This window comes from Barbus barbus (genome assembly GCF_936440315.1).
Source record: "Barbus barbus genome assembly, chromosome: 32".
Taxonomy (NCBI): Eukaryota; Metazoa; Chordata; class Actinopteri; order Cypriniformes; family Cyprinidae; genus Barbus; species Barbus barbus.
This window is the reverse complement of record NC_136760.1, coordinates 22,968,046-23,040,134: the sequence shown is the minus strand read 5'-3', so window position 1 is coordinate 23,040,134 and position 72,089 is coordinate 22,968,046. Positions and strand designations below refer to the sequence as shown.

The 72,089-nt window shown below is 36.6% G+C and overlaps 1 protein-coding gene across 1 annotated transcript; it reads left to right on the top strand.

Annotated features, from left to right (window-relative positions):
• Positions 1 to 15,789: 15,789 nt before the first annotated feature.
• Positions 15,790 to 57,568, top strand: LOC306852537 (heparan sulfate glucosamine 3-O-sulfotransferase 3A1-like). Its single transcript, XM_079389442.1, has 2 exons — positions 15,790 to 16,755; positions 55,247 to 57,568. Exons 1-2 carry the CDS (start codon positions 16,184 to 16,186, stop codon positions 55,866 to 55,868), a joined length of 1,194 nt encoding a protein of 397 aa, XP_079245568.1. The 5' UTR covers positions 15,790 to 16,183; the 3' UTR covers positions 55,869 to 57,568.
• The last annotated feature ends 14,521 nt before the right edge of the window (positions 57,569 to 72,089 follow it).

Here is a 72,089-nt window from a genome sequence, read left to right as displayed (position 1 = left end):
AAGAAGTGGCTGAACATATATGTAATGGGATCTTTTATACAACAGATAGGCTTAATTTAGTGTACAGCTCCCTTTCCCTTTGCTATCACAACAGAAGATAACGTCTACTAAGATAGATGAAGGAGCAGAGAGAAGGAAAGAAGAATGGATGGAAAAAATGAGTGCCAGTGCGTCTAATTAGCCATGCAAATCCTCAAGCTGGCGGACTGAGTTTTGAAATGAAATTGCTCCTTTGGATCTGCAGTGCGTATGTTAATCTCTAAGCATTTGTCTGGTTGAAGGCAGTTTGTCGTTTTGAACAGAGGGTTCAAGAGGTTTCTTATTGCCATCTCTGTCCTTCTGACTGAGCCACTGCTGAACATTTATCCTCCATAGACAGGCCTTTCCCCCTCCTCCATATTCATCAGCCATTTATAAATTATTCTCATCTCCTCTATGACGACCAGATATGCCAGTGTGTGCCAAAGATTGCTGTGCAGAATTGGACCTTACATGATAAATAAGCTACAGTTTATGGAAAGCTTAATAAGAGACTGTGCTGAAAATAGTTGGGATGTACAATAAACACAATATGCTGAATTTATTTTGGACAGTATTGGATTTGTAATTATGTCTGCTCATTTCTTTTTATTTATACATTTAGATTAGTTTTTGCATTCATTATAAATAATCACCAATATCAAAGACCACTGGTGTCTCCACCAGGCTACAAATTGCCCCAACTAGCAAGATTTTAGCTTAACCAAAGTAAACCAGCTTAACCAAAAAGACCATGGCAATCAACCAGGTTTACAAGATTAATTTTTTTTTTGCACGCAGAGCAACCACCCAATAAAGCATTGCAATAATCTAAACTTGAGGTAATGAACACATAAATTAACGTCTCTGCATTTAACATTCAGAGATATATTTAGATATATTTTTACGATGGAAAAATGCGGTTTTACAAATACAAACATGGTTTTAAAAGAAAAGATTGCTATCACCTGGACTGTGTATTTGTTGGACATTATCTCGTATACATGGATCTAATGTGAAAACTGTAAATTCATGGCATTCAGCTTTTAATGTTGTCATCTTTTCTAAAATCTTTGTAAAAAATTATTTTATCTATTCATATTTATTTATTTTTAATATTATTATTTATTTTATTTTTTTAAAGTCTACCAGGGGGTGGGATGGGTTTTAAATTTGCACAGCTGCTTTTTGTTTTGAAAACAGTTGTTAACAAAAAAAAAAAGAAAATAATAGCACACCTAGGTTCCAAACTGATTGCCGTAGCAGTGTTAGACAGTGTTATAGGTTATTACATGTGGAGGTTTTTGGTCCAATAGTTAAAATCTGTTTTTTTTTTCAGAATTTAGCAGTAGGAAATAACTACTCATTCAGTTTTTTTTATTGATATGTTTCATCAGGCCGCAAAGAAATATAGAGCTGAGGATCATCAGAATAACAGTGAAAGCTAACACCATGTTTCCTGATGATATCTCCCAAGGGTAACATGTAAACGTGAAAAGCAACAGCCCTAGTACTGAACCTTGCGGTACTTGACTGATTGAACAGACACTATTGGAAGAGAGATGAAGTGGATGATGACATCACTGAATCATCAATGAATTGGCTTTAAATGGAAACATGAATCGTTATTGTCTTCGTGCATTATTGACAAACTAGTATTTTTCTGTTTGACACTGTAAACCTGCTTTGACACAATCTGTACTGTATAAAGCGCTATATAAATAAAGGTGACTACTTAATCAGCTATGTGCTAACTACCTGAACTAACAAGAATTTATTCGTCAACTAGCTTCAGAAAAAAACATGGTGGATATCTTTCACTATAGCTAAACCAGCAAAAACCAGGCCGAAGTATGAAAATTCATTATACAGACCTTTTCAGCAGGACATGCACTGTAAAAAATAACATTACCATGTTATTTGGTCACCGACATTATTCTGAAACAAAAGCTCCCATCTAAACAAGATTGCCATGTGACACTAAGCTCCAACTGCTGTCCAAAATAAGCACCAGGACACTGTGAAATCACTCTGGAAGTTTCATGAGATCAGAAGACGAATGTGTGCGGTGAGTTCCAGTTCAGTCCCTCCTTCATCCTGACGAATGTCAATTTTTTTCTCTCTCACTAATCCTTTCACTTTTCCATTTTAACTCCCTGACAGCTTTTCAGACAAACCACATACTGTAGTGGAAAGAGACCCTGAAAATGCTGAGTCTGATTGAAAGACCATGTTTTTGCCCTTCTAGGGCTCCAGATGTAACCAGAGCTGTGTGCATCCCGACTGGCCAGATCAAAAGGTCAGCGACACGTGTACTAATTCAAATGTAAGGGATTAAGCTGGCTTGGACATGACGTAGGAATGTAATTTACAACACAAGAATGGATCAGTAATGTAGACAGTCACCTCTGTTCTTCTTGGCCACTGTCTGGTTCAGAAGGATTTGATATAATGCACCTAAAGTCTTGGCGACATCAACCAAATGCTCCACGTGTCCTGGCCAAAGTTTCTTATTCCTAAAAGCACATTTAGATTGATTAAAGCCTATTAGAGCTCTAAATAACGTATATTGGCTTGAATAGTGAGTATTGTATTGTACGCTGTGAAATAAGTAAATATAAGAGCTGAAGTTTAGCTGGACGCAACAATTATTATTTTTTTAATATGGTTGTCATCAGCCCATCAGCATTCAGCTGCTATTATAAAATGTTAAAAGAATGAATGATCAAGTGACAAGAAGTTTGGTGGGCCTACTTAAGGACTTGAAAAAGTGTACACTTCAATGCTTTTTGGACACAATCTGACACTATGTAATGGCAAACATGCACTTTAGATAAAATTAATGTATGAAATGTGGATAAATTATTATCCCATGTAAATACTGGGATAATGGGCTGATGAGCTGATGTTTATCCACTTAGGACCTTGGTTAAAGTTTAGTAAGTTTCCAACTGAAAAAATATAATAATTATAATAGTGACAAAAAAATGGTTTCTAACACTTCAATGAATGAAATAGAATTACCTTACAGTCTCTGAAGACAGATAATGCTTCCCTATTGCTGACAGTGATGGGGGAAAGCTGGACCCAACACAAAGCAGCTTTGATGGAAAAGCTTTTACGATTGTTTAGGGAGAGCTGACATCTTCGGAGTATCTCCGTGCCACAAGATGTGGAGTGGTTTTTGCCTGAGTGCAATGCTTTTTGTGCATAAAGATAAGGATGGGCACAAAAATGTACCATTTTCTTCACAGGGCTTTACTAAAGTATACATTCTGAACACACAAGTACACTGGTGAGGTCTTTCCATTGACTTTTTTTGCTTTTATACTGAGCTACATTTTTTTTTCTATCCCCTAACCGCAACAAAAACTCTCAAAGAAACCGTTCTGCATTTTAAGAGTTTCATTAAGACATTTAGTTTACTATGCCGTTTACATCAGAATCATCTGCTGGTCTTTACAATGTAGGTGATCGCAGATTTTATCTTTCTGGGTGCATTTGGCCTCCACAATGTAGACAAAACCCAACCCACATAAGAAGCACACACCAACACGACTGAGTTCACAAGACGCTCAAATCTAAAACATACAATGGATAGGATAAAAGAGAACAAACGCTTAGTTCAAACACAAATACAGCAATCTATGACCTCATTTATTCAAGCCATATCAACAGACACATTGCTAATGTAAACATAGGTGTGAGTGTATTAACAAGGATGTCAAGAAATGTTCTTATATGTGCAATGCATAGCCTGGTGGAAATGACCCAAAATGTTTGTTTAAGGCCAATTTAAGCCCTTCTCTCTGCAGCCTGCTTAACAATCGTAAGAAGCCCCTTACAGTAACCACTTATGTCTTTAATATGCATGGTGGTCGTAACTTCCCAAACCCACAGAACAAAGTGTCCCTGTCACTGTTTGTGCTTTAGTTGGCATTGTTAGGTATGAGTCTCTAAATTTCCTTTCATACCATTATTTATGCTCTGTTAAATTCACAATTCAGCATGGTTTTTGCTTTTCATTATGTCAAATGCCACGTTTCTAACATTTGCCAAAGGTTTCTTTAAAGAGTTATAAGACCAAAAACAAGTGCTGTACTGCAGATCAGGCAAGAAACTGGAGGGTTCTGCAAACCAGAAAGGTTTGGCTGTGGAACAAACAAGCTTTATTAGGAAAACTAAAAAACACAATTACTGCCTTGTCACAGGGAACTACATATCAAGCTTTTGTGAACTGTTCTTTTACTTCTTTTACTGTTTACACAGGACGATACAACCGGCGGCAAGTAGAGTGTCAAGAAAAGTGCAAACCAAACAAAGTGTGAATGAGCCATTCCAACATAAACTCAACCCCATAAAAAACAAGCATATGATATACCCAGACCTTAAAGGTGGCCCTGCAGCCAATCCACAATCTAATCATCACTTACTTTATGGACAAGTCAAGCACGCTGCAGGTGACGGGCCCTAAGCCACCCTCGTCCCAGCCAGACCCCCAATATAACACCTCTTCTGTTCCACAATTTCAGAGCCAGGCATTATGGCTGCCCGTATACCTCCAGACAAGGCATTAAATAAAGCTCAGGGCCTGTGACAGCTGGGATGTGGGTGTGATACAGAAGCCTAGCTGAGCCAGGACATAGTTGAATACGGCTGGACTGGTTATCGGAAAGTTTTGACGCACAGTGTGAAAGAGTTTGTACGCTTTGTACACTACTGTTTAAAAGTTTTGGGTCAGTAATATTTCTTATGCTCATGAACGCTGTCTTTATTTGACCAAAAATTAATTTCATTGAAGTTGAATGTTCAGAAGCAGTTACTCCAGTCTTCAGTGTCACGTGATCCTTCAGAAATGATGCTATTATGATTCGGTGCTTAAGAAACTATTATCAAACTATTATTAATGTTGAAAACAGTTGTGCTACTTTATATTTTTGTGGAAACGGTGATACATGTTTTCCATGATAGTTAAAATAATAGCATTTATTTTAAATATAAATCTTTTGTAACAATATAAATGTCTTCACTGTCACTTCTGATCAATTTACTGAATCCTTGCTGAATAAAAGTATACATTTCTTTAAATAAATATTCTTACAGGCCCCAAACTTCTGAACTGTAGTGTATGTTTAAAAACTGCATGGTTCCTATAATACGTCATCGGGTTCATATAGTGGACATACGTTTATGTTAGCCTAACCACATTTAACTCCACAGTTGCACAAAACGTCGCTAGGGATGTCTGGTATTTCTGGAATGCTCTCCATCATGACTACATTGTCAGTAAACTGGTATTTTACTTGGATACAGGGTGTTAAAACACACCCATAGACACAAACACACATTCTTATCATGAGCCAACAACTCATGTAATGTCCAGTCTGAGCCAGAACTGATCACGTGATCAATATGGTTGATGCCTAACAATCAACTCTCATAGACAACATCCATTACACTAAGACAACGTATCGCAGTCTGTAGGCAAGAGAATCAAATTCAGTATCCCTGGTGATATTGACTGGAGCCACTGTTTTATCGTCTTGTCCGCCTACTTAGCTCTGATTATAACTCTTTACAGTATGGCTAGATTAGATTTACAGCTTTAGATGTGTGTTGTTTAATGAGAGAACGGGTGACTATAGTGGATAAGTTTCTAAGCTAATGATGCTAGTTGCATTTATGCCTGGTGTCAGGGAGTTTGAAATTAACTCTGCGTACTGCCAGTTTAGATCTGTGCCAGTTTAGATCTATAGCCAAGATATTGTGGAGCTTAGAGAGAGAATTCACTGTTGGAGCCTGGCATACATGTAGTGGTGTGTGGCGGAAAGTTTGGTTGCATGAAGCTAATGTTGTTCTAGCCCAACTGGAACCTTTATAGACCAGCCTGACTGCCTCCAAATGGCAGGGGGTCTCTGACCCTGTCATGGCAACAATTAAAGCTGATCGACACAAGGACTCCCAAACACAATCTCATCCAATGTGCTACAACCGTTTGACATTGATCAAATCTGGGAAGGTAAAAGCTGCCATGTTTGGTGACTCTACAGGCAAAACTTCAACAAAAATAATAGTATTAAAGCAGATTACAAATGCCCTTTGCCTTAAATTGATAACATTTGTCAACGAAAGGCATTCTTGATGTAGTCTGAAAATCAGCAGAGCAGTACTTATCAGCAGGGAGCCATACCAACCAGAACATGTAACCCTGAGTTCAGCAGGCAGGGACATTAATCAGCTCGAACAAATAGGTCATCTCCTGCTATGCTGAGGGCTTTGAGCCAACACACCTCCATACGTCTCATCTAAACACACTGTGACATGAGCTCCAGAGATTTCCAGGTGTTCACCACCCATGACATCACTGTTTACACCACAAAAGGAACTTTGAGATGGGCTGGAGAGAAAAGAAAGGGGAAAAAAAGAACTTTGTCAAGAAAGATGGCAACGACTAAGTAATTGAGAGATTGAGTGAATACATGTACAGGCGAAGAAAAGAGCAAGGCTTATCTCAAAAATATGGGAACTGTTTCATGGTATTAATTAACCAATTTTAATGAAAACATACTGTTTACAAAAATATGAAATATAACACTGTTAGATATTAAGTATGCACTAACAATGAGGATGGAAAAAGTAGTAGTTTTTTTCCATATTAAATATTTATGCATTTAAATTCATATACTCATTCATTCAAAAGTTTGGGGTCAGTAAGATTTTTTTAAAGAAATTACTACTTTTATTGAGCAAGAATGCATTACAAATTTATCAAATTATTTCTATTTAAAATAAATATTCTGTTCTTTTGAACTTTCTATTCATCAATAAAAACTCGGGAAAAAAATGTATCACAGTTCCCACAAACATTTCAAACAGCACAAATGCTTTCAACATTGATAATAATCTTGAGCACCAAATTAGAATAAAAAAAAATATTCTGCAGGATCATGTGACTCTGAAGTAGGGGTGTTCGATATGACGATTTTTGATCGTGGACGATAAAAATGTCTCCATGATCTGCTTTTGAAGAAATATCGTAGTATCGTGCTACAGCGCACATTCTATCAGTTACATTTCTGGCGCTGCCGTCTCTAGTATACTGTACAGCCTGACATGGATTCACATCAGTGTTAACTCAGCGGTAGAGTTACACTCACGGGACACTGCACTTATTTGTAATAACAAAAGTACATTATTTGCGTGTGTTTCAAAGCCTTGCCGGTTAAGCTTTTCATTCGCACGCTGATCTGCTGTGTGCTTTTTTCTGAGCCCGTACACTAAAACGCCAGTCTAACAGCTCCTGATTACTACTAAGTTATCTTTTGAGCTAATACTGTCAAAACACACAAGGTTTACATATAGACTCAGTTGGTTTTGTCTACAATGAAAGTAAACAGCTGAGAGAAATGGATGCGTCCTTGTATATTAGATGCGTGCAGCTCTTAAAGGGACAGTACTAAACATGCAGCCGACTATCATTAAAGGGATAGTTCACCCAAAAATATAATTTGTCATTATTTACTCACTCACATTTTCCCAAACCTGTATTAATTTCTTTCATGTGCTGAACACAAAAGAAGATATTTTGAAGAACGTGGGTAAATAGTTGCTGGTCCACATTGACTTTGATAGTAGGAAAAAAAATAATACTATGGAAGTCACTGTGGACCAGCAACTGTTTGGTTTTCCACGTTCTTCGAAATTGCATTTATGTTCAGCAAAAGAAAGAAACTCATTCAGGTTTAAAACCTTACTTTTGAGAGAGTAAATGATGGCATAAATATAAAACACTATGACAGAATCGACAGACAGATGACAGAATTTTTATTCTTTAAAGTTAAAACAACAAAACGCAAAGAGAGAAAAATAAATCTCTAAAAATAATAAAATAATAATACAGTTGCTTTAATAGGAATCAATATATATAGAGTTTTATTGTTATATTTGTTCATTCAACTCCTGCTAAATATGCCTAATTGTACCTGAAAATAAAGCACTGTTTATTTTATTTGTATATTAGTAATGTGTATCTTTGTTCTTATTTTTTAATAACAAATACAATAATGACAAAGATTTTTATCTTCACCCACTTTGGCCTAAATATCCACCATTCTTTTATATATTGTGTTACCTTGACAGGATTTGTCTTTATAATAGGGAAATTAGTTTGACTGTACTGCTCAGATAAAATAGTAAAACCAACATGACAAAGAATCGTGATAAAATCGTGAAATCGTGATATTTCAAAAAAAAAAAAAATCATGATATGATATTTTTGCCATATCGCCGACCCGTACTCTGAAGACTGGAGTAACGGCTGCTGAGAATTCAGCTTTGCCATCACAGGATTACATTTCAAAATATATTCAAATAAAATTTTTAATTCTAAATTGTAAATATTTCACATTACTGTTTTTACTGTACGTTTTATCAAACAAATGCAGACTTAGTGAGACTTCTTACTGAGAAATTCAAATTTTTGAATAGTAGTATATGACATGTTTTAATATTTGGTTTGATTTTGCACTCTTATTAGCCACAATGTTATTTTCATTGACTAAAATGAGATGCCAGTAGAGTCAGTAAAATTAATGAATATAGAGGAGAAGGAAGGAGAAAGAACACAATCAGCCAACAAAGTGTTATTTGAACATGCAAGAAACAATACAAATCTCTCCCCAAAGCCACCCTATGCATACACCCAAACTTTCCCAAACAACAGCGCTCGATCTGTCAGCCGAAGGCTTATTAAAATGTCACTGGCCCTTAAACTGCATATTTATGCTGTGTTAACTGAGCTGATGCCAGAGAACTGCACACAGACTCATTGTCACCGAGCCGGGTTGAGTCAGACAGACTGTGGCAGTCAGAGATAAGCTTTAATGCACAATGTGTGCACAGGGTCCATTTGATTGATGCTTCTCCATTATTATTACGCCAGTGCGAGGTAATGCATTCTGGGGTGTCATAAAAGCACGGGGCTAAATTAGTTGTGTCAAATTGTGGTGGCGGCCCCGTCTCCCCTATCGCGCCATCGAAATGAGGTGGCACTGACACAGTGCCGACGGGGGGAGCGAGGCCAGCTCAAACAGTGCTCAAAACACAGCTCACAGGAGCTCATTTTCTCATTAAATAATATATTTTTTCCTCTCTTTCTCACTGTTTTTGTAGAACGGTGAATGTTTGCTGCCCATGCTGTCAAAAAAAGAAAGCGGAAGCAATTTGGAATGGGGGGTTCGGCGGAAAAAGCTCACTATTGCTAATCTCTAAAGACAACCAAGTATTCAACAAGAGGCTCACACCGGTGCCCAAACTATCCTCCCTTCAAATTCCCAAGCAAACAAATGTGTAAATCATCCTGGATAATTAGTGTGTTCAAAGGGAAGGAGTCAATTCCCTGTCCCAGCTCTCCCTTTCTGTGCTCATTACAAGAGATGCGGGAGGATGAGCTGGCTGGCCAGAGTCCTATTTTATCACCTGCTTGTCCCAGGGGTGGTAACGTGAGTGGTGAGGTTACAGTACAGCTCTGTACAAGAGAGGGAAGCTCTTTCAGCGGAAGCACAGGGAAGAAGGAATGCTTGCCATTTGGATGTTAAGGGAGGACAGGAGGGAAATAGAGGTGTGTTTATATAGTTGTGTGTCGGAGTGAAAGACAGTGTGAGAAACAGATATACAAAAGTGTGGGAGAGGTTTGGCTTTATGCCATATATTATCATGTTGATGTGTATGTCTGCTTGGTAGGAGGGGGTTTCGGATATAAACGGGGACTGAAAAAGGCACCATACCTAACTATCTATGCAGATGCTCAATAAATTTCCTTCTCTGATCCCATGATTTGGACACTTTGCATTGCTCACCTACGTAACACACCGGAAAGACTGTAAGAGAGAAGAAGAAAGAGAGAAACCACTAGTCAAAGCACTAGTCTGTACAGCATTAAACAATTAAACACACATGTTAAAGTTTTAACAGACTTACCATGTATATATTGATATGATTAGGGCTTCTTCAACTTAAATTCCACAGAAAATGGCAAGCTTAGTCATGTTCTTTTCCTACGAATTGTTTCCTTATAATACAAAAGTGCATCACAATTTTGAATTTTTTTATAACCAAATGACAAAAGCAACACGTCTGAACTGTTTAAAAAAACACACACTGATTAATCTGCAAATTCCTGTTAAAATCACTATCTACTAATAAAGAAAAACACACACACGCACAATCAAAGAACAAGTACAAAAGTAGATCAAAAACAGAAATGTATGTAAAAAAATAAAGCTTTAAATGGATCCTTTTTTTCTGGCTAGCATTAAAGAAACCAAATATTTATCTCTGCATACCTAAAGCATAACTATTATGTAAATAATTTAACCCTGCCTAGCTGTTAAAGGCCTATACATTGAATACACTGGTTAATTAATTAAGTTGGAAAAAAAAGATTTGTGTTTTAATGATGTTGAGAGTGAACGAGTAACAAACTATTTGTCTCCATTACTATTTTTAAACACAGATATCTTATCAGTCAGACCACACTCAAACACACAACCTATACATCCTTTCTTGTGTATTCAAAAGCTTTATCAACCACCCCAGACCCACCCAGAGTCACTAAGTAGAGTCTGACGCCCTTGAGTCTTCGCCAGACTGTAATTTCTTGCTTAAAAACAATGCTCAATGAGACCAACAGGTCAGCACAATTTTGCAGAGTATCAATTACACCACTGCGCTAAAGCAAACAAAACTGAAAAAACCCTGTCTCCATCAGTGCCTCCCTTAACATACCACTTTAGAGACTAGTGGAGCTATTCAGGCACTTGTGAAAACCTTTAAACATGCTGGAGGCATCTGATGTCGCACTCAAGTTGCTCCTTTTGCAGTTGGGAACTTTTCTTCAATTATCCTCTTTACTTTAGGGGTTCTAATTAGGATAACTTTACAGTCTTTTTAGTATTGGATGACTTGGAAAAATAAACAGGTATGGATCAAAGTATACAGTTGAGGAAATGTGAAATATTCTAATACAATAGATGATACAGACAAGCATATAACCAAACATTTCAATTCAGTCCGATTGCCCTAAAGAGCCATTGAGCTTTCTGTTGAAAGGCAAGCAAGACAAAAGCCAAAAGTCCAGCAACAATCACCCTGTTGCCAACTCGCTCAACCTATCCCCAGATGCAAAATCACTCTAATTTGTCATCACTCCTTGATTATGCAGTGCAGCTAACAAGGTATCTTTCACGCTCTGGCAAATATTAACAAGTCATGGATGGCAGAAATGTAATTATACAGTTTGGATCTTGTAAAAAATGCTAACTGTTTAAATGAGAGCTCTGCTTATGTCCTGGTTAATGGCATTATAGGCTAGAATCTGACATTAATAAATAATGTTCATTACATATTTTCCGTGTGACCGGGTCAGATCTTCCTATCAGTGGGAGAGAAAGTTCATGCTTAAGGATGAAAAATGCTACAGTATTTGATTGCAAATGATAACTGATTATCTATTAAAAAGTAGCATAAAAATATCCTTGCGCTCTCACTCAGATAAAAATAATAAATAAAAATATTTTATTACCTTCTGTTTTTTAGTTTGTTTGCTGGGAATCTGGTTTTTAGGCTTGATTATAGCTCCTTTTTTTCTTTTGAGTTTTCCCACACTTTTCTTTCCCTCTTTTTTTGACATTTATGACATCTATTTGAGATGCTGTAACAAATAATAATAGCAAATTCAACAAATAGCACACCTTTTATTTTTCCTTCGAGTTAATATGTCAAACGGAGGATCAGCAAGTCAAGATGAGTGCCAAAAAGCAGTTATTTCTACATCCAGCTGTCTTGACTGTGAAAGGCTCATGCAAAAAGTCGAAGGCAGGGTTTCCACACTCTATCAAATAAAGGAAGATGAACTGTTTTTGGAATGGATGCAGGTAATGTGTACTCAGGTGGCTAAACTGAACGCCAACATTCCCTATAACAATTTAAGCACTAACCCAGCGGTTTCAACAAGATGGGATAAACTGGGTGCAAAACCAAAACTAATTTTATCATCTATCCCTCGAGTGCCTTGGATGGAACCTTGGACAGTCATACTGTAGACGAGAAAAATTAATAAAAACATTTGCTACACACAGTGCTCCCCACCTCATCTATAACCTCTTGTACACTTGGAAACAGGTATGAGTGCACATCATAACAGGTTTCACCGACGCAGAAGCATTCAGTGGCTTCCTCCAGCTCTTCTCATAGGGAGATCTCTCCAGCTTTTGCCTGCAAGCTTTGCAGACCCTGTCAATCAGGAGGTATTTTCATTTACAGTCCAACACGGAGAAGAATGACATATGGCTCGGCTCAAAATAATTTGTGAGGAATGTTGGAATAGTTGAAATTATTCTCTGCTTAGTCACTTTAAATTGCCAAGTGATACAAGCGATAAGCTTTTACGAAACAAAAAAAAAACATACTAACTAATAAATTCTATAGAATCTAATTGGCTGAGAATCTGGCTGGCATTTTTTTTATCTTTTATTTACATATATCTGTTTATATTCCATCAAAACATGACTCGCATTTAAATTCATGAAGAGACACGTTTTCTTGCAAAGGGAAGTCAAACGTTTGTATTGCTTTTTAATGAACGGTTACTCTTTGGCTTTTAATGAGCTGCAAGAGTTTGTTTACATTTCTACACTTCTGATATCACATATGCTTCTGGTCCCACAGCAGAGTATAACAGGGAGGTCGGGAACACGGCTGACATTTGTTTATGTAAGAAAGCAATCCATCTAATGACTGAGTCATCTTCTCAAAGGGCCTCTGGTAGAGGAGAGCTGAGATGAGAGTCACACGGGGAGGTTGCGAGACTCATCTCCAAAGCCAGGCCCATTAGTGTGATCAATGTGACAGAGAGAGAGAGAAAGAGACAGTCTGACTAGAGCATTGTATTAGAGTGATATACACAGGAAATGTAACAAGTTTCAATATAATTTCTATCGGCTGGAATCTCTATTTTGTGGACTGGATTTGTGGAAGTCATGTATCACGTTTCCATAAGTCCATTTGAAGTGTTTAAGTATCTTCTCATATTTTCCAAACTATGTTATTTGTGTTATACATGCAATAGTCACGCAGTATTGCCTATCAAACCGTCTCCAAGTTAGGTTGAGTCTTGCTGCCTCTTAGAGGTAGGAATGTGTGACACACACACACTAAATCACACACAGTTAATCACATTTGCACTTAATTAGTAATTCAAAATCTGATTAATGAACTCTGTCACACTTTTTCTCTAAATCTATTTTACATTGAGGGTCTATTGTTGGCATTCATAAAGGTATACAATTTTATGTAAATAAGCCTTGGGCGGTTCTTTTCCAATCAATCTTGATCTAAACCTTTAAGCAGCATTTCAAATCTGACTCTTAATTTGACTAAGAGCATGATTTATTCGCATTTCCGTGGTTGTGAATGAAAATCCTTCCTCTTCAGTACCGGAAAAACACTTTGGTTGCACGGCTGAACCACAGATGTGTTTATGTATCTAAATACATTTCCTAACCATTTGCTTAGACTTTGGATGCATAAATCCTCTCAGTTAATCCTGTACTACATGCAGGAAAAGTAAAAGTTGTTTTCAAATATATCATATAAAACACACTAATCTATCTAATCTATATGTCCAACTATCTATAAGGACATCATGAAATCAGAGTTTTACTGGACAGTTACCTCACATGCCCTTCTGTTTCTATGACTGAACTGCATTACCTGCCCTGTATTTTCCCGATAGCACTGGCCGTAAAGATGTCTCTCTCATGCTGAGATGTCCCAAATCCACACATAAAGCTGTCCAGAGAAAACTACAGCAAGCTTTTCACCTCAGCAAACCATGGGAGCTCAGGATTCACATTTCTGAAGCATAAGAAGTCTTCTCGTCTACTTGAGGTGACACTTGCCGACCATAAAAACAATGAGATCCTATTAACAAAAACAAGGAAAAGAATGATAATAGCTGTTCATCTCATAAAAAAAAACTTATTTTGATTTCAAAATGGATACATCTGAACTCTCTAAACAAATGACAGCAGATACTTGCAATTATTTGTTGTAAAATACTTGAGCCTGTTTTATAATTCAATACACTCTAAGTATCCAGAGTAAATATAACAGAGATAAAAGATAGTTATCTATTATTTGTATATATGCTCTTACATTTTTGATTCAAACCAAATGCACTGTATAATTACGCTCTGAGATTTCCTCTTCTGTGTTACTCAAGAGAACAAAAAAAAAAACACATACTTCTACAAAAGTTGCAGTAACAAAACTGCAAGGACAAACCCAAAAATACATAAACATTGGTACGATATTGTGCAATGAAGTTCTCTCAGCCTGCGTTTTAAGTTTCAGTGGACTGGCCTGTCCACTCAGAAACAGCGTTTCCTCACATTCCTTTATCATGAAACCGATAATGGTGGTGCAAAAACATTTGACCCAGGGGGCATCACAGGGGGATGGCCCGGCTATGGTTGTTGCCTCTTCTTTCTCCCGGGATGGCCGAAAAGGCCAGGGTGTGATTTGTTAAATGTGAGTCAGCCCTTGCATTGTGTCCTCATCACGGAGACATCTGGCACAAGCAAGCCGGTGTTCTGACTGAGGTCTCCATCTCTATTCTGAAGCAGTGGGCTGTACTGCATTGAAACACTCCTTTGGCTTTCTCATGGTAATGCTGCAAACTACAGGAGCAGATGTGAAACATTTGGTTCTGTTCTTGTTCACTTGTAAAGAAATAATGTGCTGCTTTTACTTTCATTTCACCATGTTGTGTTCTTCTCATTATTAAAAAAGGAAAGAGAATACGGTAACAACAGGGGGAAAAAAATTACGGTCGTCCTTGGTGGCCTGGAGTGCGCTGAGGTCCGAGTGTAATCGGAGTTGGAAGAATGACGGATTAAGGGAAAAGCAAAAGAGCCAAATGTTCTATCAGCGATGTATCTGTAAGGACATAAAAGATAAATAGTGGTGAAAACTGTGATGGAACGAACACCAACTTATTTCTCTCTCTCTCTTATCCATCCGCACAAATGATGAAGTGCACACGCCCTGTAGATTTGGAGATAATGTTTATAGATTTAGTCATGCAGTAATGCATGTCTGAAATAATCTTATTAAACCATTACCGTGACTGTGTAAACACACACTTGCACAAGAAATCAAACAACGTATCAGTTTCATACTAAATTGTTCCTCTATCCAATGGCTTGTTTAGCATTAGTTTAAAACTCTATATAATATTTCCAAACAAACTGACAACGCATTTTGGCCTGATTTAAGTAAGGGATTTACTGCAAAATAATATTCACAATCTTAGCAACAATATTACAGAGTTGATTGGAGAGGCACTTGAGTCTTAGCAGTGTAGTTACTTTTTAATTTATTTGGTGAATATGGTGATAATTATGAATCTACAAACTATGTCTTGATTTCTCTACAACCAAACCTTGCGTAAACTACAAACCTGCATTTGTTCGGCTATGGCCACGGGCGCTGAATGTGACATTTGCTTATAACACGAGCGTGACCGTTCCCCAGCAGAAACTGACAGGTGGGCGGAGTCTGCCCTGCCCAATATGCATCCTATTGGTTACTGGCATGCAAATGACATGCGCTTGGGAAAGATTTGTGCACCCTGATTGGACCGCGACATGTCAGTCACTTCAGGTGACGTCATTCTGAAGTTAGATGCAAGGCACACACGTGTGAGCTACTAGTGCTATGAAAGTTTATCACAAATCATTTGAAGCAAACGCTGGATTAAAAAAAAATAATGATACATTTTGCTTTTTTTTATTTTTTACTTATTAAGGACTTTTATCGTTATACATTTGGACTGAAAACAAACTATTTAAGAAATAATCCAAATGAACTCCTCTAACAAAGTAATTTAAAATTGGCACTAAACTAATTCTCAGACTAGTAACTGTTTACATAACGACAAGGAGCTTTACATATGCGCAAGGGTTTCTGGAGAGCGGCGCGTGCGAACTCTAATCCACCTTTGATGCTCTCAAGCTCCAAACTCTGCCTTATTTTTTGATGGCAAGACTGAATAATGCCAGTCTAGCATGGCTGTCTCTCCAGCTCATGCCACCCGTGGACCGACATGGCATTTAGCCGCGTCTTTTCGGACCCTCCGTCCAAGAGCATCTTTAAGACCTTCGCGGTCATGTTGCTGTCTATACTCGCGTCTTTATACTTTCTCCACTGCCTCACGGAGCGATGCGGGACCTGCATGCCCACAGAGAGAAGAGAAGCGGGTCCAGTGGAGGGATTTTACGCCTCGAAACTTAAAGATTTTGAGTCACTGAGAAGAAAGAGACTAATTCAGAAATGGACCGTGATGAGGCACCACAGCTTGATCCACCGGCTCGAAAGTGTCCGTGAAGAGGATTTACCTGTTATTGATGCTGACAGACGCGTTATCCAGGCGCACGGAAAGATGTCAAACTCTCTGGATGTAGATTTGGAGACGGGAGAATCGTATTTTGATACAGGTAAACTGAGTGCTTTAGGTGAGGGCAGTAAGAAGATGCCTCAGGCGATCATCGTTGGGGTGAAAAAAGGGGGGACGCGCGCGTTGCTGGAGTTTCTGCGCGTGCATCCAGATATCCGCGCGGTCGGAGCCGAGCCTCACTTCTTCGACCGTAACTATGACAACGGACTGGACTGGTACAGGTAAGGTACATTTCCATTATGATGATGTGCCTAGTTTACACAACAGCATGAAAAGACATGCTTAGATATCTAATAAATTAATAAGTAAATAAATAATTTCTTTCTCATGTGACCTTGGAGAAGAAATGTTAACATTATCATAATCTATTATCTTTTACATCTGAAGTAATGTAATAATGTATTACTGTATAAATTATTATTATTATTAATTTATTAGCAGTTGTATTATTATTTCATTTTGATGTTATTTCAAGTGATTTAAAAAAAAGTAAGTAAATAAAGTTAAAACGAACAGTACACACAAGCCAAATCTAAAAGTTAGCCTACTCTGTAAATATAGTATTAGAATAATATATATTTGATAAGATTAATATTAAAAAGACAAAAACTATTTGTAGAGTTCACAGTTGTGTTCATTAAAACAAATGTAAATTCTTAAAAAAAAAAAAAGCAAATAAAACCATCCCTTCTGATTTAATAATACTGTATTAATAGTATTAAAATTAATCATTGAAATGCTTCACACTAACTTCTGTAGCTTTTTCCTAAGTAACTGGTAGATCAGATTCTAAGTATTAAAATCAGCTCCCATGTGCTAATTTTCTAAAACATAAAAAAAGCAATTCCTCATTTGGAAAGTATCTCTTGAACTTTTTGGTAATTTGGATTGCAGAAAATTAAGGGGAGAATACAAGCTAAAAAGTACCCTTACAATATTACATAATGCACATGGCTGTTTAAGGTCAATATTTTTTCATTAAATATAATGAAAAAAAAAAAAGTGCAAGAAGCTATTTTTCACTTTAGTTTTAAAGATTAAGAAAAAAAATAATTTAGAAGAAAGAAATGTATTGCCATGAAACTTTTTTTTTTTTTTTACTACTTTTTATAATTGTTTTAAGATATTATTAACTTTTTGCACATGAAGATTTAATGATAAAATCTTTGAAACTAAGTCTATGGAAGTATGAGACACTGAATTAAAATTTATTTTGTGTATTTTTTGACACACACACACACACACACACACTTACTAAAGAATATAAGAAAAACTGTTTTTAGCGTATTTTTGTTGTGCTTTTATATGTATATTTTCTACATCTACATGGTGAGTGATTGTGTGTGCGTGTGTGGGGTTCATTCACATATCTTTAGGCTGCTGTTAGAGTTTAACAGCAGCTTGTCTTTTGCTGCTCAGAGTAATGGGGCATATCAGACATCACAGCTCTGTTATTAAGAGGGATTACGTCCGTAATGAAAGGTTACCTGTCTGTCGCCGTAGGTATATTTCACCACCAGATTTAGTTAACATACCGGGTCATGCAAAAGTGCAAAGGCAAACTTGTCCTAATGCTAACTTTCCCGCCCCTCTCTTCTCCTCTGATAGATTTCCGGTCTTTCTTTTACCGAAAATATAGATAAAAAGAAACAAATAAATACAGAAATCCTTTAAAAACACTTACTCCCTTGATCAATGTGCAGTCTTTCTTTTCAGCATCACTCTTTCACACCATTCTATTCATTCTTTGTGCTTTGTTATATCCACGAGGATCCCATCCATCCAAAAGAGTTGCCAGGATTCTTGGGAATGCGACACAAGACTCGAAAAACAGGCCTGATAGTCGTACCCCCCCCCCCCCCCCCCCCCATCTTTTAGAAAGGAAGGGCTCTAGAAAACAATAACTACAACATCAAAATGATTTGCTTGAATAACAGCATGTGCCATATTCCTCATCCATTTACAGTATGTCTGTATGTACTGTGTACTTTTTTTAAACACTGCAGAAAATATGTTTAAAAAGTGCAGCCCATCAGGTAAAATGAACAAAAAGTGAGTGGAATAACTAAGCTAGCAGAAAATATTAAGAAGCGTGATTTACTTGAGGTAAAACAACAAAAAATAAAGAAATAAACTAAGCGGCCAATGTTTTTCTCTCACTCTCTTTTCTCAAACGAGCTGAAAGACATTTCCTGAATATATGCACAAGGCATGACAGTTTGATCTGTGCAAATGTCTTAAAAATAAAGAAAACAAACATAAAATTACTTTTGCGGCATAAATTCTCACCCTTTGTCAAACCCTCTGGGAATAATTGCGTTTCTCCTGACCGCCAAAGTTATGAATGGGCTCTGTTTTTTTTCTCTCCCTGCACTAATCACTGTGTCCAATTTGCTGGAATTATGTGACTCTTTTCAGGCTAGGCTGTGAATGTTTAAACACAGAGACTTCCATCTGCAGGGATGAAGGTCCTTTGTGTGTCGTAATGGCTGATACGGAGACTGTGAAGGAATCACACAACTTTGCTTCTCTGTGGGAATGTGAGACGTGTGTGTGTTTTGTCAATTAAGTTGCTCATGTCCAGTTGGTCGTATTGGTGGCGCAAAAAGTCTTAAGAAAAATCTGAAAATCAAGATGTGTTCAGCATTTTCTATACTGTTTTCGGCAGTGTGTCAAAGAACTAAATGAAAAAGTAATTGTAATGTTGCCAGACTGCATCTGTGCTACTACAAATATCAGTGTTGTGCTTGCTTGTCAAAACATTACTCACCCATCTGCAGTCAACATCGCAACAGTGAAATCAGACACGCAGCCAGAACATCTGTGAGAGGTAAAACACGGAGTATTAGATTATATAATATTATGAAAAGCAGGTTTTTTTCTTTGGGCTACCAAAGAACCCCTTTTTTGAATTATTGACAGTTCATCGGCTCACTGTCAGCTAAAACAAAACGTTTCTCTGTCTTGTGTTGAGACAATGCCACGTAAACCCCAATGCTTTTGTTATGGAAATCTGTTCTGTGAGTCTAAAAAGAGATAATTTAAAAGGCTCGATGTAATGGGAGGTCTTTGCTTAAATGAAAGTCTGTTACAATCAAAGCTTCTAAAATGACCATTCCAGAAACCTGTTGTGTCCAGGGGTGTGTTTTATTGATTAAATGGCTAGTTGTGCTACATCTCAGAATTGAACCGTCATCTGTCATAAAATCATGAGGCCACTGGTCTGCAATACCTGACTTATCCAGTAGACACTGTATTCCATAATTCCCAGTTGTGGAAGAGGAGACACTTTAAAGAGTGTGTGTGTGATATAGTAAACTTTCCAGTCACAATTTACCTTAGTCTACCGTTCAAATGTTAGGTTAGTTGGAAAGATTTTTCAGATGTTTTTGAAAGAAGACTCATATGCTCACCAAGGCTGCATTTATTTGACCAAACACACAGTAAAAACAGTAATATTGTGAAATATATTATTAAAATTTAAATTAAGTTTTCTATTTGAATATATTTTAATATGTAATGTATTCATGTGATGGCACAGCTAAATTAGTATTTTTCTGCAGCCAATTTTTTATCAATGTTAAAAACAGTTGTGCTATTTAATTTAATTTTTTTTGGTGGAAACTTTTTGTGAAATAGAAAATAACATAACGGTAACATACCGTAATATAAAAGTCTTTTGATAAATTGAAAAATGAAATATTATTTTGTTTTTGGTATTGCACTAATAGTCATACGCACTGAATTAGTTTCGTTCATAAATTATTTGGGCCACATTACTTGTGGTAAATTGCATACTTCCTTTTAATTATAGCATTGTTTTATATGCGAGGAAATTAAGTAATTACACATCTGGAGAGCCTGTGCGCTTATGTTTCTTTGCACTCTTCCCCCTTGGTAGCCCCTGCGGTGAGGGCTTCTCTCAAGTGGATTCAAGGAACGCATATCAAAGCGAAGCCACTCAAACTACATTAAAACCTCTTTAAAATTCAAGCTAGAAAATGTGGAAAAAGTCCTAGGCCACACATCTGAAAAAACTTCTTTAGGACTTCTCATTTTTCTCCTTAAACTATCCTAAGATGATGTTTTTGCATTGTGCAAATAACTAGTTAGCAAAAGCACTAAATGTCTCTGAACATTAATAGTATTCAAAGCAACAGAGTTTGACTTGTAAAGCTGGTTTGTGATTAAGTGAGAAGCAGGCTCTAAAACACGCCTCTGTTTGGAGCTAGTAGACACATCTCTCATCACAGGTATTGTAGAGAAGATTTTGGAGGACCTGTGGAGAGGCTGGCTGGCCATTTGGCAGAGGGTAGTGTGAACGCCGTTGGAATAAGGGGAATGTTCTTGAGCGATGCATGGCACAGACCCCGTTTCTTGTACACAGAACATGGTGTTTGCTTCACACTGGCAGACGCAGCCTGTGGTTTATAGTGCAGTGGCAAAGTTCCTGGGAAAATAAAACCCCCGTGTTAGTGAAAATATGTACAGATTCACATGAGTACAGTAAAAACTGACAGTCAATAACATATACATTTGCATTCAACATGCTATTTCACATTTGGTCTGGTGGAGTATTTCAAAGAGCTGTCTGAACACTTGGATGATCTCATTAGCATTCATATGTAAAGCTTTATTTAAAAAAAAATAAAGGTTCTTTATTGGTGCCTATGCTTCCACAAAGAACTTTTAACATCCATGGAACCTTTCTATAAAAGGTTATTTATTGTAGAAAATGGATCTTCAGATTATTAAAGTGTATTAAAGAAATAAATGTTATTTAAAGAACTGTTAATAATAAAACATAATTAGTAATCTATAATATAGGTCAAATACCAATATGCTACTACTAATACAACCCGAATTCCCGAAATGCTGGAAGGTTTTTATTTTTATTTTAATAAAATTAAAACTAAAATAATTTTCTGGAGTTTTGGTGTTGGAATTTGTTCCCATTCTTGCCTGATATAGGTTTCCAGCTGCTGAAGAGTTTGTGGTTGTCTTTGACGTATTTTTCGTTTAATGATGTGCCAAATGTTCTCTATAGGTGAAAGATCTGGACTGCAGGCAGGCCAATTCAGCACCCGGACTCTTCTACTACGAAGCCATGCTGTTGAAATAGCTGCAGTTTGTGGTTTTGCATTGTCGTTCTGAAATACACAAGGCCTTCACTGAAATATACGTCATCTGGAGGGGAGCATATGTTGCTCTAAAACCTTTATAAACCTTTCAGCATTCATAGTGCCTTCCAAAACATTCAAGCTGCCCATTCCTTACACACTTATGCACCCCCATACCATCAGAGATGTTGGCTTTTGAATTGAATGCTGATAACACGCTGGAAGGTCTCCCTCCTCTTTAGCCTGGAGGACACGGTGTCCATTATTTCCAACAAGAATGTCAAATTTGGACTCGTCTGACCATAGAACACTTTTCACTTTGAAACAGTCCATTTTAAATGAGCCTTGGCTCACAGAAGACGACTGTGCGTCTGGACCATGTTCACATATGGTTTCCTTTTTGCATGATAGAGCTTTAGTTGGCATCTGCAGATGGCACAGTGGATTGGGTTCACCGATAGTGGTTTCCGGAGGTTTTCCTGGGCCCATTTAGTAATGTCAATGACACAATCATGGCGATGAGTGATACAGTTTCGTCTGAGGGCCCGAAGACCACGGGCATCCAACAAAGCTCTTCGGCCTTGTCCCTTACGCACAGATTTTGCCAGTTTCTCTGAATCTTTTGATGATGTTATGCACTGTAGATGATGAGATTTGCAAAGCCTTTGCAATTTGACATTGAGGAACGTTGTTTTTTAAAGTATTCCACAATCTTTTCACGCACTCTTTCACAGAATGGAGAGCCTCTGCCCATCTTTACTTCTGAGAGACTCTGCCTCTCTAAGACATCCCTTTTATAGCTAATCATGTTACAGACCTGATGTCAATTAACTTAAATAGTTGCTAGATGTTCTCCCAGCTGAATCTTTTCAAAATTACTTGATTTTTCAGCCCTTTGTTGCCCCCGTGGCAACTTTTTTGAGATCTGTAGCAGGCATCAAATTTGAAATGAGCTCATTTAGTGAATAAAAGTGTAAGATTTCTCGTTTAAACATTTGTTATGTTGTTATGTTCTCTATTGTGGATAAAATATTGGCTCATGTGATTTGAAAGTCTTTTAGTTTTCATTTTATTCCAATTCAAAACGTCCCAACATTTCTGGAATTCGGGTTGCATATTTAAAAACAAAAGTATTAATCAAACAAATATATTATATATATATATATATATATATATATATATATATATATATATTCATAATTTGCAAGGAATTATCATCAAAAATTAAATAATTAATTTAATTACATACATTCTATATCCGATAAACCCAAACAGAAGATTCACAACCATATTTAAGTTTGTTTCACACTCAAAACTGCTAGTGTGCTAGTTCTGCATCTTATATAAATACCAACAAGATGAAAAATGTTTTTTGATTAACTTAAGGTGCAAGAAAACCACAATGGAGCTTTATTATTAGAACCTTTATTATTAGGAATCATGTGCAGTCACTCACCTGCTCGCACACACACCTGCATGTGCTTTATTAGACTATTATAATGTTTTCTACCTGAGCCAGCCTTGGGGCAGGTTGTACTGTAATGTTGTAGCACTAGGATGACATAAGCCAGCTGGGACATGAGATCACACTGAACAAAGAGACCCCTCTGTGTGTGTGTGTGGAGGCCTTTGATCTGGTTTGGCTAGGGGCACCGCTGTGACAAGTTCGCTCAAGTTACCGCAAATACACTGAGAAACACTATCATCTCTCTCTGCAGTTCTTACTCAGTTTAGCAGACAGTTAAACAGCATAATTACAATCTTCCAAACACTTTTCGATAACTGCAGGTATGCTGATCACATTTCGTTCAAAGCATTTCCTTGATAACGACGCTGTTACCAGTGTAAAATTGCACATGTAATCATACTCCTTGACTAAAATGGACTAAAAGTGGACTTTGTTTATTTTGTAGAGCAAGATGCCAACGACTAAAGCTCGAGCCAAGTTAGAGCCTTATGATTTACAACGAGACGCTGAGAGTATAAATGTGCTTGTTTGCGTGTGAGTATGGACGTGGGTCACAGGAAGGTTCAGACCTTTTATGTAGGTCATGTTTGGAGGTGAGAGGGGTCAGTAACAGGATCTGTAAAGTGAAGGACTTCAGGAGGGTGAAAATTAACGTCGATGTACAACTGTGTGAGGGAACTCGAGAGGTCTCTTAACTCTTGTTGAGGGAATGTGTGAGCATGCAATCTGATATACACAGATAGACTATGGCTGGTTACGGCCAACTACTTTGTGATGCAATAGACGTTGCGATATATGTCACGATGAATCATAATGTCATAATTGCGTCGTGATTAAAACTGTGCCAAGCAAGAGAAAATATCTCGCAGATTTTGCTTCACTTTTGTACGTTAATTTCAATATGAATACCTATGACATGATTCTTCATTAACTGAACTGTAGGAAAACATTTATTTTAAAAAATAATAATTTTTCAAATTAAAAACCTCACAACCACATGAGATTTTGAAATTGAGATTTTTTGTTTTTCTCACAGACATAAGCATATTGAAAAGAATGATGTTAAATATGTTTGCAAGCCAAGTGAAATCACTGGTAATTAAATCTTGGTAGCTTTTTTTTTTTTTTATCGTAAAAGTTGTCCCTAATTAAAGAGAAGAATTTAAAAGGTTTAATTGAAAACTGTTGCCCGTTAAGCATAAACGACATAAGGTTGTACGAATACTTGTCATTACTTGAACTCTAGAAAATTACATAAATTTAAAAATAAACAAATAAATAAATCATACAATAAATTCATACAAGGACCTAAACTATCAAGCCAATATAGGTTAGAAAATAAAAATAAGTAATAAATAAATAAAAATCATACTTATCTTGTGATTTGTTTATTTCTTCACAACACTCCTATGATACTTTAGATCCTTGTATTGTTTTGTGTACATTGTTGTACATACACACATATTATATATAATATATAAATATATAATATAATATAATATATAATGACATGGACTGGACATATGTCCATATGTGTTTTCCCCATCCATGACCATATAAACAACAAACGGTTTAGAGAATGAATGGATGTATAATATAATATAGTATAATAAATATAATATAACATAACATAACATAACACAATGCAATACAATACAATACAATACAATACAATATAATATAATATAATATAATATAATACAATATAATGGACTGGATATCTGTCCAGGGGTTTTCCCCATCCATGGCTATATAGACAAAAAGCAGTTTAGAAAATGGATGGAGAATATAACAATATAATGTAACACTATATAATATAATATAATTTAATATAATATATGTTAATGTACATAAAAATATAAACATACTGACAAAGACCTGTAGTGTAAATTCATTTTTAAAACATTACACTGCATTATATTTACTATATATTTTATGACAGCCCTAATACATAAACAGTACTACCACATATTTTATGCCCTCACACAAACAAACAAGCACACAGACACACTTACAACAAGTGTCTTATGACTTTCTCTGCAGAACACACATTGTGTTAACCCCCTCAAACACACACAAGCAAACACTCTTAAGCAGCTGATCCCCAGAGCCGTTTGGGGGGCCAGGGAACAGTGCTGGCTGTCAACAGCTGCCTGAAAGGCATTCTGTGAATCCAGCCCCCAGTGGGCACTGAAGAGAGCGAGCAGGTGTAGACTGCTCCCCAGACACCTTCGCACACACACACACACACACACACACACACACACACACACACACACACACACACACACACACACACACACACACACACAAACCCACCTGATGCCATTATCTGCTACAGCTCCCTCACAACCTGAACACAGCTCAGCAGGACACACATTTGCAACGTTCAGCACTAAGATGAGCACAAGCAGGTTTTGATGAGAAGTGGGAAATGGGATTGACGATTCGCAGGTTACAGGTCACAGAGAGCAACTCTAAAGGGCGAGAGATGTTGGCCGTGAGGGTGACCCGCGTGCAGACACAGATGGGAATGCAAGGGATCGGTTGCTCACAAGTCGGGTGTCACCACTTGTTTATGTTGTTCGATTCGTGCAAGCTTTGATCACGAGAAAACAGTTAGGGATTATTTTTAACAACAGAGATGGTGTCTAGGAGATGGTGTCTTTTTATGTTGAATGTCACAGCAAAGAAGTGCAGAAAGATGCTTACAGGTCTAAAAGTTGCATAAGGTGATTTTTTATATTCTGGACACTCTTTTCAATATAATGAAAATAAATTGAAAATTAAGGCTGTCAAAGTGCAAAACGACAAAAAGAAAAAGCATCATTAACTACCTTAACCCTTCTATTAAGTTACTTGATTCAATTAAATTCACCAAAAATCCCCCCCAAAAATATTAGGTAAGAACATCAGAACATAAAAATTAAAACTGTAAACAGCTATGTTTTTAATTATAAAAATATCATTTTTTGAATTAAAAAACTGTAAATATTATAATCAGTATTGTAACTTTATATATATATATATATATATATACAAATTAAACAGAAGTAGTATGGGAAAATACTTCTTCTGCATGCTCTCTGCAAACAGTAATGCACGACTATAAAATATCTAACCAGACATTACATGTAATTTTACAGTAATATACTGTTAATATACAGCTTTTATAAGTAAAAATTAAAATCAATGTATAATTTACAGTCAAAAACTGTAAACTGATATTCCCAGAATTCCCTGTGTTACACTCCACACTAGTTTTTGTTATCAGTTATGTACATTAGGGTTTTATATTACATCTTTTGTTTAATGAATGTTTATCACATTATTTAAGTGTTGTGTATTACTATGATGGTGTTTTGTTTTTGAGTGAATGACTCTGTGCACCTTCTGTATGTTAGGATATACTTCAGTTTATGGAAAAATAACTTGTGATTGAAAAATGAACCATTTTTCAGTATTTTTTACTAAATTATTCTGGCAACTACAGCTGCCAAAAGTCTGATGTAACTATGGATTTTTTTTTACAGTGTACGTCTTCTGAAGTAATACAAGTTTGGAATAACATGAAGCTGAGCAAATGACAATAGAATTTTAAATCTGGGATAAACCATTTCTTTAAGTGTTTACATCTGCAGTGATTCAGAGTTACAAAGTGACTGTTTTCAATAAAAGTTAGTAATTTTACGTGACATGAGCAACAGTTACTTATGTGATCTGCCTTCTAAAACAATTGGATACTCATGCAGAAACCTGTAGCCAACTAACAACCAAAAGTGCTGCATGGTCACATGGCGACCTCCTGCAATTTAATCTGATTCTTTAACACATGTGAATTACTGCGTAACCATACACAAGCTACAGGAGACAACAAGTAATACGTTAACAGCAGCTGCGTTTGCTTAATCTTGTTTTGCCAATAAAGACATCTCTTGAATATTTTCATCTAAGTGGAGGCGTTTTATTGCCACAAAGTCGTGAAACCTCCACAGTTAAACACAGCAGTTTATTCAACGAGCTCTTAAGGACATGTCTGTGAATGTAAATTTTTGTTTATTTGCTCTGGGCATTGTGGAACTACACTGGTTGATGTTTTTGTATATTTTAAAGCAAACTAACCTGGGGCGGTTCTCAATGTATCAACTGAAGCAGCTCAAAATTTCAGCAGCAATTTAGTGTCATTTCACCTTCCTGTGCACAGATTTCTTGCTCTTTCCCTAGAAAAACCTCGAAAGTGGTAGCAAAGTGTTAGCCTGTCATAAAGAAGTTGAAATACTACACCAAGCACTTGGCAGTAGAAGTGCATGTGGGTTTATGTCCGTGCAGAGCCTGCAGGAAAAATGCAAAAGGAGTCTGACAATATAAAGGAGCCGTTGATGTCTGTGAACTAGACCCAGCAGCGCTGAACAAAACTACCCGCAAAAAACAACAACTACAATAGATCAATCATGCAAAAGACTGCATGCGAGCAAAGCTGTTGCTACAGCGAGCCAAAAGATGGTACCGAGAGCTGACACAAAGAGAGAGCGAGAGGGGTGTTGTGGGTAAATGATGCATGGCAAGAGCACATACGTGTTACGGGCCTCAATGGGGCGGAATGGTGGAATAAAACCTCTCTGTCGCATGATGGATTTCACTTTCCCAGCACACAGGCAACAGCTTTATCACAGGAAAGGGAGACAGCAATTTTCCACCCTAAGACAGACATAAGAGAGAGACAAACCGTAGTTCCTTTTCCATTCTGAAATAACTGTTAAAATGGTTTAAATTAGCAAAAATCAATACTTTCCCAGCATGATGATATTAATTAGTCACATTTATTATTTATCAACTATATCATCTGCTGAAAATGAAATGCAAACCCATTATAAGCACTTATTCCATTCATGAATCCAGCACAAAGGCCTTTAAAAATTTTTTTTTAAAATGCATAAATCTTTTCTTGCGTTTTTGGCATACTTTGTTCACATTTGAAATATTACAAGAGCTCTTTTAAATTATACGTTTGCACTAGTGTTGATGTGGTTCCTATTGTTAGGTCTTTAACGCTGTGGGTGTCCTGAGAGCCGCTGTGTGTAATGTCTGTGTTATCTTTCCATGTGACCCGTGCCAGCAGTACAAACCATGCCAGACCTGTGGTGTCCCTATGCCACTGTGAATCAGACAGAAAACAAGACAGAGAGCGGGGGGAGAGAAAAATTTAATCGCGTGTGTGTGTCAGCCCAGTTTAACCCATTCTCTCTTCTTGTGCACTTCTGCCAGGCCTGCAAGCTCTGAAAAAAAAATTGAAAAACCAAACAATCAAATAAACACATCTTGAAGAAATCTATTCACAACTTCTTTAAGACATTGATGGTGCATCCATATAATATTAGAATTACTGTAATAATGACTTTCCAAACTGTAAAAACATTTAATTGTTTGTCTCAGCATTACATTATTCTACTTGACAGTTTATCATATAAAACTATTTAAATGGCAGCTGCTTCAAAATATGGAGACATATGTAGTAGGGTGACCATACGTGCCATTTTTCCCGGACGCATCCTGGCCAGGATTTCTATATTGCCTAAAATATCTAGGATTTGTCTTTGTTTGCGTGTGCAGACCGATCGGTGTATGACATCGGTTCCTTATTTTTTCGAAACGCTCTCGAGGTACTTTGAATCAAAGCAATATAGAAATCCTGGCCAGGACGCGTCTGGGAAAAATGACACGTATGGTCACCCTAATATGTAGTAACATCTACATGTATTATATTTTATTATAGCTGATGTTAATGTGCTTTCCTAATATTTTACAAGTGAATATATTTAATGTACTATATTTAATTAATTTATTTCCATTCATGCATTTAGCAAATGCTTTTATTCTTGATGTGACTTACAAAAGAGACACATACAAAGAGTCGTTTGTCACAGAAGCAACAATATTCATAGTACACAATGGCAGATTTCTAAGAAAGCCAGATTAGAAATAGTATAATAGACACAAGACAAGACATTGTTTTAAGTACTTGTTATTTATGACATCTGGGTTATTAAATAAATCTATTAATTTACTGTTTTTTTATTAAAAATCATTTAGTGATTAAGTATTTTTTCCCATTAATTAAACTATTAAAATAAAACAAAATATTAAAAAAAAATATCAAACCAAGTGACATTTATTATACAAAATTAATTTTTTTTTTTATATAAATATATTTTTAAAAATCAAATTAATTAATTTAAATAATAAATCATTAATTTAATAATTTAACAAAATGCACCTAAAGAAATCTAAAAAAAAAAATGAATTTGAGGAGATTTTTGTTGATTTTTTTACCATTAGCAAAGCCACATATCCACCGTTTTCCTGAACATGGAAGTCTCATCCACCGGTCTCTGGTGTTTCTAGTAAAATTAACGCACAGCTTAACCCTGTACACATTGTTATATTTAGTTATATTTTAAAAGTTTCAATTTAATTCAGTCAATCTTTTTATCCCATTTTAACATGGATTTCTATGGTGACCGGAACATGAGAGAATCCATAATTGCGGCCCTCATCAGTTACTCAGAATAAAAGGTGTACAGATCAGTTTTAAGTTGTGTAAGGGTTTAGAAACTTGCCATTCTGAAGGCAATTTCCAAGTTCCCATAATTACAATAATGCTGTCAACTCTTGAAAATCGTATAAATTGAGTAGTAGCCAATACTATCAAATGATAACACAAATTTGCGAAGTCTGAAATCCATAAGACAAGCCTTGTCATAATTCTGCTGTATTTCCCAATCACATGCAACACAATCCACACTATGTGCACATATTGATTTCATTCTTAGCCACTGATGTGTTCGTGTTCGTGGCAGATTGTTTTGTCTGTAGGGAAATGTATCATGGCATTTGCTGTCTAATCCAGTGTTACAGAAACATGCAAGAAGACCCGCGTATACCACAGCCCCAGTAACAGACACTTGAGGGTTGGCAGTCTCAGCCCAACTGGGCTGATCTCCCACACAAACACGCAAAACAGAGAAAAAGAGAGACATCTGTGCTAAAGAAAGACATCATACCTCACATGTGAATGCTAGATGCTCTGTATTAAACCTTATTCTTGCGGTGAAAACTCTCAGGTGGCCACAGTCTCTGTAAACATACAAGCACTCTTAAATACTGCACACGGTGCAATAAACCATGTTTAAGTGTTTAAGGGGTTAGTCTGAATATCATCTAATCCTTACCCCAATAGCTGTTGATTTATGACACAAAATTAGCAGGTTGGGATGTTCCAACATTCTTTCCTTTGTTCTTAAATATTCCGCATACGTCTCAAAAGATGATCCCTGTTGTGTTGATTTAAAGAGTCTCATAATTCCCTGCACACTTTTTACTGGACTGATCCAGTAGATGTTCTTTTGCATATAATTCACCATCTAGACATATAACATGAGCTGTATATGTGCTTAGCATATGTTTGTTGAATTCATTCATCCTCTTTATGAATATACATTCAGCCAGACGTAAACTCGCCCTTATTAGTTGTTACGGCACGGAGACGAATCAGTCATCAGGAGAGAGTGACCCGCTCTGGCACCGGAGTGCTGACGAATGAAGGCCGCTGGCAGAGCTTGGCTCTTTTGCATAAAGATAGAGTGTAGGCCTCTGAACGGCCTGTGATGGATACTGTAACCACAGACTCCTCTGACGAGGTCCAGTAATTTAATGAGTCCCAAACTGAACACTTCTAATTGCTAATGGACCAGCCCTGACTCGCCATTAAACAGTCTGGAGGAACTTTGACAGAACACAGTGACTAAGTGATGGAGGAGAAGCACTTCGTTGCTTGTTTTGCTTTCTTGTTCGTGAAAAATTACGCATTTATTGGCCATCGATTAGGCTCGGAATAATGTGAAAAAGATGCTGTATTTGTTGAGAAACAGAGCAAGCGGGACGATACCAAAAGGAAGGATTAAACAATTTCCAAGATTTTTCCAGCCGTTTCTTAGTCATGGGTTTTTAGAAATCATTTTCCAGAGATCATACTTACAAATTCTAAAACAGTTACAAAAATGTATATAGGAGTATAGACATTTCCAAGACTTTTCCAGTCATTTGAGATGACTAATAAAAGCTTTTTAAAATTATTGCAGTCACAAAGAGTAGTGAAGTGACATTCAGCCAAGTATGGTGACCCATACTCGGAATTTGTGCTCTGCATTTAACCCATCCAACGTGCACACACACAGCAGTGAACACACACAAAGAGTAATTTCTAGCCTAAGAAAAAATTATATACAGTAGACTAGAAATGCCTATGACTTTTCCATAACCTTTTAAGATTTTATTAATTTCCATGTCTTTCCAGTCACAATTTCTGATAATTCCTGGTTTCTCACATGTATAATTTTTATTGCAATATTTTCTTTGAGTGTCCCAACGTTTTCACGAAATAACAGCATGGGATGGGATTACCTGTTTGTCTGTACAATGGAAGACAAGGGAGTGTTTCTGCAGTCTGGACAGAAATATTACTTGACTTTTGTAACTTGCATATGTACTCAGGCATTTAAAAGTTTAGGATTAGATTTAGTCATATTTTTGAAACTAGTCTCTTATGCTGCACCGAGGCTGCATTTATTGGTTAAAATACAGTAAAATCAGTAATATTGTGAAATATTATTACAATTTAAAATAACTATTTTCTATTTTAATGTATTTTAAAATGTAATTTATTCTTGTGATGGCAAAGCTGAATTTTCAGCAGTCATTACGCTAGTCTTCACTGCCACCAAATCCTTCAGAAATCATTCTAATATGCTGATTTAGTGCTCAACAAACTTTATTGTCCTTAATGAATAAAAAGTATTAATTTCTTGAAAAAAAATAAATAAATCACTGGCCAGTAACCTTTTGAACTATAGTGTGGTTAAAAACTACTAACTGCATTAGATTAATTTCAAATTTCTCATTTGGAGTCAAACGGAAACCACTAGCTTGTACGACCTCGCCTACAAGCTTTGAACATTTAATAACACTCAGACTAGTATAGTATATCTATGTCATTCTTTTGAGAGTGAGTGTGACAGCATAGTTAAAGAGCTTGGACAGATGAGACAGGAAGAGAGTGTTTTTACTGACATCCTCCCGAAACAGGACACCCTGAGAACTGCGATGCCTCTGAGGTCCTTTAAATCTCTCATTCCTTCATCCTCTTGAGAGACACACCCTTCAGCTACTGTCCCAAGTAATGATGATGTTTCCACTGTTTCTGGATAATAAAAGCAGTTTGCACTTGAAAAACATCTCGCTGTCTGAATGCTCAAAAAGAATAAGACATATTAGCGACTTAAAAATGTATGATTGGCATGAACAAAATATCAAACCAAGTGGCACTTATACAAAAATATTCACTTATACATTCACTTCAAGAAAAAAAATTGTAAATATAAAATGTAATAAATATATTTAAAAAAATATATAAAAAAGAACAATTTTTATCAATAAATAATTAATAATTAAAAAAACACCTAAAAAATAAAAAAAAGAACAAAATGTGGAGAGAACTGAGAAAAGCTTGAGATTCATTTGTATTCAGACATAGAAGACATAGAAATTTCTTTCTTCTTTTGTTATCTAATGCACTGAAATGTGGCAAAGAAATAAATACAAACACAACTGTAAAGTATTACTTTAAAAGAAGGTGAGGAATCATAAGTCAAAAAAATGAATCTGTCAGACATCATGCTCTACTGCATTGCTGAGAACGATCAGTTTGAGAGCCAATGGTCTTTTCTTATCCATATTAGTTTATCAAATTCACAGAACTCAAGTTATATTTAGCCATAGTCTACTGGAAGTATACATTACTCCTCATTTTCTCTCTGAGGAGGAAGTTTCAAATCCTCCTTTTGTTCAGAGCAAGAGACCTTTGGGAAAACAGCTTGGAAGAGCATTGTACAGTTATATGGAGATTTATGTCCACTTTTAAAAATCTCTCCTCAGATCACTTCCTGTTTCCTCCCGCTGTTTACTGTACACAGGCGGACCATTGTGGGAAATTTATTTTCATTTGCTTATCACCTTAATTGAGGTCTCCCAGAGTTTCCACAACAACCATAATTCCATTACACAAACTATTTTGAGACATTTTATTAACTCAAATGAGGTTTCAAGCCCTCCCACCACACCTAATGTCACTCTAGGCAGCATACAAACAATCCCACACATCAATGCTCTGACGTCTGACCAGATCAGACCATCAGGGTCATAATAACCTCTGTCACTCAGAGAGGAAGGAAGAGTAGACTTAGAAGTCCTGTGTAGATATTGGTGCTTCCAATCCCTACAACTATCACTAGAAAACCTCTGACCCTGATCCTTATTTTTCTAAGTGATCAGATTTATGCTTTATGCTTGGTATCCAATAAAACAGCTGGGGGGAAAATCTCATAGACTGAAATCCAGACTTGACGTGAGTTCTTCAGATTTATCTCAATACGCAACCACCCAGAATAATACGCAACCACCCAGAATACCCTTGCAACACCCTAGAAGCCATCCAGAATACCTTCACACCACATACATCACACTATCATCGTGGCGGTGAGTTTTGCACAGATAAGAAAATCTATAATACATAATCTTTCCTACCTACAATATCTTTCCATAATATTTCTTTTAACATCTGGAGAAATTTAAACCTCTCCTGGGTGTGTGAAGGAAGAAGGCTGCTCTAAACGCATTGTTCGAAAATCTCAAAATGTGCTTAGCCTACACAACCGTGAGACATGAAATGATGTTTTGTTAATACTGCAGTGTATTTCATTAGAGAGATAAGTGAAATATGTGCTGGGATGGCTGTATATTTCTGTGCTGATCTCAGAGACGACACATCTGTTTTCATCAGAGATTCAGTTATTCTGCAATAATCATTGGAATCTTTTTAATCGAATTCTTCTTAATAATTTGGACGGCATAGCTGAGCAATGAATTTAATTTCAAACAGGGACTGGAGAAATACAATATCACAGAGGATTAACTGTGTGATTCTTTGTTGGAAACGTGCCATTTGAAATTCTTATACTGTATGTATATATAAAATATGTCAAATCAAAGCTATTTTTTTAGTGATCACTGCAGTTTTCATGGATAAACCCAAAACTTGTTAGGCATTTTAGTTACAGTTGTATATTGATTATAAGTTGCATGTTGAGTAGGACACAGAAATTATAATTTATAAGTTATTAAATATTAGTATGTATTACAACTACATAAAACTATTAAAAACTGCTTCTGTTAACTGAAATAAATCTGAAATAAAAAAAAATATTAGATAAAAAAACTAATTAAATTAGAAATGCTTTGGCAACTAAAATAAAAAATAAAATAAATACATTAAAAAAGCAAACAACATATACAAAAATGAAAGCACAATATTATTAAAACTTAAACTAAAATTTTAAATTTAAAAATAAAAGTTAATTCAACATGAATAAATACTGCAACCATATATAAATAACACTAAAATAACACAAAAATGTTTAAATTTACGCATTCTTATGTTGTTCCAAACCCTCAAGACTTTCTTCTGTGAAACAAAAAAAAAGGAGCTCTTTTTACCATACAATGAAAGTGAACAAGGTCAGATGCCAGTTATCTCCAGAGTGAAAAAAAATTAAATACATAAATAAATAAAGACTGTATGCACTATATTATAAGCCATTTGAAACCTTAGCTTTGTCTGTGGAAAATTTAAGTGGCAGCTATCAAATTTCTCAAAATATATCAGAACAGTCATGGCAATTCATAACTATTTTAGGCTTTGGCAAAGCAAATAGCTGGCTATGTACAATATGAATTTGTACCTTTTGTACAATTTGCTTGTAGTTGGATTTGGAGTGGACCTTCATGCACACTTGTTTTCTAAAAAACTGTAGGTTTTCGTACAAATTCTTACAAAATCGCCACCTTGTAAAAGGCTTTCTCATGAGATCGGGTTGCATGTATTCAAATATGGCACTCTGCATCAGGCTGCACATAGGCAATTTAAATATGTGAAATGTGTTGATGTGGAGGATGTGTAAATGTCAATTTCTGGGTTCTCATTTAACTGTAAAGATGCTTTCGCACACTGACAGAAATACTCATGTGGAGCTACTTTAAACTACAGCACTGCAAGATTTAGAGCTGGCGGTGTTGCTTTTCACGTAATTGCCAAAAAAAAATAATTCAAGATTTGATCCAACACACACACACACAAAATGTTTTTAATCTACTCACTTCTGCTGCCTCAAACTGTGCGTAAATGACCAACTGCCTCCTCTGCAATCTTCATACATCGTACTGCTCGTGAGAGCTAATGTATATGCAAATCAGATGGCATTATATATCAGATGTTAAATCACCGAGAATATGAATGCAGCTAATACGCATTTTATTCTCTATATTTTGGCAAATGTTTTTTTCTTGAGCGATGCTCATACAGTGATCCCGTCCTCATTATAATCCATTTCGATCTCTAATCGTTCTTTTCACGCCCCATTTTTATTCATAGACTCTGTTTGGTATGTGTGGGGCATTTGTCTTTCAAGCATGGCCTCCTCACTCAATCTCTCTCTCTCGACTCCCCAAAAATTCACACATTATCTTCCTTCAGCACTCTCCCATTATGCTAATGCGTCTTGAGGAGCGATTGCATCAGTATGAAAAAATAGAGAAAAATCTCTCTGATTGATTAGGTGAGTTATCATATCGGGACGGCCCACCCCAACACCCCCATATGCCATTATGGGCGACACATAGACAACTGTTCATTTATAATCACTGCCATGAAGAGTGTGTAGTTTATAGAGTCGAAAGTAAGAGTTATTTTTTGGAATAAGCACATTAGTTATAAGACAGATAACTCGGATTGTGAATAAATATACCACAGAAAGAAGCATCATCATTCACTTAGATGTCAGTTTGCGTTAAAATGACCAGTCTTTTGTTTAACAGGACAGGCTCCGTGACCCTTAAGCTCGCCAACATTCAAAACTTAAAATCTTCCATTGTTTTTCTTATTTGCAAAACTGGCTTATTTTCCAAACAGCCACTCTATCAAAAACCAATCTTTCCATTTTGTTCCAAGACAAAAGCCGAGTTCTCAATAGTTCTTTTGTTGAAGCCTTACAACAGCATCCTTCTGTAATCCATTCCTCATCTTCTCCTCTTCATTTAAATAACAGTGCCGTACGGAAACCTAACCGTTGTTGACAGCTTTTCACAACACCCTCCTATCAGCAAGCGAACCGTTTCTACTCAGCGGCATGGGTTTACCTTCACTGTAGGAAAAAGGAAGAGGTATTTCAACATGTTTCTATTCTCCAAGGACGGATATTTCTTTTTATCGGGGTTCACCGCATATTTTTTGGTTCTGTTGAATCTGTTGAATTCGATCCCAGTCCAACCGCTGCTCAGTTCAGACACCGTTACAAACCACAAAGGCTTTCTTCATCGTCCTGCTCATCTCTTCCCCTCTTTGTCAATCTTCCTGCATATTACACATACTAACACAACTGCCTTTCATTTTATCGTCATGGTCACCTGTACCGCATGATTCAGCCGCTATTGGATCTGAACGAGGTGCACGCAGCTCCATTTCTTTCTTGGGCTATTTACTTAATGGCTAATGCAAAAAAAAAGGCCTCCAAAATGGAAATGGGACATTAACCCACCCCTTTTTTCCCATTTTCTAGCCCTCCTGCCTTTCTTCGAACTCCTCGTTCGGATAAATTACCGCACTAACACATTATTACGAGGAACATTACTTGTTCTGCCCAATATATAAGAGGAAAGGGAGATGAAATCCCATCAAATATTTAAAGCAACAGACTTCTAATCGACCTCATGATGGCTACACACTGCTGGTTGTTTGTTTCTGAAAATGCTATAGTGAACAAGAACTCTATGAAGAAGGAATAGAAAGTATATGTAACTGTATTTGCTATAAGTGCTTGCAAGGTGTTAATGTTTCAGGTAAGATAGATTTAATCAAATCAATTCATCAAATTAAATAATCAAATTATACTTTTTCTGTGAGCTTTATGTGAGAATCAACATGACCTGACACCATCTTTGCAGATGATTAAATAGATATATGAAAGAAAGAGTAATTCTTATTCGGTATGCAAATGCATGCAAGAAAGAAGACCAATTGTGATTCAATATGCAAATATTGAATCGATGCCACAGGTTAAACATTATGACATTTGGTTGAAATGCACTTGAGAACTAATGACATTATTAACCAATGAATGTCATTGACGTCCAACTGGCACCATAGACAATTTTTGTATGCTAAATGTGGACTTTTTGAATAAATAAATGTATTGAAATACAAATATGTATTTAAATAAATGTATTTATATATTTATTTATACAAAAAATAATAATTTTAAAATGAAACCTTTAAAAATTTTCCTCTATACCTCTAGAAATGTATACAAGAAAACTTCTACAGTCAGGTCTGTATGTTTGGGGTGCATTTACATTTATTCATTTAGCTGACGCTTTTATCCAAAGCGACTTACAATTGCTATATATGTCAGAGGTCGCACGCCTCTGGAGCAACTAGGGGTGAAGTGTCTTGCTCAGGGACACATTGGTGTCTCACAGTGGATTCGAACCCGGGTCTCTCACACCAAAGGCATGTGTCTTATCCACTGCGCCATCACCACCCATTTAATACATTTAATATGGTCCAAAACAAACCCCTAAGCAGAATGTTTAAGGAATATCAGTCTAGCTCTGCCTTGCTAGCACTGTAATGAGTTTATATGAAGCATGGGATAAAATGGCATTTTTAAACATGCTAATCTGCGCTGAGAAGTCTGTATGATGGCAGGCTGCAGCAGCGCAGAGAAGAGCTGTGCGCGGACTGCTGCTATGTCTCTCGCAGCTTGGCACCATGACAGGCAGAGCAGGATGGGAGTCTTTTGTGTTAGTAGAGCTCAAAGTATAAGAGTCTTATAAGAGAGAGAGAGAACTGTATAAGAGAGAGAGAGAACTGATGAGGAACAGAGACTGAGTGAAGAACAGACTCAAGTATAATAACATGGAAAGAGCTAGGGAAGAGGAGAGAGAGAGAGAGAGTGACAGTGAAGTGCAAGTGAGGTTGATGAAAGAGCAGAAATTAAACGAGGAAGAAATAGAGATTATAGCTTACAGTAAGAGAAGAAAAGTTTAAGACAACCAGAGAGGGACTTAGAGAGAGAGAGCAGACTCTGTGTAATCAGCTTTGCTCCTCACTCTTCCATAAAGTGCTTGATGGTTCATCCCTAAGCCTTCACTTTTTTTCTTTATCATCTTGCATTTTCCCTACTTTCATCCCTTCCCAAACCGCACTACTCGGCCTCTGCCTCCTTTTAGCTCGTATTGGCCTAAATGGGTCAATAAAAGTGGTGCAGACACCAAAACGTCTGTATTCTGATATAAAAAGGAAATAAACCTCTGGCTCCTGTAGAAATGCCATGACCAAGTCGACCCTGTACAGCTTCAGATTGTTTAAACAGATTTCTTCTGTATGGCGTTTTATGTCTAAAACGGGCTAGACAATCATAATATATGACAGCTACACTGAAAAAAAAATGGCTGTTGGTAAATTTCACAAATAATTACAAAGGAAAACCAATTTTGAAGCAGAAGGACTAAACTTATACTACAATTCACATTCAGATTTTACATTGTAAGGACAGACATCACAATTTGCATGCTATATATCTAGGGCTCTATGAGTTCAGCGATGCGGAAAACGCGGATGGAATTGCGAAATCCAGTCATAAAAGTGGAATGTCATTGAATGTCATGGAATTTGCAAAATTCTAGATGGATACATCAAAAATAGGTCTGTACACTTAGATCAAAATGCAATAAATACGCAACAAAATAAAAGTTCAATTTAACTTGAAGAAACAGTGACAGAAAAAGTACTTAATGTAATGATAGTACTATAAAATTATTATTGAAACCTTATTAGAAAAAAAATATAAAAAATACATTTTTGTTAAACATTTAATAAATTGCTGTTGAATATCGTAAGTTTCGTGATTTTAATTATTTATTATTCCATATAAATTAATTATTTATTATCATTTATTATTTTAATTAATTACAATTTAACCATTCAAATAGAGTCTAGAAAAAAAAGTTAAAATAAAAAATAAAACAGAATTTGGGAAAAAATAAAATGGATTTCATAGGGTCCTGTATATGCAAGTTTAGGCAAGTTTTTGCACTGGTTTTATATGATTGTCTTATATTAGATTATAGAACATATAACATGTGTTTTATGGTCTTGAAGTCATTGTCCCTATCCTGATTTCAACACAGCCAGAGAGGTTTTGTTGTCTTTAGAGCAGAACAATGGCTGCCTTCATACAGCCGCTGTTTGACAGGATTTCATATTGTGGGAGGACCAGGTGCCGGGAATTGAGTTGGGATTTCCCTTCTGCATGGCACTGGTAGTGTGCGAGTGTGCACCCATATGCTGGCCCTATTTGCATTCATTCAAGTGTAACCCCACATTATTAGTTATTAAGTCATAATTACATCAGCTTTTATTACTATGGTTTCTCCAAAGCAGCAAACACGAGTGATCTGGGAGTGAACTTAGATGCAAATGGTGACATCGGTCTATTTCGATGGATTAAAAAAATCCAGATGATGAATGAGCCTCGTGCACTGATTTCACAGACACAGGGTATTGGTTTCAGAACCGCTGGTCCATATTAGACAAGCAATGAGAGCACAATGTCTAATTTATAGCCCTGTTACCAGAGTCACACACAAAAGAGGAGAGTTTGAGCACAGAGCAGCTTGTTCATGTCATCTTTACCCAGTTTGATTTATAGTGGCTCTGATGATTTTCTCTCTTTGGGAGAATGCTGCGCCGTCTCTACTGGTCTGCATCTCAGAATGGGGACTAGAAATGGCAAAATAACCTTTTTGCAAGTTTCGTTCTTGGTGTTCGGGATACAAATGAGGAACCGTGAAGAAGGAGCTTTTGGTTACAGTGGTCTTTGCATTGAAACAAATTTTCTACATGGCTTGTCTTTCCTAATAGTCGACTATAAATTAAAGGAATACTTCAACCAAAAAAAAAATTCTGTCATCATTTACTCACCCTAATGTCATTCAACACCCATATGATTTTCTTCCCAGACAGCAAGCAGTGTCGGCCTAGATCCGGCCCGCATGGATTTCACACGGGCCAGATCTGGGTCAAAACTATGTTGCTGTCTGGGTTTCTTCTGTGGAACATAAAAGGAAGAAAGAAAGTTAGAAGAATGATATAATAATCTATAAAGAAGGTTTTTCCATGCAATTACAATGGGGTCCAGATCTTTCAAGCTTCAAAAAAGACTCAAATTCACAATAAAACTATTGTACACATTTTTTTAAGTAGTCTACATGACTAAAATATGTTCTTAAGTCTCTGGAAGCCATACGATAGCTTTGTATAAAGAACAGGCCAAAATTGTAGGAAAACATGTAAATGTAAAATGCATGAACCAATCACTGAGTCAGATTTTTTTCAATGAAGCAGTTCACAAAAATAGCCTGAATGTCTCATTCCTCAATCTGACTGATCCAGTTCTTGACTGACTCAATGATCTGTTCACAGTGGTTACCAGCTCAGTGGAAGTCAATATTATCAGTGAATAATGATATAAATTTAGGTCTGTACTTCACAGAAAACTACTATATGGCTTTAGAATGTTAAAATATTACAACCTGAATTCCGGAAATGTTGGGACATTCTTTAAATTTGAATAAAGTGAAAACTAAAAGACTTTCAAATCATATGAGCCAATATTTTATTCACAATAGAACATAGATAACATAACAGATGTTTAAACAGAGAAATTTTACACTTTTATCCACTAAATGAGCATGGTTTGATGCCTGCTACAGGTCTCAAAAAAAGTTGGCACAGGGGGCAACAAATTTTGAAAAGATTCAGCTGGGAGAACATCTAGCAACTAATTAAGTTAATTGACATCAGGTCTGTAACATAAAAGGGATGTCAAATATCACTTGACTCAATGTAATATCACCATATCAATAAGTTATTCATAATTTTTTCTCCATGTAAATATCATATATCAATAAGCTATTCATAATTTTTCTCTACCTCATATTGCTGCTATTCAAATACCCAGTACAACTTTTTGCACATTATTTTTTGCACATTCCTCTCATTACTATTTGTCAACAACATACTGACCTGCACATTTATATTTATATTTTGTATCCTATCTTATCTTATTTTATCTTATCTTTTATTTTATGTTTGTACTTCTTCTTAATATTTGTATTCTTTATAATTGCACTGTCCTTGGAGCGGACCTGACCTACATTTCACTGCTGGTTATACCCTGTATAATTGTGTATGTGACAAATAAAACTCTTGAATCTTAGAGAGGCAGAGTCTCTCAGAGGTAAAGATGGGCAAAGGCTCTCCAATCTGTGAAAGAGTCCGTGAAAAGCTTGTGGAATACTTTAAAAACAACATTCCTCAACATCAAATTGCAAAGGCTTTGCAAATGTCACATCTACAGTGCATAACATCATCAAAAGATTCAGAGAAACTGGAGAAATCTCTGTGCGTAAGGGACAAGGCCAAAAAACTTTGTTGGATGTCCGTGATCTTCGGGCCCTCAGACGACACTGCATCACTCATTGGCATGATTCTGTCATTGACATTACTAAATGGGCCCAGGAATACTTCCAGAAACCACTGTCGGTGAACACAATCCACCGTGCCATCTGCAGATGCCAACTAAAGCTCTATCATGCAAGAAGGAAGCCATATGTGAACATGGTCCAGAAGCGCTGTCGTGTCCTGTGGGCCAAGGCTCATTTAAAATGGACTGTTTCAAAGTGGAAAAGTGTTCTATGGTCAGACAAGTCAAAATTTTACATTCTTGTTGGAAATCACAGACGCCGTGTCCTCAGGGCTAAAGAGGAGGGAGACCTTCCAGCGTGTTATCAGCGTTCAATTCAAAAGCCAGCATCTCTGATGGTATGGGGTGCATAAGTGCATACGGTATGGGCAGCTTACATGTTTTGGAAGGCACTATGAATGCTGAAAGGTATATAAAGGTTTTAGAGCAACATATTCTCCCCTCCAGACGACGTGTATTTCAGCAGGACAATGCAAAACCACATATTTCAACTTTTACAACAGCATGGCTTCATAGTATAAGAGTCCGGATGCTGAATTGGCCTGCCTGCAGTCCAGATCTTTCAACTAGAGAACATTTGGTGCATCATTAAACAAAAAATACTGTAACACAGTTCGTAGAACGGGAAGAAGGAGACGGGAACCGGTGAACATTCAATCAAGTTTAATAAAATAAATAAACACAAAAGTCAAGCGGCAGCCCCTCACAGATGACCGCCGCCCACAAAACACAAAATAAAGTCCAGGCCTGGTCCTCTCTCGCCTTCCCGTCTCGTCTCCTCGTGGTCCTCCTTTTATCCTTCCGGAGCTCCTCCGTAGGACTCGAGACCGGTGAGTGGCGCAGGTGTCGCTCATTATCATTAAACTCCACTGGCCTCGCTCCGCTCCCACGGCTCTCGGCCCCGCCCCACCCCACTCGTTACAAATACGTCAAAGACAAGAACAAACTCTTCAGCAGCTGGAAACCTATATCAGGCAAGAATGGGACCAAATTCCAATACCAAAACTCCAGAAACTCTCAACCTCGATGCCCGGATGTCTTCAAACTGTTTTGAAAAGAAGAGGAGATGCTACACCATGGTAAACATGCCAATCCCAGCGGCAATGATATTAGAGCCCTCCTGAAGAACACAGAAGGGGTAAAATACTAAGCAAAACATCACAGTAGTGCCTTGAGCACAACTTGAACTAGCAGTCAGCGCAAGTCTCTCACCCACAGCGTCACAACTAACAGGAAGAACTCTGACATGTGGAGCGAATCCTCTGAGCCTCTGTTATAATAGGGAACATATGCAGGCGTACTAGAGGTCTGAAAGTCATTGACAAGAAGCAAGTACCTGCAGATTTCACTGTAGGAGTGCCAGACTAATGATACAGCGAGCACCACCACAGCATGGCTGCCATATGTGTTGGTTTTGATCACCTCAGCTGTAGAAGATACAGAGGAACATAATGTGGTCACAGCAAGTGTGTTTCTGGTTCAGCATGGTTTTAGTGCAAGGGTAGAATAAAAAGAAGCAAGTATGTGAGAATTTGTGAATACGTTTTTGCTAATTAAATCACCGTTTAGTCCTGACAACAGAACTCTATTCATAGTAAAACAGATGATATTCTATATATATAGTATGTAACACTGTCATTTCAAAACATTCTTAGTGACTGGAACCTGTATCGCTAACAAAAACTAAATTAAAACATTAAATTACAAATAAAAGCTAATATAAATGTGAAAAATGTAATTAAAATAAAACACATTTTCATGAATCCAAAAAGTAACTAAAAATAAAAAAAGCTAAAATTAACGTTAACTTTTGATAAATAATGAAGTTTTCAAATTTTAACCTACCTTCATTAAAAATTAAAATACCACAAGATTGTTTGGAACCAGTGATAATATAAAATTAAACCCAAAATTAAAATACAAATGAAAATTAAAAAAATTAAACGTGGTCAAAAATGTATGTAAATATTTGTATAAAGAACAGAGATTCGCCTCGCCTTCATTAAACATTCACAAATGCTATTTGAATAATACTGTATCATATAACAGTACAATGCTAAAGCTAAAATATAAATCAAAATCTAATACTATAATACAAATGAAACATATAAAACATGAACATTTTTAAAACTAATAATGCCAGAGTGTAAACCAAAACTACACTACACCGAAAGGACAAACTGAAAATAAAATAAAAACTGAATTCAAACCTATGATAACCCTGTTTGGAGCTGAATAGATTGTGGCCGATTACAGTGCACAAGGTGAGGTTAACATTTATTGAGCTGCACAAAACAATCACTCAATCGAAGCAGTGAACTTAAGGCCTTCTGTTCTGAGACTAAACAGACAATCTTTATAGATTTTTCCAGACGTTGACATAATACAGTGAATCTAGTACAACATGGAACTGACCTTACAGTCCAAGATATTCTGCTCCAGCAAAATAATCCAGGGACCTTAAATGTCGGGAACTACCAGATGAGTCTGTGCCCAAGTCACTGAGCAAAAACAAAGACATTTCCACTTTAAGACATTTGTTCCGTAATTATATTTAGATATAGCTACAACAAATTGTCTCTGTACACACCTGGACCTCATTAATAAAGTTATAGATCCAATATATTACTTTAGTAAGTACTGTGAAATCAAGCAGGCCATTGCTGCTGATGGAGTGATTGTTGTTTTGCATAGGTCAAGTTTCTTTGTTATTTTTTTCCTTATGTGGTTCTTACTGAGGGATTTTTAATAGGTCTGGAGTAACAGACGTCTAATCGTCTCCAGCTTCCTCCTGAGGGATCGTATCCACGCCTGGCAGAAAGAATGAACCTGGCACAAAATCATTGCCTCTTAACGGAAGGCTTAAATGGAAGAGGATATACTAAAGAATATGCCGTTTAAAGCTAACTAATCTCTGCACAGCTCAGCAATCGAACACACAGCCATTATTTTTTTCCATAAACTACTCAGTGCTGACTCTTAATAAACATATGGTGTCCTGCAAGTGAAACTGAGATTAAATAAAACACTTTCACTTGACCAATAATTTGACATGTACATCACAGATGCAGGTCTACTAAAAAACCTGTTCCAGTCACGTTTCTACTTGGAGTCACTGGAAGAACCAAAGTAGTTGTGATGTGCAGCACCGCTTCAGTATTAAACTGATCTTCAGATAATACAAAGCCTCAAAAATTAGCTTGGCATTAAGTTTAGGTGTCTTATCACTCTCAAGCTCTAGAATTTGCTGAAAAATAAGAGCAAGAATGTGTAAGACAGGGAGAAAAAGATAAGACATTGTGAAAAATGAAAAAAGAGATAAACGGGGCTTAACCTGTTTAAGAGTAATCTTGTTGCTGTACGTGGTGTCTGTGAATCACTGCAACTCGGAAACAAGTGGGTCAGAAAGACATTAAAAAGTAAAGCAGATGGCATACTGAAGTGTAGTTCAAACTTCAAGTTTATTCAAGTTCAAGTTTATTTTTATAGTGCTTTTTACCTAGCACCTAGCAGTGAATTACAATAGTCCAGTCTAGAGGTCATGAATACATGAACTAGCTTTTCTGCATCAGAAATAGGTAGCATGTTTCGAAGCTTGGCAATGTTTCTAAGATGGAAGAATGCTGTTTTTGTAACATGGAAAATATGATTTTCAAAGGACAAGTTGCTGTCTAATATAACACCCAGATTTTTGACTTTATAGACAATAAAGAAATAGACAATAAAGAAACAACTTGATGGAGCTCAAACTCAAAACACGCAGTCACAAATCAGCGCATGCGTGTCAAATCAGCGCAAACTTACACTAAAGCCCTTGGCATCAGCCTACAACACACACACTGTGTGCACATCCCTGGTCACCACAGCCACTTGGATACACGTATGCAAAGATTCATTTTGCATCTCATTTGGCATATTGACCAGGGCTGTAGAATCCATTGCATTACTAAGCCCGCTTAGCACAGGAGGACATTGTAGTATACATAAATGTATACATAGTTGTAAATAAAACAAAGATTATTGGAGTATGTTTTAACAAATAATACAATATATTGACAATATATTGTTTAATGTTTAATGCCATCTTTTTTAATGACTGAAGGCCAGTATCACTTATACCAATACTGATTTCTCTATAAAATTAAGCCCTAGCCCCATCCCGCCCCTGCGTTAATTCCGTTAAATATTTTTAACTCGTTAAACTGAAAAAATTAATCGCCTGCATTAATGCACTAATTTTGACACCACTATATTTATATGTATATGTAAATACACACACACATACATGTATTTAAAAAATATAAGTAATATGTAACTGTTACAATCTCGGGTAGAATAAACTCCACGGAAAGAAGGGAATCCAAAATACAGTCTTTTAATATTATAATCCACATGAATAGAAGGGAATAACTCAGGGTAGTCTCAACACACGTAACATCAAACAATAACTGGCCCAGAAACAATAACTGGCCCAGAACTCAGGACTTAAGAACACAGGGGCTAATGGGATAATTAATAAACAACAGGTGGTAACGATGAACTTAACGAGACAGGCACAGACTAGGTCAAAACAGAAACTAAACACACAGACGTGACAGTAATCTATATGTATATAATATGTAATATACATATACATACACACACACACACAAAAACACACACATATACATACATATATGTAAATATTTCTTAAATATATACATATAAATATATACAGTACACACACATATATTATGTATGCAATATATATATATATATATATATATATAGTGCTGACTGCTAAAATTTGAGACATGAACAATCCTTAAAAAAAGGCCAAATAAATTGAAAAGAATAAAAACAACTATAGATCTAGATTATTATTACTATTATTATTATTATTATTATATTTTGCTTTTCCGATTAAATTTTGTATCAAAATGTCTTAATTTTTGATAGTCGAATCACATAATGAATCAAAAAAGATATGTTAAAAATCACAGATGTAATTTCTTTGATCATTCCTGAAATGGAAGGACAAGTTAAGCGTTCAGTATTCCAAACAGAGTCGTATGCTGCTCATTTTGGAAAATGTAGGGTATTATATGCATACCGTACAGAGTATGCATACTACAGTATATACTATACCAATATTAAAGTGCCCCTATTATGGATTTTTGAAAATTTCCTTTCATACAGTGTGTAACAAAGCTCTAAGTAAATGAAAACATCCTGCAACGTTTTAAATCTGAACGTGCACCGTGCATAAAGTTATTGTCTCTCAAAAGAAAGAGTCGACTCTGAATCATTGAAACCAGTCATTTTTACAACGAATTCCAAGCCATTTCATGTTGACGTCAACATGAAACATTAGCATATTGCCTGCCCATTTGTTGGTCTTTTTGCGTTGGTCTGAATGAAAATGCAAATTCATTCTTTGCCACCAGGTGTCGCTTTGGAGCGGTAAAAATAGCTGTTTCCCCGGTAAAGCTGTACACAATGCAGCACTGCACTCACAAACGCTGCTTTATCAGGCATTACAGGCATGATGAATTGAAAATGAGACCAATCCGACCAATCACCGCAGATTAGCGTCACGCAAAGGAGGGGTTTCGAAAAATGAATCGTTGAGCGAATCGTTTGGGAGTCGTTGAGCAAGCAAGGAAAAAATAATTGCTAATTATAAAACAATGAAAGTGTTTTTTGATCTTGCACGCATGTCAACCTGTTGTTGGGGGCTCCCACAACCAAAATATGAACCTTTCATTACCCCATAATAGGGGCACTTTAAGAGCAGTATGTTAGAATGCTATCCTGAAGCCTACACGCACACATTGACAGTTCTTCAGTGGCACACACTCACACTAATGCGTGAACTGCTTCTCTAGTAGCCGTCTGTTTCTGCGATGGCAGCGGGGTAGGGGATCAGGACTATAAATCCACAAATGTCTTCAGCCACACTCAGCTCATTTCAAGCATTCACTTTTCAATCCACAGCCCAGTTTAGCTGCCAAGAGGATCAGAGGAGCGGCCAGGGTTTGCCCTCAAAGCAAATGTAACATTAAAGTTCCCCATCTCGTAACGGAAGGCCATAAGAAGGGGAAGAAGAGGTGCATATCTGTGTGTGTGTGGATTTTAACGGGTGGAATGTGAACGCATGTTCATCCTCTGATGGCAGAGAGTATTTTCTCTCTGTCTTTCATTCCAGCCCATCTTTTTCTACAGTTAGAGAGGGTGAATTATTCACAAGAAGTTTGCCACAGAGATACTGCTTATTTTTCCTCTCTTACACAATAAACTTGGGAGTTACTTGAGGCACAGAGAGACGTGGACTGGGAGAGTGATAGAGGAAGCTGTGCTGCTTAAAATGCTGCTGATATATTTATAAGAACAGACTGTAAAGCTAACTCTATAAAATTTTTACTAAACTGTGCAAAGGCAGTTGCTATAGAAAGGAAAAAAAGAAATGGGAAAAACACCTGCAACACACCACAATAACAGCCTACTGCACTTCCTGTCGAAAGATTTATTTGTTCAAAATAAGGTTGAATAAATAGCACTCAACATAGTATTTTTTTTTTTTTTTTTGTAGACATACTAAATAAATTTCCGGCTTCCACTTTATTCCTGTTATAGTGAAAGTGGAGCGGCTCAGTGAAAAACTTTTCTATCGGTGTACATTTTCCCTTGCACTGGCCCAGTTTGACTGTGGTTTGAATAAAGTACAGTGTGTGCGTGTGTATGTGTCAGGTCTGGAAACTTTGTTTGAATGCCTAAATTAGATTTTATTGGATTATGGTAGGAGTTTAAATCACTGACTGAATTAATACCATAAGGTACCAGTAAAAATCGTTGTGTGTGTACATTCTTGAATCTGTCATGAAATGAACTATTTGTTTAAAATTTCATCTCCCATATTTAGTCTCTGTGAGAAATATATCCCTGCAGTTTTGTCCAGTTTATTCGCATTATAAGGAAATACAGGAAACCTTTCTGCAGATTTCCCTCCAGCTATAAATCCTAGAGTTTGAATTCCAGCGCTTTTTGCTAATTTTGCACTTTTCTAAACCTAGATTGAATTACCTTATTTTTGGACAGCCATATTATTCTCCATTGTTTATTTATTATAATTTATAGTTGTATGTATATATTTAAATAATATATATTTATATACGCTAAATTTAAAAATAAAAAAATGTGTTTTAATTGGTTAAATCATTAGATAAAAAATACTTAATTTTAATTTGTTGAATAAAAAATAAAAATGCAACATTTTAATTTAAATAATCATTATTTCAAAATAAATATTTAATATTATTACTATATTTTTAAATAATAGTGACATGGACCCTGATTCAAAGTGGTTTCGAAGTGTAAGAGTATCACTCTTACAATAATAAACAAAGAAACATACCCAATTTTGCAAATAGCAGAAATCTATTCATCAAAAAAATCTGATAGAATGTAGAATTGGATGGACTGTCAATTATTAATGGTCAATTATTTACATTTACATGTAGTCATTTAGCAGACACTTTAATCCAAAGCAACTTGAGGATAATAGAGGCAATCAAACCAACAAAAGAGCAATCATATGTACAGTAAGTGCTGTGACAAATGCCAGTTAGTCTAACGCAGTTATGCAGTTATGTCATTTAGCAGCCATTATATACAAATATTTGACTGTAGAATGCTGTGATTGAGCAATCAGAATCAAGTATTCCAGAGAGCTGTGTAATGGTAATGATACAACGACTCTATCACTCTAATACAATCTGCATTGCTTCAACAGTTTGTTTTCACAGCAAAATGCACACAGATGTCACTCTTCGCCTTGAGTGTACGATAAGATATTTGTTGAAAAGTGAGGTGAGAAACACTACAATAGATGACAAAAGACAATCTACACTTGTCTGGCACTAAACTTTGCGGATGGCAAATAACAAAAGCTCACACACAAACAGACCTCACACACAATAACAGCTTTTTTTCTCAACAGCCAGAGCCTTCTTGATGGTTGAGTGGAAACAACACGTATGATTTCCAGCACTCACCTCCTCTGCTGTCCATCAGTAGTGATTAGCTCTCGCATAACCGTCAGAGACTGCAACCTCCGAGTCACTTCAGGACAGGTGAAACATTGCAGCTTCGTAAAGCACCGGCTGACGGGGTCACAAAGTCAGACGGTTGTAGTTAATTCATGTTATTTCAAAACACACAGACTCACACACAAACTGTGACGGTCGTTGTAAATCACAGACACACTATTTTGAACTCCACTGAGTTCAGCAGTGAGGAAAAGAGAAAGAGACTTTCTGGCCAAAGGCTAGAAATATTGAGCCAATTAGATGACAATTATCTGCTCTGGTTGCCAGCGTGGAGTTGTGGAAGATATTTATGGGTGTTTTACCTCTCTACGGGGAGACATGAATCTAGGGCGGTGTGGCCCTCGTGCTTTTTTGTGATTACCGCCCGTTTGACTCGCCGTGCCCCCTGTCTGTCCCTGTACGGCACACTTGCGCTACAACAGGAAGATGTAAATCTGGTCTGATATGAAGAGAGATGCTTGGCGGCAGTTCTTTTGCATTAAACACAAATGGAGCAGAATGCTTTAAGAAATGTTTGAATGAAACTGTGTAATCTAGTGCCTTCAAAAGATTCAGGTCTACATTTTTCATGCAGCATTTAATATATGATTATCAAAATGTTGGTTTTTAATTTCACATCAAGATCCAATATATACATCATTTGCTCTTTTTTTCTGCGGAGCACAATATTCAGTGTTATTTTAGTATTGTTGCGAGACTATTATAGTTTTTATTAATATTTTAAATTAGATTTTATTTTATATTTTCAGTTTTAATTTGAATGAAATTTTTAATAATTTGATTGGAGGGTTTTTTTTTGTCATTTTTAATAGTTTTTGTTCATTTGCCTATATTATTTATATTATTATTTGAAAAGATTTGATTCATACAATTAACTCATGAACTTCTTTTAGGAACATTTAAACATTTTAAATTGTAACTGCACTGAAACATCATTCAAAATGAGTTTTTGTGTTTCACAGTAGTAACTTACACAGGTTTGAAGTAAATGACAACAGAACATTGTTCCCTTTAAAGAACATTGTCTGAATTTGAAACAAAGCATTTGGCCAATATTCTTCAGTTGGATTACGACGTGTTGGACCCTGCAATGAACCGGATGTGTTTAATGGCTGAGGCTTTCTGCCTGTATTAAATGGCTGAATGTGTGTACAGGGAGTCATATTCTTACAGCATGAAGAAGACATCAAACATTGCTCTGAAATGACTGTAAATCATTTGTGCTCGGAGGCAAAGCTACTTCAAGTGTTACATCATTTGCGCCGCCAATAAGCATCTGTTGGAAAAAGCCTCATTTTCCCTTGCCAGAGAATGGAGGAAAATATTCTTTCTCTAGCACCCTCCCTTTTATACTGTCCCTCAGAGAACTGTAAAGCCATGAAAGCTGTCCGTCATATGTTCTCTTTTTTCTATCACTTTGTCTTCCCAGATCTCCCTTGAATTCCCTCTCGCTCCCTCTCTCGCTGATATCATTTGAGACTTACAAGCACACAAGAGTTTGTTTAACTTTGTTAAACTCTCTATGGGCTCCAATGTCTGAGAAATGGCCTTGTGCTGTGACAGATGAAGAAGATTTATTCTGACTGCTGGTCTTTTTCAAAAAGTCGCATCCCAAAAGAAGATTCCTGTCTTTTTGTACTCACATTTAAAGGGTTAGTGCAGCCTAAAAGGAATATTTGGTCATCATTTATTAACCGTGTTCCCAAACCTCGAAGAATATCTTTCTTCCTTGGAACATATAAGGTGAAGGATAGTCTCAGGCCTTCTTTTCCATATAATGAAAGAATGAAACTGAAGCACTGTTGAGCTAGACAAAAATAAATCATTAAATTAAATAGTCAAATTACATCAAGTATATATTACATTTAACTTTAAAGAAAAACAAGATCTGGATAGAATTTCCATACCAATTATTTTTAATTAATTTGTGGGATGGTGGAACCAGGACTTTTCTTTGGGCTCTTTGCAAAAACACAGCACAACTATTTTGTCTTGACAACAAAACGTTGCAACTTATTAAATATGTATGCCAAGTTTGGACCAAGCTCATGTCAATTTTATAAAAGCGGCAATGTTGTGCATTTTGACATGGACATAGCTTGTCCCTGATGGCCCTACAACCTCACAGGTGGAGCTCAGATTGCCTTTGTTTTTTTTAAATCTTTAAAACGTCCCATGAATTATATATTTTGCACATTTGTCTTTTGGTTTTAGAATGTACTGTAACTATATGGCATATTTAGTAACATTTAGTAGTAAATTTATGTAGGTCAGTGAGCCTGTCAAACAGAATATTCACATGCATGCTATAATTACTAAAATAAACATGCAAAAAAAGAAAGAAAAGAAAAGTGTGTGTACATTAGTGCTGTCAAAATTAGAACACAGGCGATTAATTTTTCCAGTTTAATAGCGTTAGAAAAATATTTAATGCAGTCAGCGCAGGGGCAGTGCTAGGGTTGGCCGCACAACTGCTGCTTCTGTCTCTTTTTTCTTGACAAGAATTGTGTTTATTTAGATGCAGAACGTCTTTACAACCACATATAATGGGAGACTTTTCAGACGTGCACTCCACTTCGCCTCAGCGCCAGACGCGAGTTAATCTAGCACGGAAAAGGTACTGGTGACGAGTGAGCTTTGTTTGTCAGCCTTCATACTGTGCTCCTAGATTGCACACACAAATATGGTGGCGAGCGCTGTAGACTCTATCATTTCATATTAAAGCGTGAATGAAACTATGAGCATACGTGTCAGATCCGCCTCACGTTCAGCAGCGGCAGCTCTTAAAGTAATAGCAGCCAAATAACCTTAATAACCCAGCTGCTATGATGTCTGTTAATAAAAGGACATAAGAAAAAAGAGAAAATCAATAACTTTTGTAGCTTTAAGGATTCATCTTTATTTAGTTTAGAATTTAGTGTTGAAAACTTTATTCAATTTCTGTATATTTCCTACTTGCTGAAGGGCACAGGTAATTTATTATAATGGGTTTATGTGAAGATTGTTTTAAATTAACTAGAATTAGAAGTTGTTCTTTTTATATTTAAAGTTTAATAAATGATAAAATTGCTAGCTCTCAAGTATACAGTAATGTTGAATGGCTATTAAATGGTTAAATATTAGGAAAAAAGAACAATTTCCTAGAGACATCAGTAGTATTGGTATCAGTGATACTCACCATCATTCACAAAAAAAAGATGCCATTAAACAAATATTAAAAATAAACTGTCTTTATGTTGTTTCTACATTCATTTGAATATTGAAAATGAAATTATTGCAATATAAAAGTATATTTAAAAACTTTATAACGTTATTCGGGATTAATTGCGCTTAACCGCTGCAAGTTCAAACTTCGCTAGATGCATGTTTGAACTATCAGCATTGTTGTATGTGCAAGACACTTTACCCCAGATTACTTTTGGGGGTCTGATCCTGTTAAAAACATACTAAAAGTCACTTAAAACATCAACTAAATTGAAAAACAATTAATATGCAAAAAGTTTTGCTGTGTGTTACATCACCAGTTTAATCTGCACTCCAGAAACCTCTTCCGTCTGTGGGAGTGCTGCAAACCCGACTCAATCAGCAACCTGTGGTGTTCACTTGAGCGAAACGGCCCAGCTGCACAGCACATAAACACTAGCTGCCACATGCTGGAAAGTCACTGGGCTCTTGTTTTTATCAGGAGGCATGAATTTGTGCTGGCATGTGACATGAAATACAATTGACAATGAACAATAAGGGCCATTTTCAGAGCGACCTGAATGGCTATCTAAAGCCACTGACCCTCGGCCCGCTAATGCCATTACGGCCCATAAACCGCCATTGGGGTAGAGGGAGGCCATTTTGTCAGGGCCTAAACCCCCCAGAGGAGGGAGATAAATAATTGAGGGCTGCATTCTGCACTCGGGCTGAATTTGAAGCGAACAGGCCTTATGAGGCTCTAAATGGTGGAGTGCCTTAAATCATTAATCCACTGCTTTTATCCTCTTTGGTTCAGGTCAGTGTCCCGAAGGCACTAGAGAGCAGTGGGAAGAGAGAGTGAGAGCGGCATGGACAAACAGATTAGACTCTTTTCTTCCTCTTCAAGATACGACAGAGCTAGAATGCAAAGCACAAGAGAAAAATCACATGAAAAGTATTACAACTGCCCTCGCTGACTTGTAATGGAAACAAGATGAACAGCTATTTTTCTTAAGAGAGGACTGTCTTAAAACCAGCATGAACAGAAACTTATTTTGGTGTTTTTGTCAGATACGCTGTCTTTTTGCAGTTTTGCTCAATAATTTGGCTTGTCAGTAACTCTGCTACAAAAGAAAAGAAACCTATATTACAGCAGAGAAAGTCTAGGGTCATGTGATGTTGGGGTCAGTGCTTGATGGTCTAATGGAGTCTCGATTGGCACTAAGAGCCTGTGAGAAAAGCATTCATCCTCTCAGAAATGAACAGAAGTCAACTATGAGAAGAACTCTGAGTGTTGGATGCTGTTTTAGAGTGAGAGCAAAAATCTTTAGATACAGTTTACCAATTAAACAACTGACCAAAAACAGTTGTAAAATGACAACAAAAAAAAAGTGCATCATGACAATATACTATTAATATATTGTTTTGACTGTAACGCTTTGATCAAATGCAGTTTTGGTGAGCATAACCGATTTCTTTCAAGTAAAAAAACATAAACACAGTACTACACATACTTTAAACATTTATATACAATACTGGTCAAAAGTTTGGAATAATTATGATTTTTAAAAGAAGTATCTTTTACTCACCAAAGATGCATTTTTGGCTCAAAAATACAGCAAAAACAGTAATATTTGTTCAGTATTCTTTAATTTACATTTATTTGAAACAGAAATATTTTGTACCCCCCCCCCCCTCTTTTTTTATCTTACTTACTACTAACTTTTGAATGATAGTGTATGATTTCTGCAAAAAATGTTAAGCAGCAAAATCTGTTTTCAACATTGATAATAATAAGAAATGTTTGTTGAGCACCAAAACAGTTAGAATGATTTCTGAAGGGTCATGTCACACGGAAGACTGGAGTAATGATGCTGAAAATTCAGCTTTGCCATCAGGAATTAATTATATTTTAAAATATGTTACAATAGAACACAGTTCTTTTAAATTAATAACATTTCACAATTATTTTTACTGTATTTTTGATCAGTAAATGCAGTGTTGGTGAGCATAAAGAGACTCATTTAACAAAAATTATAATTATTCCAAACTTTTAACAAGTAGTGTATGTTCTGTAGCTGCAGCATATAACTGCTACCATAATTACATCGACTTATCTTTCTCTCTTTCTTTCTCCATAGGGACCTAATGCCTAAAACCCTGGAGGGCCAGATCACCATGGAGAAAACCCCAAGCTACTTTGTGACCCGCGAGGCTCCGGCCCGGATCTACGCCATGTCCCGCGACACCAAACTGATCGTGGTGGTCCGGGACCCCGTCACTCGAGCCATCTCTGACTACACGCAGACACTGTCCAAGAAGCCTGACATTCCTACTTTTGAGAGCCTGACGTTCAAAAACAGGACTACAGGGTTGATCGACACTTCGTGGAGCGCCATTCAGATCGGCATCTACGCCAAACACCTGGACAACTGGCTGCAGTACTTCCCCATGAGCCAGATCCTGTTCGTGAGCGGAGAGCGGCTGATCAGCGACCCGGCTGGAGAGCTGGGCCGCGTGCAGGACTTCTTGGGGCTCAAGAGGATCATCACAGACAAACACTTCTACTTCAACCAGACCAAGGGCTTCCCTTGTCTCAAAAAGGCAGAGGGCAGCAGCAAACCCCATTGCCTGGGTAAAACCAAAGGGCGGACCCATCCAAACATTGACCCTGAGGTCGTGCAGAGACTTAGAGACTTCTACAGGCCTTTCAACATGAAGTTCTACCAGATGACAGGCAGGACATTTGGATGGGATGACTGACATAGACCCTGTATTTTGAAACAAGGGAGAAACAACTTTACTGTGACCTCACCAGCAACAAAACTATGATAACCCCAAAAGTGGACCAATCTGGTTGTGGAAAATGATCCACATCCACATGAGTCCACATCCAACTCAAGTTAGGCACAGAAAACTATGAACAAATGTCAAAAACAAGAGTAAATGTCCTCAAACTGCTATTACAGTTCCAGATTCTATTCAATTTCTGATTCAAAAGTGACATTTTGAACTCTTATATCTTCCTCAGGCAAAAGGATGAGGATTATACATTGCCTTTGTTGATTAAAACAGTACTCCTTTTTTACCCAATCAGACTTTAACCATATTTATCATTTAAACAGCCATATACCATACCGTAAGAGGACCTAGAAGAGACAACTGAAAGCTGAAGAGATCCACTCTAGAACTATGCATTTGGATATTGAACTGTGAATTATCCACTGTGTCTGGACTTGGAGATCAGATTAGTTATTTTGCCATATTTAATGTAGAAAGACTAGCTGCTTATATACTTTACAATTATTTGGAAGAAAATATCAAAAGAATAAAAATAAGTGTATTTTTTTAAATTTATTTATTTAAAAAAAAAAATATGTACACATATACAGTTTAACTATTTTGAATAATCTTCACTAAACACCTCCCTTCACTTTTTTTTTGCATGTGGAGGGTGGGTGATTTCTTTTGTATTTTGAACCATATAACACAATGCCTTTTCTAAAACTTTCATGCGGTCGGAAGTTTAAATGTGCACATTTAAATGCTTACCATCCTGTTCACTGAGAGCAATGTTATCTCAAAAATGGTTCTTATATTAATGGATCAAAGACAATAATAGGATGGCCAAAGTAGTAAACATGCAGAACATGACGTAATTTTCCCCCAGGTTTGGGTTTTTGGTTTTACAGAAAAAATGAATGAAAGTCAAATCTGTAATTTGACTGGATGGCAAGCTTTTAAGAGTCCATTTAAAGTTGTGTCTCTATGATGTGTGTGTGTGTGTGTGAGTGCATGTTTATGTGGTTTATGAGGACACAAATTTGTATAATGACATGGATATGACAGAGGTATTACAATATGAAGGTGGTTTATGAGGACACTGCCTATGTCTCCGTAATTCAAAAGGCTTAAAAAACATACTAAATGGTGTTTTTTTGAAAATCTAAAATTGCACAAAGTCTCCTGTGAGGGCTAAGTTTAGGTGTAGGGTTGGTGTAGGGCAATAGCACACACAGTTTGTTCAGTATAAAAACCATTACGCCTATGGAGAGTCCCCATAAACCACAAAAACCAACATGTGTGTGTGTGTGAGAAAGAGAGAGAGAGAGAGAGAGAGAGAGAGTATGAGAAAGACACTGTTACAAAGCAGCAGTGCCTCTAAAAGACATTCAATCAGTGTTTCTCCATTTAAAGGTGATTTGTGTAATTGTACGATGTTAAAATGCTGTAAAATCCCATCAATAAGCTGTTTTATGCTCAGAAAGTTTAAGGCGCGTGAACCTATTTGGAAACTTAAAAGCAGTCATTTTTTTTGCATTACACACATCACCTTTATGTTCAGAGTAAGTGAAATTATTTTTTCCTTTGCAATATTATCAGTGATATTATGCTTTTATAGTTCTGTTTATTTAATTTGAGTAATGAATTTTATAAAGCACATTTTTAATAAAAACATCATTAAAAAAAATAATAATTTAGACTGTGATTGTATTTTCATTAAAGGAATAGTTCACCCAACAATAAATATTTGCTGAAAATTTAATCACCTTCAGGCCAAGATGTTCATGTAGATGAGTTTGTTTCTTCATGGAAACAGATTTTGGGAAATTTAGCATTATATCACTTGCTCACCAATGGATCCTCTGCAGTGAATGGGTGCCGTCAGAAAGAGAGCTGATAAATACATGAAAATAATCCACAAGTAATCCACACCACTCCAGTCCATTTTGATGTCTTTAAGTAAAAGTAAAAAAAAAAAAAATGCATCAAGTTGTTTTAATTTAAAACTGTTGCTTCTGACTAAAATCAAGACTATAATACATAATGCTTCATCCAATGAAAAAAAAAAAAAACATCCCCTGTTGTCCTCACATATCAAAACCCACCAAAATTTGTTTAGAACTGTTTTTTACAGTTTTTTGTTTGTAAATGATTCTTGATCTGTGCATATTTCTCTCCTGATCCACTCCACTTTTTCACTGGAAATTTTAGCCAGAATTTTTTTTTAAAAATGTCTTAAGGATTTTGTTTACACACAACTTTTACTTTTCAAGTTGTCAAATGATGGACTGGTGTCATTATTTCATGTTTTAATCAGCTGTTTGAACTCTCATTGTGACGGCACCCATTCAGAGGATCCATTGGTAAGCAGCTGATTTAATGCTAAATTTCTCTGAATCTGTTCTGATGGAGAAACAAACTCATCTTTATCTTAGATGGCCTGAAGGTGAGTACATTTTCAGCAAATGTTCATTTGTGGATGAATTATAATTTTAATAAGAACTTGCATATAGAGCGTTTTAGCCTAGAATTATAACACTCAGTTCGAAGTTAATGCTGCATAAATCAAATTACAAAAAAAATAATCAAAATTCAGAGTGTTTTGTGGCTCCAGAAAGGCTCAAGACCATGGCAGCAGCCCTCATCCTCCGCTGGATGCAGTCCTATCTGTCCTGCTCCATTCAGCCTCATTGTCTTAGCTTATCTCAGCCACTCGTCCAAGCCAGGCAGTTGCAGGATGCTCCAAGGCCCCCAGAAGATGCTCCTTATTGTTGGTTTATTATTTTCTGGATTGTGCATAAGCCTGACGGGAGTTTCTAATTTGGCTGGTTAAGGACTGTTTGTCGAGCACCACTGGAATGGCAAGACATAGACAAAATGGATATTTGGATGGTCCGTGTGCACTGGCAAATGCAGAAACCTCTTGAGGAGGAAATGTATTTTTAACCCAACCTTTATCTTTCTCTCTCTCTCCCTCTCTCTCTCTCAGTTTATCACATGCAAATTTCTCCCCGCTTTAAGGCTCTTGACAGCCACCAGCTCTCTGCCAATCCCTCGTTCCCTTGGCTTTCGTTTGTTTTTCGTTTTCATCCCTGGCCTCCATGCTCCCTCGAGTCCCGTCGATCCACTCGGTGTGTTTGTTTAAAAAGAGACTCTGCAGTCAGGCTGGAATCTGACAGTGTTCATTATGAACTTAAACAGTGTGTTAACCTGACTTGCATCAAAATGAAATTCCACAGGTTGGGTTTCTTACAGACTCTATTCCAGCTGTTCAACTCAACCACATCACAATCCTAATCAAGGGCATCTATATAAAGCTGTCGAATTTAAGGATTGAGAACTTTCTAATGAGCCCACAAGCGCTTAAACACATGCAGTAATCCATACGTCAAAATAATCATCCATCACTGTAAATCTACAATGCTTTGCATGATGTAAAATCTTCTCAAATAACTCAAGTCACTTACTGCTTCGCAAATATACTGTTTTCAATATTACATTTAGTTTATTTAATATTGCATTTTAGTTTCTGTAATTAATTCAGCCTGAATGGATTAATTCAACCTTTAATGGATCATTTCAGCCTTAGTTCAATTTTTGCAAACTTTTGAAATTAAAGATCTGAATTTGTTTCAACTGATTTAGGGCTGGAATATATCACACAGATTTTAAAACACTAGGCATAATACAATTTCTGATTTTGTAAATAATGATTCAAGAGAAAAACGTGACAACATGCACAAAACAACTGAGGATCACACTGTCAGACTTTCAAGTCATTCTGAACATCACAAACTCGTGTACAAACATGTGCCTCCTGGCTAGAAGACCTAACAAATGAAAACAATATGTTTTCTAAAACCTGCTCAAAATATTAATAATGTTTAAAATCCTCCAACTGGATGGAATCACAGTCTGAAGCTAAAAAATGCTATTAACTCTGACAAAAATCTACAGACTGGCTCTGACCTTCACCAACTAGCGTTAATGTGTCCAAACTGGAAAAAAACGAGGCAAAAATCTGGGCAAAGCATGTATATTTCTGCCTTTACACTGCTGTTAGTCAGATTTTAAATGCTGAACGTTCTAAGAATGATTTCATGTTCAAATTTCAATTGGTCTTTTTGCTTATATATCTATTTGCATATTGGATTTTGATTGGCGTTTTCTTTCTTGAACCATCTAAGCTGCATTTACATAGACAGTGGCACACTGAGGCTCTGAATATGAAAGCAAAACCTGACCCACAAACACACATACAAGAGACTGTACCTGTCCATAGCTGTCAGTGAGGGTCTGTGCCAACTCAACACTGGGAGGGTGAAGACACCTGTGTGTGGTCACTTGTACACAATTACCCCCTTTCAGTCTTCTGTTAACCCTGATAACACACTCCTGCCTCAACAAGACCTTGTGTTCTGCAATAGGACAGAGAGAGAAAAAAAAAAGAGAAAATGGGACACAAACAGCAGTGTTAAAAATGAACTTTTTAGGGGCAGAATTTGCAGACCTGAAATGATCAAAAGTGAGGTGCTTTTTTTACCTTTTTAAAGAGTTATACATTTCAAAATGTATAAATGTATATCACACAGTGTATTTAATCATTTAATTTCAGTTATTTTAATCAATTCTAAAATTGAACAATTTAGACCGTTGCCTATAAAAATCCAAAATAATAACAAATTAATGCAAATAATGCACAGAAATATATAAATTCCAGGGTTATTATAATTAACTAAAACTTGTTACTTGAAATAAAACAATATTTAACAGATTTTTTTAATGAACATTTTATGTTTGCTAGTTGCCAAGGCAACATTTCTCATTTTCATTTAGTTTAACTTGATGTACTAAAATAACTAAAAAATAAATTAAAAATTAATAATAATAAAAACTATACAGACAAAACACAACAAAATTATTAAAACCTTAGCTAACATTAAAATTAAAACCATTATAAAAATCTATAAAATTTTCTCAATTGTAATTGATATGTTCTAACATAATTACATCTTTATCCACCCAGGAAAGAAAAATCACTTTGATTAAAAATCGATGTATTTTACATTATATTATAGAGTTCTATACTGTCTAACATCACCATACATTTTGATTTATTCATGTAATCATAATAATTATAATTACTGTTTTAAGGTTTGCTGTTGTTGGGTGTGGTTTCTTAATGTTATTATTTTTTTTCAGAGCTGATTTAGTTTATCTTCATCAAATAGCTCCACATTCAACAACCCACCTCTGAAACAGTGAATACAGATATCAACGGTCACTACATTATCTGTAGAGATGCTAATGAAATATGCTAAAATGAAATATTCAAAAAAGCCTAATGTTTTAAATATGCTGATCCTAGTAGATAAAGTAGTAAAAGACTGATAAAAATCTAGGTAATATAAGGAAGAGGTATCTGAGACAGGTAAATGCATCGGCACAGATGTTGTGTGCATGGTTCATTGAAAAGGTCATGCAATGTAAATGAGAATGTGGAGGGCATCAATGGTCACTTTTGATGGTGTAGTGATGGTGGTCTCTACAACTGACTCACACATGCAACTTTTCTGACATTATATCGTGCATAAACACACGCACCCAGAGAGCAGTCAGCCCTGCGGTTGGCCATCAAGGGGATCTGCACTTTATTTTCGCTGGATCTCAGAAGCTATGCTTAATCTTCATAATCGTCTGAGAAAACACAATTCAAAAGCACAGCCTAAAGCCTGTATTAATAAAAGAGCTTTTCAGCCCCGCGTTTCGGATGGGTTTTTAAATGGTTTTGTTTCATCTTCATGTGGACGTACAGTCCAGACAAAGAGCAAGTGATTATCAAATGAGGCAGAGTTCAAGGCCAAACGTCCTGGGTAAACATATCAAAATCTGCATTTAATAGACTCATTTGTTGCTGTCATGAAACAGACAAGCTCTTTTCAAGATCTGATTAAGAGGTATTTTATGAACAGATGTCACGCCGACGGGAAATATGTTGTTTACAGAGCGAGTTCTTTTCAAGTGCCAGTCTGGAAATAAAGAAAATGGACAAAATTGGCCAATTTGAGAGCAGACGACTGTCCCATTATAACACTTGGGATATTAATACATCTGTTCAGAAGGAAAACAGCAGCAACTCTTCAGAAGACTTCACATTGCTCTTAACTCTCAAAGAAAGTAACAGCTTGTTTAGGAAACATTAATAAAGATTTCTACCCAAAGTTCAGAAAAACAAGGTAAAGTCTCAACAGTCCGGTCCCAGACAGCCTGGGAGTTGGACAAAAACTCAAAGATGTCGACAGATTGATGAACACGTTATTTTGTGTGTGTATCATACACACACAGAGAGAGAGAGAGAGAGAGACAAACAGACAACTTTTTTTAAAACAAGGATTTTTTTAAAGATAATAAGAGGGACTACATAAGGCCTATAAGGACTGTTTCACAGGCACATGTGTAATAAATATTATGGTTCTATGGAAACTATGGAAAATGTATAATATATGAAAAAAGTATTCCCTTTGTAACTGTACGCTAGTCAACATTTGAAATGGATCAAAACCTTTCATCAAAGTTGACCTTAAAGCAAAATGTGTTCTTGTATTAGGACAACTTTGATTAACATTTTTGATCCACTTCAAATGTTGACTGCATTTTACAAACTTACCTTTAAAACACAGTACCCTGAATTTGAGAGGTTTCTATTTTATATACACATACATACACACACACACACACACATATATATATTTAGTTTTGAAAATTTGGTCAATTTTTACAGGATTAAAAATAAATCACGCAAGAAAGGTTATCAGAAAGCAGATATTTCAAACCGAATTCTAGTAAAAAACATGTGACACTGATTTATTGCAATAATTGACTTTTATCACATTTAGCAGGAGGTCCTCTTACACTTGTGAACATGATGAAACCGTATCGCCCTATTGAAACCGATGAACACGAAACACTCGGTCAGATACTCCATCAAATATACATGCTGATAAATGGCTCGTCCTTGTGATAGGGACAGTAAGAAAGTGCAGACGCGTGAGAGGAGTGGGACCGTCTTGTTTCTTGGTGGCCCACAACAAACGGCTCTGAATAAGTAATAAACGAGTTTATCTATTCAGTGAGTTCATAAATTAATGATAAGCTCAGTGTTTGCCCCGTCCTCATTATAAAGGGCAGAACCTGAAAACATTACAACACAGCGAGCACATCATATTCACACACACACAGATGAAACCGCACACACACTTATAAATGCACACTCACACACACTTGAACAACACAGCTCAGTCGAGCAAAGCAAGTGATGATGAAGATTATAAATAATTAATGCCGTCCGAGTGCCAAAGTGCCATGCTAAGAGATGACATGCAAACAGACGGGGGGCAAAGTCAGCAACTTGAGTGGGAATTATTCATGACCCCAGCACGCCACGCGGGCTGCTGGATCAAGAAGCACTGGGAGTGATGGACAGGGTGCCACCTAAATAGTGTGCTTGGTTGCCATCCCAGTAAACATCACAAAGGACCACACTCACTGAAGAGCTGAAGAACGGTCTGGAAATGCAGTCTGCTCTGGATTTATTGGGTTCTGTGCGCTGGTGTGCCGACACTTTCTGCCAGGGTGCTGCTGGATAAATCAAGCTGCGCTCAGGAAGCCTGTATGTGGTTACGATGGAAATTGTGGAGAGTACATAAATTCTGCTCGGGCAAGAAAAGGCCAAAGGGCAGTAGTTAACCTCCTTGGGGAAGGTGAAACAGACCACTGGAAAATTTCTGAGAGCGTCAGGGTGAATGAATTAGAGAAAGAGAACAATGCCTGATCGGCTCATATGGAACCAGGACGTCCAACAAACTATATTTACTTTGCAGCCTACTCTTATCACAGCATGAGTTTCCTACTCCTATTTTATCCCATAGGAAAGAAAAAGCACAAATGAGATCTTTCAAATGACTACAGTGGTGCACCGCAACCCAGATAACACAATTATCTCATTTTAAACAATAGGAAGAAACAATAGAAATAATAGGAAGTAGCCAACCACCAAGTTATGTTAGCGTGATATATAGAACTGAAGGTTTAATATGCAAAGTAAATATCTATATGCTAATAAAGCCTGATTTCTATGCATGTAAGCAAGGTACAATTATTGATTTTATGTATACTTGCACTATTAATATTTTGATCAGCACTTAATAAAAAAAGAATTATTAGAAATTTAAAGGCAATTTACTGACATCTAATGCTAAATTGAATGTAACTGAGCATCAATGATTTCTGAAGGACCACGTGACCCTAGACTTGAGTAATGGCTGCTGAAAATCATAGAAATAAATGACATCTTAAAATATATTACAATAGAAAACAGTTATTTATATGATAGTAATATTTTACACTTTTACTGTGTTTACTGTATTTTTGATCAAATAAATGCAGACTTGGTAAGCATAAGAGTTTTAAAAAGTTTTTATAAATAATTTTAAATTTTTAAATTTTCATTGCTCCAGTCTTCAGTTTCACAGGATCCTTCAGAAATCATTTTAATATGCTGATAATAATTTTTTAATGAGTGCACATCAAATTATTAATACTGTGAAATATGCTGTTCACATTCATTTTGTATCTGTATACTCTTATTGTAAACAATCATCTTATTTGTTTCTACAGTAAATTTACTCCAAGAAATTTAAGGAGAAACATCTGAGAAAATATTTTATTTTAATTTAACAAAATAAAATGAAGAAAATCTCACTTTTCTCTATAATGCATCATGCAATAACTTCCTCGTTTATATTTTATTTCTCCAGCCATGACATATGTGCTGCTGTGCAGTTCAGTGAGCCTTTAAGACCCAGTTACAGCCTTATAAATATGCAGTTTATTATTTTTCACAGTAGTGGGTTTTCTCAAGGTCTCGCTATATGATTAATGCATCTTAAACCTGACGACAGTGTAAACAGGTTTTATTACGTCTGAGCCAATGCTGAGCCAGACAAGTTCACACAGACATTCCATGTTTGGTTTTAGTATGAATGAAATGTGCCATTGTTTGCTTGAGGCACCTTTCCCTGAGACATGTACATAAGTTACTGTACATATTTATGAAATTTATTATGAAATAAGGCCTATAATTACAGACAAACTGGTTGGCAATTTGAAAAATTAAAGAAAGACATCAATTACACAGCTGTATTTGCTCAGGTGACTGACCTCTTGGTAAACAAAGCCTATTTTGTAGCACTTAACTAATGTACTGTATATAAAATAACATGTTAAACTAATTTTTACTGGTCTGCTTAATCTTAGAACACTGCATTGCATGATTAATTATGTGCACATGAAATCAAACAAAACCAAGATTTACTGTACCCCGTCTTTGGCTGAGGGTGATATAGGGAATATGATCCAGGTAAGTGTGGTGGCATCTATGTGTGTCTACTAGGGTCAGATAACAGAGTCCAGGTGGCAAACCAGGAGCACCCTGAGGACATGCTTGAGAGCTTTGTTTTGCATTTCTAATCCCTCATTCCCTTTCTCTCTTGTTGGCGTCACCTGATCCAAGGTGAGGTGAAAAGGAGGATCGGATCAACACAATGAAACCCTTTTAATTAGCAGCAACTCTGGGATTCGCTCGAGAGGAGCTGATGAAAGACGAGCATCACCAGCACAGGCTGTACAGTAATTGCTCTGTGCTTTATGTTTTATCAGCTGATATCATTGAAGAATTTGGATTCCGGCCACCAGTATCAATTTCTACAGTCAATATGAAATCAAAACAGACCTTATTTACTTAATGTACATTCCTGGCCTTTGCTGTGTGCAATTCACCTGCAGGGGCCGACTTAACATTTAAGCAAGGTAAGCAACCGCTTAGGGCCGTGGGTAATCAGGGGGCCCCATCTGATGTAGGCGAAACATATTTGCAGCATTGAGCAATGTAGCCAATCACAGACATATCGGTTGATTTCTTGAACGCAATGTCCTCAGTATTTTATTTGTCTTGATGTTTCAAAAGACTCTCTTGTGTGCTTTTCCTAGGCGCACCGAGGCGAAATGCCATGTACTCGTATAAATGCGTGAATGCAATGACTGGAGATTTTCTCTTGATAATAGATTACATTTTTAATTTGTTTCTCAGCAAACCCTATCGTATGTGTCTTAGGAACACTTGGAATATGGAATGAGTTGGATGGAAAAATTTCATGTTTGTAAAAAGATTGAAAAAGTTTACAAAACAGTTTGCAGAAAAAAACGTTTACAGAGTAAACAGAAAAAAGTTTACTACCATAACTGCAAGCATTATTTTTTGATAATGTCTTATTTTGTGATCCGATAAAAATAAGGTAGCCTAACATAGCTTTAGAACAGCATCAAGTTGAGTAATTACTGGTTGTCAAGAGATAAATAAACTATGAAAGCGAGTGAGCAAAATAAGGGTTAGGTGTAAAAGAGCACATTGTTATTGTGTTGGGGCCCCATACCTGGAATTTGCTTAGGGCATTCTTTCAATTTGATAATAATAATAATAATAATAATAGGCATTATTTCTCTCAGCTTCCTCCAACAGCCTTCCCCAAAAATTACAAAATACATTTGATCTCAAATATAAAAATGCTTTCTATTTATGAATTAGAATTAAATTTGTATATGTATATATAATTTAGAAATCATCATAAAACTATAATATTACTTTATTATTATTATTATTAACATTTTAAATTAAAATTAATTTTTGCATATACCATGCATTTTTAAATCAGGAGCCTGATGAGATCAAAATAAATTTTAAATATATAAATTGTTGCTGTCGTATGTCCAAATTTTGTCAATTTCATTTTTTTTCACAAATCGATGCATTTGGTCAGTCCCCACATGGGTCTGTTATTTTTACAAATTATTAACCAATCTAAAGTGTTGAAAATAGCTTGAGAGCAAATCTCTTAACTCCATTGGACACTTCAAACTGTCTGAGAAGTCTCGTAACTCCTCCTCTTCTTCACTCCGCGGGAGCCTCGTGGCATTATGTCTCCTCAAGATTGAAACTCGCAACGAATCCTCGTCGAGCAACACGTCCTCTGAGGTAAATGTCCTCAAAACACTGGTTATTCATGATTCAGTTATATGAATTATATAATAACAGTTTATATATTATATATAACAGTTATATCTCGATCCGTTTTTATTTATGGGAGAAAAAAGGGCTACTGGCGCCAAGTAAGCCTATCTTTGGATAACTCTGTCTGTTTTTTAGACAATAACGAGTGAAAATAGTTAGGTTAGACACATTTGAGTAAGCCTGTTTTGTTAAAAATCGATAGCTGTAATGCTTCGGTGCAGAAGGAAGCCCGTGAGCCACGAAGGTAAGTTTGCGAGCAGATTAGGCTAATTTCCAGCTATTAGAAAGCCTAGTCAGCTCATCGTTTTTTGTATTGCATCACTTATAGCGCTTAAACCTTTAAAATAGAGTTTAGGAAGATGTATGTAACCAGAGTCGTTAGCTTTGGTTAACTATTGAAGCCTTTTCTCTTGTCAAAAGGCTCACCGTGACCGCCGACTTTATTTGCATGCAGATTAATTTCTGCCTATTAGACAGCCTAGTCAGTTTTTTGTTTTATTTTGGTATTGCATCACTCATAGCTCTAACGTTTAAAATAGTGTTTAGGAAGATGTATGTAATTAGCTTAGTTTAGCTTTTAAAGCCTTGTCTCTTGTCAAAAGGCTCAACGCGACCGCAGACTTTGATGAGCAGTGCTGGCACACGTCTGTGTCCGTACCATTCTTATCAATGACAGCGTAATCTCGTATCTCCCTGCTCCCAAGTCATAAATCTTGTATCTCCGATTAAACAGGATTATGGGGAAATGTTGTGTTAATGTTGGTACACAACAGTATATGATAGCAATATAAGGTATAATACCAACTTTAACGATACAATGTTTAATAACTCCAAAAATATGCAGTTTTTTTTATTTCCTGAAAAATAATGGTTTTGGAGATGCGAGGATTCCGCCCAACAGCGACGAAATGTTATAAGTATACATTTCATGTATGTGTGCATACATAACATTTTAAATATTATATATTTTGACCTTGTAGTTTAGGTCAGGTCAAATAGAGTAACCAAGAAAACATTAAAATATTCTTAAATAAATAAATAAGAGAAACTTATTACTATCTGATAGATACTATGTTTATGGAAATACAGATAAAGGCAGTCAGTAAAGTTGTCTGGGTGTGTTCTTTTTTTAGAGAAAATAAATGTTTTGAATCAATTAGTTTGACATTTAGCACGGAGCAGGCATGCCGTCGCTTCTAACCTCCAGGTTACAGAAAGCCTGTATTTGTTTAAGCCCTCTCTCTAGCCCACATTACTGAAATATTGCTTCTCATAATGAGCAACACACCATGGCTTCTTTCAACAGCGGAAGTCTGACATGCCCGCTGGGCCTTTGGCTCTCCATCTCCCCAGTTTAGCAGTCCGACCACACTTACATCCCAAATCCAGCCCCCACTACAGTACACCACAGCACACGGGACCACCATGACAAATGAGTCACTGGAGTAGAAACAAATGCCAACAAAGTACAAATGAGGTCTCTCTTGAGATTTAGAGGTGAGGTGAGCTCACCTATCATCACACGAATACAGTAGTCCAGGGCGACTTTCTCTTGGCATTAGGTCACCGAACAGATGCACAGGTTCTCAAAGAAGAGGTTAGAGGTCAAGTTTGTGTTTTGATGGAGTCCTCCCTCTGGATTTTCTCAGGCAGCTGTTCAGAATAGGAGTTTGACTTCGCCTCAGGGCCGTCTGGGGAATGGCGATCCAGGATGACGGCCAAACGAGACATCGATAAGAATCATGACAGAAACAGGGTTGTGTTAAGTCACTCAGCAAGTTGTTTGAGTAGATTTTAGAGATGAATAATGGTAAAAGAGCAAGCAGTACATCAACACATTTCTCAATTTGTCCAAAAAAAAAACTTATTCCAGCAATGTCAGTAGGACATGAACGAAAAGAACTGGACCTTCCTTGGTCCTCGTGGAGCCTGTGGGACGTCTGAAACAATGACTATTTCAGCCGCTTCAATCACAGTTATATCTCTTCATGCCAGAGCAGGTTATATGGCCCATATTAAAAGATCTTTATTTCCTGGTTTCAGATGGTGTCCTCTCCAGCACACCATGGAAATCGAGTTTCAGGCCAAAAAAAAGCACCGGCAGCAGCAAGCCGTTAAAATCTTTACCCAGCCTCCACTGACATACAGACTTCCCTTTGAGGACTAACCAGGCAAAACGAGGGAGGATTGGCTCTTCATAAGAGTTATGGAAGCCCTGATCCCATTACTCGCCCCTTGAAGAATGTATATGTGTGGCTCGAGCGCTTTTAACCTTTCGCTGCTTCTGGCTCTGGATCACTAGGGCAGTCCAGCGCCCTTTTAAAGCATTGCTTTTTGTCAACCTGATGGGCCTTCCTCCTAAAGAGTATCTGTATTTCGGGGGGCTTCAGTTGGGAAGTAGTATATCCTCATTTCGAGAGCACTAGGACACATGGAGCAATCTTCAAACTGAAGAGCACTGGAAATGATGTAAGTGCTGTCAGTTTGAGTAAAGCAAAGTCATTAGAAATCATATAAGACATGGGAGGGAAATCACAGTAATAGTTGAGGAAAAGACTCAGGGTTAATCAGTCATTGACAGCAGTCTGTATTATTCAAGACAAACTGGCTTGTGAGAAAAGATGAGCTGCAATAGTCTTGAGTTACATCAAAAGGTTGCATTTGGTTTCAGTGTACAAATTTTTTTTACTTGCAAATGGGTTTGTATGCAAAATGAACAAGGTGAGGGAGAATGGAAAGTGGACACTCCCTGGCTGGTTAATGCTAGTTAAGAAGTCTTATGGAAACAGCATCTGAGGAACAAGAACAACATATTCTGGTCTTTTTAACAGGATTACTAAAAGCACAGGTGGAGAAACCAAGTGTTTTTATCTCATTATTTCTACCAAAAACATGCAAAATTCAATACTGGCTTCTTGGAAAGAATGTAACAAAATTAGAAGAAGATCAAATAGGTCTTCCAGTTGTTAAGATCAATTAAAAAGTCATAGACCCAATGTGACGCACTGCTGTAAAAGTTAAAGCTATTAAAGTTTAGAATTTTGAACTTGAGCACTGAACTAGCACCAAATTTGGACTTATTCTTCAAATGTATCTTTATCCCCCTTTTGATGAGACAGGTGCAAGAGTGATGTGAATGTAAAATACATTCTTAAAAACATGTGCATATGCCAAAAGTACTTGACAGATGCCAAGAAATGTATTCCTGCAGCATGTGAACAACAGATGCTGGATAAGCAACGCTTCAGTAGCATGTGTCTGTTTGCACAAAGCCACTAAATTATTAACAGGAGTGGATGCATTGAGAAGCTAAACATTAAACTGTACAAAAAATACAAGGGGGAATAAATGCAGCAAAAATGAAGACCAAAAACTTGCAAGCCTTGAGTGACAAGTGAAGAGAGAATTTGTGAGGGGGGAAAGCTGTACATAAAAAAGTACTGTACATAAACAATTTTACAAATGAAAATGGAAAATGTGATGGAATTCCATAGAGCATATGAATGGTCACACTACCAATTATTTGGAGCCGTACAATATAATGTAAAATTTTCCAAAATTTAGGAGGAAATGATGTCTAGACATGGTCTAATGTGTTATATTTGGTTTGTTTTTAGATCAGTATAGTGATAAAGACTCTGTGGTTCTGCCTCACAGACATCAGCCCTTTAATTCATGAAAAACTAATTGTTGAGTTAATCCCTGTTGTTATGGGATTTTCCAGTCCTGAATATCATAAGTCATCCAATTCATCATTTCATCAGGTGAGACTCTGGCTTTTGACCAGTGCATGGACAGCTTTTGTGGACCACAGACAGCTGGTCTTTAAAGATTTTGTGAACTGGCAAGTTAGGATTGCCACACAAAATGGTTAAGGTTTCACAAATTTATAGCTTTTTGGATTCAAGAAAGATTACATTGGCCAGATAGCCATAAAAAGCTGTATATCGGTTGCAAACCGCCAAATGCATCTTTTTTAAAATATAGATCCAAAGTCACTAATGACTTCCAGGAAAACAGAGGGGGAAAAAATCATGGAACATTATATTCAGATGCACACATTCTCGTAATGTGGTGGTAAAGTACAGAAAAACGTCATAAATTTGACTCTATAGATCATGCTCTTGGGGTTCCAGGGCTCAGAACATTTCATGCGGTTCTAGATTGTTAATTTTAATATAGGGAGGTAAAAGTCTGAAGGTAAAGTGTGGAACACTATCAAATCTTGGTCAATGACGCATCAGAATGGATTTTTAAGGAGGCCATTTTAATCCAGTGCCTACACATACGATTGTACAAATTGGATGCCAAAAGAAGAGTAAATGTACCAAAATCCATTTAACCTACATCGATAAAGCTTTGACGCTCCGAAATGTACAGGCTCAAAAGACATTTTCAGTTGTAGAGCTTTCCTTTTACCAGTGGTTACAGAAAATCAGAAAGCCATCATGACACTGTATTTTCATCTGAGTGCCGATGTTGTGATACATTCCAGCAACTTGTTCAAATCCCTCTATTCTCAGCTCGTAAATCGCAAAGTGTTGACTGGTTTACTGGTAAGGTTTCTGTGGCGACAAGTTCCTAGGTGATGGTTTGGTACTCTTGGGGTCTACAGTGCGTTTTATGAATGACCGTGGCTGTTTAGAGTTGATCCAGTGGCTTAGAAAAAGGCCCAACAGCACAGCTTGGGAACAGCTGTAGAAACATTTTCTCAGCCTGTTTTTTTTTGCTCGCCGATTCAAAGAGTTATTAGCAGCTCCACGATGAAACTTCAACAGGCGTGGTGGAATGGATTCCTCTGATGGGGACAAAAAGAAATATTTGGAATATAATGAATAGGACTCACAGTAAGGAGCACGTATTCAATCGGCACCAGGGGTTCGGTTTGTCTTCAGATCTCCCCTCCAAAACCATTCCCCAGTCTCATCATAATGGATTTATGATCGATAATCTAATCAATCTGTTATATATCAACTGCAGTCATGTCTGTGTTCTGAATGCCTAAGATAGTGGGTCAGCTGAAAGACGCTGTCAGACATACTCAGGACATACTGTTGAAAGAACGCAGATGTTAG

Coding starts and splice junctions, on each gene's coding strand:
- LOC306852537 (XM_079389442.1), top strand. CDS start 16,184: ATGGCATTTAGCCGCGTCTTTTCGGACCCTCCGTCCAAGAGCATCTTT. Junction 16,756..55,246: donor AACGGACTGGACTGGTACAG/GTAAGGTACATT, acceptor CTTTCTCCATAG/GGACCTAATGCCTAAAACCC.